The sequence below is a fragment of the Balaenoptera musculus genome, chromosome 15, assembly GCF_009873245.2.
Source record: "Balaenoptera musculus isolate JJ_BM4_2016_0621 chromosome 15, mBalMus1.pri.v3, whole genome shotgun sequence".
In the NCBI taxonomy this organism is placed as follows: Eukaryota; Metazoa; Chordata; class Mammalia; order Artiodactyla; family Balaenopteridae; genus Balaenoptera; species Balaenoptera musculus.
The window spans coordinates 5093977-5164505 of record NC_045799.1 but is presented as its reverse complement, the minus strand read 5'-3'; the positions used below and the strand labels follow the sequence as shown (position 1 = coordinate 5164505).

Genomic DNA, 70529 nt, shown 5'->3' with positions numbered 1-70529 from the left:
TTTAGGGAAGGGACCGGCACATGGTAGGTCCTCATCAAATGGTGGCTCTGTTAATATGAGGAGCATCAGCTTTGGGAAATGGGTTAATGATAGTATCTATGTTTTGGGAATTTTGTGAGGATTAGTAGTGTTTACTGTCTGATTACAGCGCTTTGCACATCATAGTCAAATAGAGCCAAATAAAGTGTTTGATGTTGTTAATAATAAGAGGGAGGAGCGGGGTTAAGCTGGGAAGGGCCTTGGAGAAGCTTGGGCTGGGGTCCCTCCCTCCTCCAGCTGCTCCAGGAATGTCACAGACCTGTCAGGCTGTGTAGTTCAGATGCGGGCATGTGACCTCCGAGGGTTCCACTTTTGTTCTGTGTCCTGGGGGTTCTTCTGTGAAGAAGGAAAGAAATTGGATCGAGAAAGAAAGAAAAGTAAACAATGTTTGTTGAGCATGCACGTGTGCCAGACACCTTCCTATTTATTATGTTTTTGTTTTTGTTTTTTCCTTCATGACAACTGTGCCAGGATGGTTCTGTGGTTCTTGGTAGTATCAGGACTCCTGGTGGGAAGCAACAGAAAGCCCATCTCAAACTAGCTTAAGCAAGAAAGGGAATTTGCTCCTGTACGATGGCTCATGTAACTAGATTATGCTTCAGGAGTGGCTGGATCAAGGGCCTCAAGCAATGTGACTGTAACTCAGCCTCTCTCACTATCTCTGCTTTTCTCTATGTTGGCCTCAGTTACAGTCCAGCTTTCCCTTCCTGGTGACAAGAAGGCTGCCAGAAGCTTTAGAATTTCCTCTCATTCACATAGTGGTTTAACTGAAAAGAGAGTGCCTCTATCCTTCCAGTTCTGGCAGAAGTCCCAGAGAAGTCTCTCATTGGCCCCTTTTGGGTGATGGGCACATCCCTGAACCAGTCATTGTAGCTGGAGGGATCCACTGTTGTGATTGGCCAGATCTGGGTCAGGCACCACCCTACACTCACATGTGGTGTCAGCTCTATTCCCCAGAGGAAAAATGGGGCGATGTTCCCAGGGGAGAAGGGACAGATGCTAGACAGACAAAATGACATGTGCCCACTGCCCTTTGAGTCTGTGGATGGACTGAGCGACGATGGTCGTGTGGGGCACCCACATGCCCGGCCGGCAGGAAGCAGAAGAGCAGAATCACCCCAGGATGTTCAGGCGAAGACCACCGACTCACAGTGAACGCCCAGCTTAAAACGTGATTTATATTTAGCACGAGGAAAGCTGTCAAACTCTTAAATATGTATGGGGTTGGAAGAGCCGGGAGGGAGAGAAAGTGCAGATTCTGCATGTGCCAGTGAGGAATTAATTAGAAATAAACCGCATACGAGAAGCTGTCTGAATTCTGTTCTGCTTTAGATCTGGCTGCAACGGATGACTTGGGGGAATTCTCCGTCAAGCAGTGAGCACCTGGGCCTCTGGAGCAGCCCCTCCGGAACAGCCCTGATAGGTGGGGAAGACTGGGGGTGGCCTTCCTCTCCCTCACCCCATTGTCACCTCTTGGCTTGGGGGTGACTCCTTCCTGCAGGGGTGCCTGGATCGAGATGCCACGATTGTGCCTGTGCCTGGAGGGTGGGATTGTTTATGGAGCCGGGGGCAGACAGGGCCTGGGTGCTCATGGGGGGCAACACCGACTGGTGTCACCTCCAGGGGGCCGAGGTGCCGACCCTTTGCCAGGACCTGTGGTGAGGGCCCTGGACCCTCAGTCTCCCCTTTGCACTGACCAACCAGGTGCCAGACGGGACAGAGGCTGGGCCTCTCCTGGGTCTGACCACACCTAGTCCTGGCCGGATACTTTCCAAATACCAGGTAGCATCATAGCTTCTGGGCTGGAAGGAATGTGAAGCCACAGTGATCTTTTAAAAACTTAAAAACTCATCATGTCACCTTTGGGGACTCCTCATGTCACCGGGGACAAAGGCCCCTGAGCCACCTGTGCTATGCAGGCCCCTCAGCTCTGTCCGGGACAAGCCCGCACCGTCTTCCTCGTATGCCCTGTCCTGTAGCCCGCCGTTTACTGACCTCAGACTGGCTGGCTTATTCCCACCTCACAGCCCACGCTCTGCAGTCTCCTCTTTCTGGAACCTTCTGGCCCCGATCTTCACGGGTTGGATTCTTCCTGTGATTTAGATCTCATGTCAAGCCACCCAGTCTATGTTATCTTGTTGTGGCAGCCCACCGACTAACACAGTGCTTAATGTATGTTTTTTGAATAAAAGTTTGATTGAATCTTTGGAATAAATTAATGAATGCATTAAAAGCATTCAAAGGTCATCAGGTTCAGGGGTCTTCATTTTTAAAAAAGTGGGTTTTTTTTACTGAGATCATTATAGATTCAAATGCAACTGTAAGAAATAACCCAGAGAGATCCTTTGTGAATTTTACTCGGTTTCTGCTCAATGGTAACATTTTGCAGAACGGCAGGACAATGTCACAACCAAGATGAACCCATCGTGCTTTCCGATTTCCACACTCTCCTTGCCCTCCTGTGTGTCGTCCTGTGCCCTGTGCATGTTCCTGGATCCACCAGCATAGTCCAGACACCAAGCCACTCCAACACCCCAAAGAACCCTGAGCTGTCCTGTTACGCCCTCCCTCGTACTATTTTTTTTTTAATTAATTAATTTATTTTTATTTTTAGCTGTGTTGGGTCTTTGTTTCTGTGTGAGGGCTTTCTCTAGTTTCGGCGAGCGGGGCCCACTCTTCATCGCGGTGCGCGGGCCTCTCACTGTCGCGGCCTCTCTTGTTGCGGAGCACAGGCTCCAGACGCGCAGGCTCAGTAGTTGTGGCTCACGGGCCTAGTTGCTCCGCGGCATGTGGGATCTTCCAGGACCAGGGCTTGAACCCGTGTCCACTGCATCGGCAGGCAGATTCTCAACCACTGCGCCACCAGGGAAGCCCTCGTACTATTTTTCAAAGCAATTTTTTTCAACTGACTTAATGCAAAACTCCAAGTGGGTCAGTAGCAGGTGCACTCGTGGAGCCACTGCAGGTATTTCTCCACTTTCTGATCAGCCCCCACTGACGGGCTGGGGATCGGGAACTAGTGACGCAAAGCAGCTGGGATCCGGGGAATCCACCGTGGAGGTGCCTGGACAGATGCAAGGGACTCCGTGTCCCGGGCTGGAGGCCCGGCCCTGGCCCAGGACTTGCCTCTGAGTGTGAGCTGGGCTGCGGGGCGAGGTCCCAGGACCTGGGTTAGAGGCAGAGCAGGAGCCAGGGGCCCAGAGCCCAGCCCTGACAGGCCAGGGTGGGAGTCTGAGGTCCGGGTGCCCCCTGGCCACCCAGGAGGTGAGTGGGGTGGGCCTGGGTCCAGCCCTAATAGCTCAGATGTGAGCAGAAGTCCCGGCCCAGCGCTGGCAGCCACCGCGGGTCCTCAGCACACGGCACGCACTGGCCTCACTCGGCAGGCTCCCCCCATCCTCCCGCGCTTGGATCACGATTTGTCCCACTCCCTTTTGGGGCCCAAGTCTCCTTCCATCCGGGTAGTTCTGCGAGCCCCCGGCTCCTGTTGACAGGCTCCTTCTCCGTGAGATCAGCTTCAGTGTCTGTCGCTGCTGCTCAGAGCACCCATTTCCCCAACATGGGACCCCCCAACTCCATGTGGATCTCAGAGGGCCTTGGCCTTGTGGGAGGGCTCCTGGGCTCAGACTGGAAGCCGAGGTCAGGGCCAGGTGCTGCTCGTAGGCAGGACTCCATCCCAGATCTCTTCCCCTGGAGCGCGGGGAGGGGACGGCACACGCTTGCCGTCTCTGGGCCCGGGACCTGTTCCCACATTGTGCCCGTGAGCTCACAGAACTCCAGTTGGGGAAACTGAGGCACAAGGGACAAAGTGACCCACGCACGTTTAAGGCAGCTCACAGTAGCCGGGCCAGAACCGAACCCCTGGTCCCTGCAGCCCCGTCTCTCTTCCTCCCAGTCCTCCGGGAGGGAAGCCGGGCAGTGTCCTCTCTAGAACGATCTCCACCGGCAGGTTCTCTTATGTCCTTCTCGGGGGCCTGCCCACCCCTCCACGCTCCCCGCAGAGTGGGGTTGATCGAATTCAGCCCCAGTCACGTGGGTCCCCCCTTGCGCAAGTTTTGAGAAACCTATTCAAGATTCTGATTTCATCCGTTTTAATTTTTTTTTCCCTGTGAAGACTGGAATTCAGGGATATTTATCTCACCAGGCGTGTGAAAGCTTAAATAAAATAAGCTTTATCTGTTGGAAGCTGTCAACTGATAAAAAAGAAAAGAATTAGGCATGTTCCTATTTAATGAACTCTCCAGACAGAGGCAGATTTCTGCCTTTTGGTTTAGTTCTTCTCTGCAGAAGCAGCCATGTGCCCAGTCTGAGAACCGCCTTGGGACTCCACTCCCCGACCCCCCCAAACTGTCTAGACATCCTGTAAACAGAGCGATTGCCAGGCGGCAGCAGCAGGGAGGTGGGGATGTTTGTCACTTTGGTGACGGCTGAATGAAGATTCATGGCCACAGAATGTTCTCCTTGGGACAAAAGAATACTGGCTTCCCACCTTTCTCAGAGCCTTTTTCTGGGTCAGGAGCCCCACTCGGGAGAGCGTCATCTTCTCTGGGGAAACTATTCTCTTTCCACGACAGCCTCCCAAGGGTGCTAGGCCTCGGGCACTGATGCTGAGGGAGCCTGCTCAGCCGGGGCCTCCTGGGAAATGCGGGGTCCCCAAGATCGCCCCCCGCTGCAAAGACCCTCTCCACCCAGTCAGGAAATCCAGTCGGCTCTATTTCCCACACCTACAGAGATTATGCCACACCTGCCACTTCCACTGCCACCCCCCAGGCCAGGCCAGCAGTCTCTGCAGCCTGGACCATGGCCGTGGCCCCCTCCCTGGTCTCCCTGCTTCTGTCCTCACCTCACTATGCTCCAAATTATAGGTCAGAGCGTGACAAGCTACTGTTCAATCCCTGCAATGTTCCCATTTTATTCACAGTAAAACCCAAAGCTCTTAAAATGGTCTCGGGGCCCTACCTGATCTATGTCCACAAAACCTGCCACTTGTCCAAACTTGCCTCCTTCTACACCCCCCTTGCTCACTACATCCAGCCCCACTGGCTTCCTTGCAGGCACACTGTGGCCTCAGGGCCTTTGCACTGGCTGTTCCCTCTGCCTGGAATGCTTTTCCCGCAGATGCTGGCATGGCTCACCCCACACCTCCTTCAAGTCTTTGCTCAGATGCCCCCTTCTCAACCAGTTCTTCCCTGACCATTCTATTTTGTAGTATAGGGTCCACTCTTGGTGTTGTACATTCTATGGGTTTGGCAAATGTTTGATGTCACGTATGACCATTATTGTATCATACAGACTACTTTCACTGCCCTAAAAATCCTCTGCGCTCTGCCTATTCTTTCCTCCCCCTGCCCCCACCTCTGGCAACCACTGATCTTTTTTTACTGTCCCCATAATCTTTCCTTTTCCAGAATGTCATATAGTTGCAATCATATAATATGTAGCCTTTTCAGATTGGCTTCTTTCACTTAGTAATATGCATTTAAGCTTCTTCGATGTCTTTTCATGGCTTGATAGCTCATTTCTTTTTAGTGCTGAGTAACATTCCACTGTCTGGATGCGCCACGGTTTATTTATTTATTTATCCACCTACTGAAGGACATCTTGGTTGTTTCCAAGTTTTGGTCGTTATGACTAAAGCTGCTATAAACATCCATGTGCAGGTATTTGTGTGGACATGTTTTCAGCTCTTTTGGATAAATACCAAGGAGTTTGATCACCAGATCCCATGAGAAGAGTTTGGTTTCGTAAGAAACTGCCAAACTGTCTTCCAAAGTGGCTGCACCATTGTGCATTTCCCACCAGCACCGAATGAGAGTTCCTGTGGCTCCACATCCTCATCAGCATTTGGTGTTGTCAGTGTTCTGGATTTTGTCCTTTCTAATAGGTGTCTAGCGGTATCTCATTGTTGTTTTAATTTGCACTTCCCTGATGATATATAATGTGGAACATCTTTTCATATGCTTATTTGCCATCTGTATATCTTCTTTGGTGAGGTGTCTGTTAAGGTTTTTGGCCCATTTTTAAATTAGGTTGTGTGTTTTCTTATTGTTGAGTTTTAAGAGTTCTCTCTATATTTTGGGTAACAGTCCATTATCAGATGTGTCTTTTGCAAATGTCTTCTCCCAGTCTATGGCTTGTCTTCTCCTTTTCTTAACAGTGTCTTTCACAGAGCAGAAGTTTTTAATACTAATAAAGTCCAGCTTATCGATTATTTCTTTCATGGATCCCATTTTTGGGTGCCTAATAACTCATTGCCAAACCAAGAGTCACCTAGAATTTTTTCCTGTTTCCTTCTCAAAGTTTCTTAGCTTTGCATGTTACACTTAGGTCTATCATCCTGTTTGAGTTAATTTTTGTGAAAGGTGTAAGGTCTGTGTTTGGGTTGATGTTTTGGCATAGGATGAAGACAATGATGACAATGGTGAAGATGATGATGGTGATCATCATAATGATGCTGCCGATGGTATGACAGTGATGATGCTGATGATGCTGGTGATGATGCTGATGATGCTGATGATATGACAGTGATGATGCTGATGATGTTGGTGACGATGATGGTGATGGCGGTGATGGTGATGATGATATAACAGTGATGATGCTGATGATGCTGATGATGATGCTGATGATGCTGATGATATGACAGTGATGATGCTGATGATGCTGATGATGCTGGTGACAATGATGATGATGATGATGATGTGACAGTGATGATGCTGATGCTGCTGCTGCTGCTGCTGCTGATGATGGTGGTGATATAACAGTGATGATGCTGGTGATGATGATGATGATGATGATGATGATGTGACAGTGATGATGCTGATGATGCTGGTGATGATGATGATGATGATGATGATGTGACAGTGATGATGCTGATGATGCTGGTGATGATGATGATGATGATGATGATGTGACAGTGATGATGCTGATGATGCTGGTGATGATGATGATGGTGGTGGTGATATGACAGTGATGATGCTGATGATGCTGGTGATGATGATGATGGTGGTGGTGATACAACAGTGATGATGCTGATGATGCTGATGATATGACAGTGATGATGCTGATGATGCTGGTGATGATGATGATGGTGGTGGTGACATAACAGTGATGACGCTGATGACGGTGATGTTAGCAGCTGTAGCAGATGCTGTCAATGGCCCACCCTATCTCCATGGTCCACCCTGGAGTTTGGCTGCTGATGGTTTCCTGAACTTCTGAAGCCTCAGGGTTTCTCTGGCCACAGGTGGAGTATTCTGAACCCAAGCATAGAAACAGAGCAGAAGTGCTGGGGAGTTAAGACGTCCTCCTTTACCCTCCCCAGGGGCAACCTCAGTCAGTGACAGACAGGAGTTGGGAGGTCAAGACCCCTTGGCCCTTTGTGGGACAATGTTGAGGCATGTCCTACACAGTCTCTAAGCAGGTCCCTGACCACAGGGGGACCACTCTATCACACCTTGTATTCATTTACCTTCTTCACTGCCTTGCTCTCCACTCCCTCCCCTCCTGGACCACCTCCCCTAAACTACTTGCACCAAAACCCTTGTCTCAGGCTCTGTGTTTGGGGTACCCTAAACTAGGGAAAACCAAATGCTTGCCCAGTGCCAGGGGCTGTGTCTATGCTTTCTCCTGCAGACCTATGAGGAAGTTATTACTACGCTCATTTACAGTTGAGGAGACTGAGGCTCAGGGAGGTGGAATGGTTCAGCTGGAGTCACACAGCTGGTGAGCGCTGGCCCGGGATCCAACACAGCCCGCTCACCTCTGCAGTCTGGGCTCGTGCTAAGTCATGAAGGCACGCGCGAGTGAGAAGTGGGCACGTGGTCCACCCCTCCGACTAACAGAGAAACAGGCCTTGATGGGGGGCCAGGCGTGGCCAAGGTCACAAAGCAAATCAGAGCACCGCTAGGACAACAGAATCCTTTTCTTCTCAGCGGCCGGCCTGGTCCTGCTGGGACAGAGATCCAGGCGTGTGAAATCAAGAATGTGCAACTGGGGGTGAGTGTGTCATTCATCCATCCCTTCATTCACAGGGTGTGTGCTAGTGTGTATAAGTGTGTGTGCATGTGTGTTTGAGTGTGTGTCTCTGTGGGAGTTTGAGCTTGTGTGAGAATGCGGGCCTGTATAAGTGTGTGTCTGTGCGAGTGCGTACATCTGCGAGCGTGGGTGCCTCTTCCACGGTGCGGCATAAAGGCACACACCTCGGCCCTTGCCCTCGTGGGGTCTGTGCTATGAGGAGTCAGACAGGTGTCCAGGCAGGGCCAACACAGGGCTCAGTGATGTGCTGGGAGAAGTTCGGGACAGTGGGGCTGGGACAAGGGGCCTGCCGCCTGCCTGAATGGTCAGGAAGGGCCTGGAAGAAGGGGGAGCCCAGCCAGGTCCTGAAACGTGAGTAGTCTGGGTGACCTGTTGGGTGGGGCTGCCGTGTCCCTCTGGGCTGGCCGGTGGGCGGTAGAGGGAAGATGAGTTTCTCTCTTCTCTTCTTGTCTGTGCTTTGACTTGCTTTGTGACCTTGGCCACGTCCTTCCCCCAGTGTGGTCTCAATGTCCCCAGTAATAAAGCGTGAGCCGGACCAGAGGTGCCCTCTGACACTGGCCCTGGCAGGGAAGAAGCAGTTCCTGGTGTGGGAACGGCCTTCTCCGCACCTGCTCTGGCCCGGCCACACTGAGCATCTTACCAGGGGGGAGTCTTGTAAACAGGGTGGACCCCCGATGGGGCCAAGCTGTGGGCAGATGAGCTGGCATCTGGCCTGGTCCCCCCAGACTCACGGTGATGGGCTCACAGCTGGCAACAACCTTTCAAGGGGACGCCTTGATGCTTTGTCAGGTGGCTGATGAGCCCTTTCTGAATCCTGATCCAACAAGACGATGATAAAATATGCGTTCTCAGGGCAGGGAGGCCTCAACAGCCCATTATGGGAGACATTACCTTGTTTGAATTTAGAAATGAGGTCATGGGGTGACATGTAAATGCAGTCTCTGTTTGCTGCTGGGGCCAGCGGCCTCCTCTTTCACGTGGAGACACAGAATGCAAAGTTTACATTTGCTCTTAGGACGTTTGAGACCCTCAGCTGATGTCTGGAAAGACGCAGGAGCTGAGTGCTTCCTGCAGCACCAGGTTTGCCTGAAGCCAGGCTGAGAAACTTGTCTGAAATCTGGGAAATGATAAAAAGGAAACATACTGTCTCCCAAGCCCCTTATTGTGAATCCTCACAGTAACTCCAGTGGGTGAGGGGTGGAGTGGGGAATGTCCGCTTGCAAAGGGCTGGCTTACTGGGTGGGGCTGATTATCTGGGTGAAATCAGAATAGGTTGGGACATCAATGCTGGCCGAGACCCCTGATTGCACCAGCTTGCTTAGCTGGGCCCATCTCACATCTTAACCAAGCTCTTACATCAGACCAGAATGCCACGGAATTTGCTTATAATAAGAAATAGCTATTGTTGGGGCGGAGTGATCAACCCAATTCTCCTCCTAAGCAGACCCCGCTGTGGGAGACAAGCCAGCAGCTGGCTTGTGGAGCGCAGAGTCACGACAAGGGAAGTTTCTTAGTTGATGCAAATGCTTGCTGGCATCAGCCCGAGGAAATACCCATAATGTTCCCGTTCAGCATGTTGTGTCTTAAAAGGTTCAAGTTTTATCGCATTTAATCATTTCAACCACAGGGCCTTTTGCATGTGTCAAGGTCAGACCCTCCTATCACAATCATACTTTTACATTTATGCCTTTGACAACGTGATTAATGCCTCACTCCTCCCCAGACTGTGCCTTTAGGAGGCTGAGATCTCTGTGGTCTTGTTCACGGTTGTATCCTCAGGCCCAGCATAGGGTCCGGCACAGGGTAGGCCCTGCTGCTCTCTTGTTGGACACGCTTGGGAAGGTCCATGGGCCCTCAGCTGCCAAGGCTTTATGGACCCCAATGCCTTCTCGTTAGGTTCTGAGGAATTTTCTCTCCACCCTCCATCCCATCTTCTATAAAGAGCTTTGTTAAATTGCAAAGAGGCACCTTTGTCCTGAGAAAGGCTTGTTCAGAAATCATATTCTTTTCTTTGTTAAGCCTGATGGGTTTATTTCACTTATAATGTGAAGTATCAAAGTTGTCATTCTGGAAAGTTTCAAGGCAGGGAGCAGGTGGGGGAATGAAATGGCTTTTCAAGGATGTCAGGAAAGGCTGAGGGAGAAGGTGATGCATGGTAGTGGGTCAGAGTTGGGCTCCAGAGCGAGACGGCCTGGGTTCACATCCAAGATCTGCTACTCACTAGTTGTGTGACTTTGGACAAGTGGCTCAACCTCTCTGTGCTTCAGTCTCATCCATGAAATGGAAATACTAATAGTATCTGTTTCTTGGGGTTGTTATGGAGACTAAACAAGTTAAGGCACATAAAGTGCTTAAGTGCAGAAGAAACATTATGTGTTAGCTACTATTTTTGTATCATTATAGTATCCTCCTCCTCCTCCTCCTCCTCCTCCTTCCCATGATCATCAATAGCAGCATTATTAGAGCTCATAACAGGAATGAGGAACATGGCCATTACATGATCTGTCAGTTAGGAGCATTTGGTTGCTGCTAACAAACATCTGAAATAATAGTGGCTTAAGATTAGAATTTATTTACCTCTCTGGTTTGAAAGTAGGTTGTGATGGCAGCTCTGTGGTATTAGTTAGGACCCAGGTATTATTCTTGTGTTTTTGGTTTTCGTTTTTGTGGTTTTGCTTCTCCATCTTTAGCGTGTGGTTTCCATACCTAGGTTTGCCTCATGGTCGAATGCGGCTGCTGAAACTCCGGACAACAACTCTGTGTTCCAGGGAGGAAGAAAGGGACTGGGAGTGTAAGAAGAACTGCTGATGACTCTCACTGTTCTTATATAGGCCAAGGTTGCCCTACTGTAAGCCCCCATGACTCTGCCAGAAGATTCACTCTCAGCTCAGGAACAGGAGCTGAGAACAGGAAGTGCCCTCAAGCAGTCCTCAGAGATAAACAAGAGTTGGCGGGTAAGTACCTCAGCTTCTTGGCCTCCTGGTGGGATAAGTCTGAGAGGCGTGTTCTGTACCATTTCCCCCGAAGGTCCCAGCAGCACTGAGTCGTTGCCCACAGCGATGACTGCCCATCAGTGTGCTCTGCACTGGTTCCTCCCTTTCTCCGGCTCACCTCCCCATGGCACTACTTTGAAAAAATCCATTACACTTGAATCCTTGACTGAGAGTCAGCTTGTGAGGGAACTCAGTCAATGACAGGGGACAGGGCAAAAGGGGCACCCCCGGCTGTCTGTCCACCTCTTAAGGAGCCCCTCCTCCCGCAACTCCAGCCGGCATCCACGCTCATTTCATTGTGCTCGAGCTGCAAGGGCAGCAGGGACCCGCAGGCCATTAGCTGGGATCTGTTGCTCAGGAAGGAGATGGGGAGCGTGGCCGTGGGGCGGCAGCCAGTGCTCTCTGCTGCTGTGAAAGAAGGAAGAATTATGGAAAGTTTCCGCCTTCCTCTGGGACCAGATCTGACAAGGTCGCGTCAAGTCTCTTGGACCCTTCCTGAGAAGTGTATTCATTTATTTCATTCCACCAGTGTTGGCTGAAACCTACTGAGTGCTCGGCTCTGGAATGCCATCAAGAAGAAGACACGGCTCTCACTGGTGTGAGGTGATACCTCCAGTTAGAAGAGGCACCATCAGAAAATCTACAAACAACAAATGCTGGAGAGGGTGTGGAGAAAAGGGAACCCTCTTGCACTGTTGGTGGGAATGTCAATTGATACAGCCACTATGGAGAACAGTATGGAGGTTCCTTAAAAAACTAAAAATAGGACTACCATATGACCCAGCAATCCCACTACTGGGCATATACCCAGAGGAAACCATAATTCAAAAGACACATGCACTCCAATGTTCATTGCAGCACTATTTACAATAGCCAGGACATGGAAGCAACCTAAGTGTCCATCAACAGATGAATGGATAAAGAAGATGTGGCACATATATACAATGGAATGTTACTGAGCCATAAGAAGGAACAAAATTGGGTCATTTGCAGAGACGTGGATGGACCTAGAGACTGTCATACAGAGTGAAGTAGGTCAGAAAGAGAAAAACAAATATCATATATTAACGCATATATGTGGAACCTAGAAAAATGGTACAGATGAACCAGTTTGCAGGGCAGAAAGTGAGACACAGATGTAGAGAACAAACGTATGGACACCAAGGGGGGAAAGTGGCGGGAGTGGGGTGGGGTGGTGGTGTGATGAATTGCGAGATTGGGGTTGACATGTATACACTAATATGTATAAAATGGATAACTAATAAGAACCTGCTGTATAAAAAAATAAATAAAATTAAATTTAAAAATGAAAAAAAAGATGACACGGTTCTCAGTCTCACGGGGTCTGCTGGCGCCATGGGGGTAGCTGTGGCCAGAAGCAGAGAACGGGGCCAGTGGTGGGAGACAAGGCCGGCAGGGGCCTGGCCCAGCTTTCCAAACCCCTAACGCCTGGGTGGGAGCGACACGGAGCACCTGTGGAGGGAGGCTGGGTTATTCTTCCACACGGGTAAAGACGAAGGGCCCAGATCTCCAGGGTTCAAAGCCACATGTACATCTCGGTTGAGAGGGGGCTCTGCTCATGGGGACGAGGTCGGTGCGGAGCCACTATCTTGAACGTGGCTGGTCAAAGAAACGTGGCCAGAGAAAAGAGCTCACGGGGATTGCCCAGCATCATTTAAGTGATCCTGGGACACCACTGCTCACAACTCACGGGCCGGACGTGGTCACATGGTCCCAGCCAACCTCAAGGTGGTCAGGAAGTGGAGTGGGTCAGAAGTATTTGGAGAACAGCATGGTGGCCGCCATCCACGGGGATCAGTTTGGTGCATTCCTTTGGAGGCCTCCTTCTATGTGTTTGCATATACTTATGTATGTACCCAGAGCTCCCCTCATTCAGCATGCGTAACTCTGTTTCGTGCCTTTAAAGGCTGCAGTGGATGTCACGGTTTGGACACCCCATAGCTTATTTTACCAGCCACATACGGAGGGACTTTTAGGATGTCAGTCTTTGGTATTGTGAACAGTCCCACAGTGGATGTCCTTGCCTGTCTCTTTAGTGCACACATCTCAGAAAAATGGAGGTGCTGGGTGCTGGCTTGTATATTTAAATTTCCACAAATACTGAAAAATCATCCTCCAGGTGATTATCAGTATACACTCCCACTGGTAGCGTATGGCAATTCCCCCCATATTTGCCAAAAAGCGGTATAATACAGTTTGAATTTATTTTTAATCTCATTGGATATCCCCTTTCAATGTTTTAAATTAAAATTTAAAAAGTTACTTTTAAAAAATGTAAACAGCGGAGAAGTACGCATGGAGCAGAAATCAGAAGTCCCCTCTTTGTTTTTCTTATTTCTCACTTCATGCCCCATTCCAGAGGAACCATTGTTAAAAGTTTGTTGGGTATCTTTCTAGATTTTTCTTTCTGCATTTACATAATACACATTCATAAACATATATTGATTTTTAAAGGCATAACTGTTGTTATCCCTGTATCATCTAGTGTTCTGGACCCTGCTTCACCACCTCTCTGTGCAACCCCCTTAATTTTTAGCGTCTTTTACGACCCTTGTTTTTCTGTCTTCTCACACATCTACAGGCGGGAGGAGGGGGAAAGGGAGGGGAAGTTGATTATGGGGCTGTCTGTTCTTTCCCTTTCCTTCCCAGAGTTGCCTGGGGTGGGGTGACCAGTGTCCAGACGTGTCTCCGGGGTGAAGGCAGGAAGAAGAGAAGACAGGCTGGCTGCAGAGTCTCCGAAGAGGAGGAGGATAGGCAGGAGGCTGGCGGAGGAAGGGGATGTAACGCAGACTGGAATCCTTCCAAACTCCGGCGGGGAGAAAAAATCTGTGGCAAAATTCAGCAAAATGCTATTAAGGATAAATTTTTTGTTCTTCTGTCCTGCAGGCGGCTTGGGAAAATACCGTAGTCTCGGCGTAAATGAGCTCCCCGTCTTATTTGAGTTTTAAATGACTCTTTGAGCACCAGTTCTGACTGTGGAGTAACGGAGGAGTCCCTGCGGCAGCCACGGCCGCCGAGGGCGCAGCTGCACAGCCAGGGCGCTGGGAGCCGAGGCGCGAGGCCGGCCCGCAAGCACGGTGCGGGGCAGGCCCGCGCGCCACACTCCTCGCCCCAAATGGCGCTGCCATCTACCCAAAGCTGGTCAAAGAAAAATCAAATACATCGAATACAGACCGGAAACCACATGCACACTTTTCATGAAAAATACCTAGATTTATTCACTTATTCACAAACTCTTAGGTGGTGCTTTTTGTACGCAGGGCACTGTTCTTAGTGCTTTAGAAATAGTAATTGATTTGTTTCCTACAAGTTGGTGTGGGACGATTACCAGGCCTGTCGTGGAGATGGTGGGGTGGGGAACCGTGCAGGCGGTGCGGAGTGAGGGCCCCAGCCCAGTTCATGTGTCACTCCGGGCTCCGCACGGTCCCACCTGCTCCTGGGGCCTCGGCTGCTTTCCCCAGCGAAGCAGCATTCTGTCCCCAGGGTTGCAAACCACCAGCCGCCTCCCTTGCTGTCACATCCCTGCGCCTCTGCACCCCCCACCTCTGGTCCTCCCGGCCCCTGGCGAGGATCTGGCTTCAGCGAAGCCCCCATTTTGCCCTTGGACTTGGGGCTGCAGCTGCTCTGGGGCCCAGGGTCACACAAAGAGGACCCTCAGACGCTTTGGTTTCCCCGGTGGCTGTCCCAAGCAGCACAGCCTAAAAGTACGGGGGAAGCAGTCGACACCCACCAGGGTAGAGCACTGACCAGCGTGGGACAGGACATGAGTCAGTCCCGCCTCCTTCTGCAGGCGGACTGGTCTGGGAGGAAGGGGTCTCACGGCCTCTCCCGGGACATCCTGCCTGAGCGAGCCGGCGGCGGTGGCCACTTTGGTGACGCCCGCCTCTCCCTCTTCTCACTCTTGCTTCCTGGGACTGCGCTCCACAGTCAAGTGTCAGGGCCGAGCTCTGCCCCCAGCTCTGCTTTCCAGGGAATTCCAGCTGAGCCAGAGAGACGTGTGCCGAGGAACTTCAGCTGCCATTTCTGTGGTGCTCTCCATCACCGGGGCCCTGCCAAGATCTCCACGGTGTCCGTTTCTTTCATCCTCACAGCAGCGCACGCTTTACACAGATGAAGATTTGGCACCAAACGCGCCCAAGGTCACCAGCCCAGACGTGGAGGAAGCGGACAGTTTGGATCTGGAATTTGTGCTCTCAAGCATCGTGCTAGCTGGAGCCGCAGGTGGCGTGAGGGCTGGCGGTCACCGAGCAGTGGCCACCGGCCACACCTGACTCCGAGGGCTTCACATACAGTGTCTCAGGACCCCCGAAAACCCTGGGGAGCGGGGACTTGGATTATCATTCTACAGTTGAAGAGCATTTGGCTCGGAAACGTTTGAACAACGTCTTTTATTCATTCAACACGTATCCGCTAGCTGCCTCTTCCGTGCTTGGCAGTGTCCTCGATGCTGGGGGTGTGACAGCAGGGGCTCCCGGTCTGCTGTGAGGTGGGGGGGCAGACAGCGAACAGTCACAGACACAAAGTAATGACAGACCGTGGCCGTGCCACCAAGGGCGGAAGCGCCACCTCTGGTGTCTGGAGGAGACGCCAGCTTTGTTGACACCTGAGGGCCCCAGGAAGCAGCCTGCAAGGGGTCGGGTGGGGGAGAGCATTCCAGGCAGAGGGAATGGCACGTGCACAGACCTTGAAGTGGGAACCATCTCAGAATGTTCGGGGAAAGGGAAGACGGCCGACGTGGTGAGAGAGTAGCGAGGCCTAGAGGGAGGACACGGGAGCAGGGCCTGGTTGGCCTTGGGAGGGTGATGGGAAGGGACGGGGCCTGTCTGCCTGTTGAGAAGATCCCGGGGGTAGGGGGGGCGGTCTGTGGAGGGCAGGATGGGAAGGGGGGCAGGATGGGAAGGAGGACACCAGGGAGGAGGGTGGTAGCCCTCGTCCCGGGTGAACTCGGCACCCCTCCAATCCCTCACCTCCGAGCCCTTCAGAGAAGCTCGGGGCCAGGGCCCCAGCTCCTTGCAAACTGTAACAGCTGGAAAAGCCAGGGAGCCCCAGGGTCTGGATGCCTGGTTATTTGAGGGGAGAATGGGGAGGGGGAGAGAGAGGGGGAGGCTTGGGGGCAAGTCGTGGGAGGGCTCTCTGTCTTCCAGCCTTCTGCAGTGCCTTTGGGATAAAATCGAGACCATTCCAAACTCCTCAGCATGCCCTGTGCAGTCCCTGCCGACTCCTTCAACGCCTTCCACCCGTCTCGTGCCTCTCTGCCTCTAGCACAGGTCTGCATCTCAGCCGTGGAAGAGCTCCAGGCCCCCCAGAGGCCCCCTCTCACCCCTGGACCTTAGCACATGCTGTTCCCTCTGCCTGCAAGCACGCCTCCGCCTCCCCCTCCCCCCCAAGATAACTGCCCTAATCTCCCAAGTCTTATCTCAAGACTGTTCCCTCTGGCAAGACTGCTGCTCCCAAGATCAGGTGAGGCCCCCTCCTTGGGGCTCTCACAGGCCTCCCCCGGGCTTGTAACTACCTGCTTGTTTGCATATTTGCTCCATTCAGCTCTGAGCTCTGAGTGCAGGGACTGGGTCGGGTCGGTTCGCAGTTGTACCCCTGGCACCGAGAACAGAGCTTGGCACATTGTAGGTGCTCAGTAAATACTGCTGAGTGAACGAGAGGTGGACGAATGAGTGAAGGTCCGAGGGGAAGAAGGGGCAGGTGCATCTCTTGTGCTTCCAAAAGGTAGAACCAGTTTTAGGGGAGGAAAAGGACAGAAAAGCCGCTTTAATAACTGATTTCTTTGGGGGTGACGGGGAGCCTCCATCCCATCGTGGGAGCTTTTAAATGGGTGCTGGGAACAACCTGACAGGGTCCTGGGGCTGAGAGGTCCCCGTCTGTCTCCTCACGGCACAGCAAACCCCGGGTGGGCGGGGGGGCAGAGGCTCAGTAAGTACCCATTGGATGGATGCATGTAGTGGTCCTCCAAACCCAGAACCTTCTAGATTTGTCCAGTAAGGCATCTTAAGATGTGGCTGGTCTGAACTGAGCTGTGCAGCAAGTATAACATACGCAGTGGATTTCACAGTCTTGGTGTTTTAAAGTGAAAATGTCAACAATTGGCTTGCACGTTGAAAGGAGAATATTTTGGATATTTTGGGTTAAGTTCAGATATTACTAAAATTAATGTTGGGAATTCCCTGGCGGTCCAGTGGTTAGGACTTGGTGCTTTCATTGCTGGGGCCTGGGTTTGATCCCTGGTCGGGGAACTAATATCCCTCAAGCCACATGGCGTGGCAAAAAAAAAAAAAATGATGTCACCTCTTCCTTTTTACCTCTTTTTTTTTTTTTTTTTAGAAGGGGTTACTAGAAACTTTTAAATGTGGCTTGCATTATATTTCAATCATGCAGAGCTGGCCTAGGATAGCAGTTCCCAACTTTTTTGGATTCACTCCATTCTTTTGCATACATACAAATAAGGAGTTTTCAGCAGTGTATTTGAAAGGATCAAAGGACTCCAAACACCAGTTAGCTGTGACCACTCAACATCGTCCTCAGGACATTTGCTGGGCTGCTGCAGCCTGGCCCCACCCCCCTCCCCCGCCCCAGCGGCCCGGTGGCATGTGGGTGACGACGTGGGACCCATCACTGTGCAGGTCCTGCTGTCTTCTCTCCTCCTCTGCAGCTCACACACCACCCATCTTCGCAAAGAAAGTGCCTTCCTGCTTGTGGACACAACCCACGGCGTGTATTATGCACTAAGGCCCTCAGCTCACTCAGCCCCGAGGCCCCTTGCATACAGGTCAATGTAAGAGTTTTGTATCATTTGCAGAAAAAAAATGCTGGCGATTTATATGAAAAGAAGAGTGCACACCCCTAGCCGAACGATCCCGTTTGTACAGATGGATCTTAGAGAGATAAAAGCCTGGGAACTTTGCCGCCCCAGGTGGTCTTCTCAGAGCTGGCCTCCTCTGACTGCTCACTCCAGACATGGGAGGCCATCTCCGTCCGACAGGGTGGTGCCCGCGCAATCACAATCGTTCAGTCTCTTGGCTTTCACACCTGCATACACAGATGTCAATGGCAGGGTGGTTTGTAGTTAACAAAACAAAACCAGAAACAGCCTAAATGTCATGCGCAGGGTAACGTGAGGAATATTTGCTGCTATGGAAAGTCACAAGTTAGGGCCACATGAATAGATCTGGGAAGATGCCAGCCCAGGTTTTTGAAAAACAGTTTTGTGTGGTGTTTATTGCACGATTACACTTTGCGGGGTCTTCGAGGGGTGTTTGGGGGGGGAACAGAGAAGAGGTGTGGATGGGAGAGTGTGAGATTGGGAGTGGGGAGGGGAGGGACGGGAGAAGTCAACTTTTTCTTCATGCCTCTTGGTTACCTGGCTTGTTCCAACAAGTGTGTGATGCGTTTATAATTGTACAACAGTAGGAAACCTGGGTGCCCCGCATTGATCCGAGCTGAGGGCCCTTGTGAGGACTGAGTGTCCAGCAAAGAGACTCCACTGCCTGCCTCAGAAAAATCAAGCACCAGTGCCGTGGCTGTGGCCTCTTCCAACCCCAGGAATATATTTCGTTTCTCATGCAGATTCTTCCGTGCATGGAATCTGCAGGGTGGAAGACGGATTCTCTGCCTGCGCTGACACCAGCTTCCCTCATTCTTGCCTGGTCTGGGATCCCACCAAGACATGGGATCAGAACCAGGAAAAGAAACGAGGAGGACACGGCTGAACGCCAGCTGGGGCGAGATTCTTGGGCGGTTTCATTTAAGGGTGAGGGTCCTCTCGGCTCTGCTTTCCATTTGGGCCCGTGGAGACACTCCTGATTTCTGTTCCATTGTTTAACACCCAAAGAATTCCAGAAACGAGAACGCCTTCCCCGGCTGGCAGCCGCCCCTGGCTCTGTGTGTCGGAAACAGTAAGGCATGTTTCCTCTTGCTCCCCCTCCTGAGGGTTTATCAGTCAGGCTCGGCGATGGGTTTCTGATGCTGTACCCTGGACCGCAGTCAGGTGAGGAATTCCTCGAGAAGATAAATCAGTGCAGAGATGGTGGAGACCAAAGCTTGGCAGGGCTCCTGGGTCCAACAGGCCATACGCATTCCCAAGGTCGGTGAGCCCAAGCAAGAAAAGTCAGATCCAGGAGGCCCCTGGAGTGGATGCTTTGTTGCTGGAAAAGCCCGCGGGTGCTGGGGGACTGAGTGATGTTAATTCTGGGGACTCACTTCATTAGGGAGACTAGGGCTCAATGGACAAGCCCACGGGCAGCGTGGGGTTGGCTGCCCCAGAAAACTCAGCTCAAACTGACTTTAATAATGAAGGGAAGGTTTTGGGACCTGCTATACCTAGAAAGTCACAAGCTGCTGTGGCTTTAGCAGCTCCAGCAATACGGCTGGGCCAGAGTCCCGTACCTGTCCCTCTGCGTCTGCTGTGTTGACTTCATCCTCAGACCAGCCTGCATTTGGCCAAAGGTGACAGTCAGCGCCTCTTGTCGCTATTTTCTTCCATGTTTAAAAGAGTAGGAAAGAGAAAGTTCACTTCCGCAAGAGCCCAAACAGTTCACTTCCGTCTGGGGCGGGGGGCCCATCTTGGAAGCAGGGCCTGTGGCTGGACCGGGACCCAGGGCTGCTTGGCTAACCAGGCCAGGGCTTGTCCTCGAACAGAACATGTGCCATGCTCAGCAGGGTGCCAGGTAAACTTGAATTCCAGATAAACAATGAAGAATTTTTTTTTAACATCTTTATTGGAGTATAATTGCTTTACAATGGTGTGTTAGTTTCTGCTTTATAACAAAGTGAATCAGTTATACATATACATATGTTCCCATATCCCCTCCCTCTTGCATCTCCCTCCCATCCTCCCTATCCCACCTCTCTAGGTGATCACAAAGCACCGAGCTGATCTCCCTGTGCTATGCGGCTGCTTCCCACTAGCTATCTATTTTACATTTGGTAGTGTATATATGTCCATGCCACTCTCTCACTTCGTCCCAGCTTACCCTTTCCCCTCCCCGTGTCCTCAAGTCCATTCTCTACATCTGCATCTTTATTCCTGTCCTGCCCCTAGGTTCTTCAGAACCTTTTTTTTTTTTTTAGATTCCATATATATGTGTTAGCATACGGTATTTGTTTTTCTCTTTCTGACTTACTTCACTCTGTATGTGTGGAGGGGAGACCAGAACCTGAATACAAGGTGAATACAGAACTCTGTATGTGTGGAGGGGAGCAGTGGGGCAGTTCAAGACCAAGCAGGGCCACGCAGCAGGGTGAGTTCATCCCTGGGGTGGTGTCCCCAGGTGGGCTCTAAGCTCATGAGAGGTGAGGCCACCGTGGGCTGGGGCAGTCTGGGAACCCCTCCTGAGGACACAGGTCTTGTTTGAGCTCCACAAACATTTAATTTAACAGACGTGGCCTTAGCAGGGGCCGGAGTCAACCCAAGTTGGAAGGCTGACTCCTACTGGTCCCAGCGTGTGACCTGACATCGTTCACATCCTCTACGGAGGCCCAGAGTTGTCATCTGTAAAATGTGTACCAGTTTCCTCCGGGCCGCTGTAACAAAGTGCCACAAACGTGGCTTAAAACAACAGAAATGTATTCTCTCAGAGTTCTAAAGGCCAGAAGTCCCAAACCAAGGTGTGTGGGCAGGACCACGCTCCCTCCGGCAACTGGAGGGGACTCCTTCCTTGCCTCTTCCTGGCTTCTGGTTGCTGCCAGCCAACCCGGGCGTTCCTTGGCTTGTAGCTGCGTCGGTCCAGTCTCTGCTTCCGTCATCACGTGCCCCTCTCCCTGTGTGTCCGTGTCTTCACACGGCTGCCTTCTTACAAGGACACTGGTCATATTGGGTTATGGGGCCCACCCTGCTCCCCTTCCCGGCTTGCGGGGCTGCCTTGACCAGCTGGCTCCTCTGCAGGTGAACTGGTGGCCGGGTGCCTTGGGCCTTCTGTGGATACCTGCTCAGGTGTCTGCCCTTGTCTGTCCCCTCCTGTCTGGTGCCACTCACCCCTCACTGTGACCTTAGACGCCCCTGCAGGTGCAAACCCCAGGCTTCCCCATTCAGGGCTGGGAGCCTCTGAGGAGGTCCTGGGCCCCACCTGTGGAGGGAGGACCCAGGGAGCCCCCAGCCCTGCCTATGGAGGAAGATGGAGCCTGGAAGGAAGAGTGCCCCCCTGGGGGAACAAGCTTTCCAAACTGCACACATGCTGCTTCTCTGAGCCCTTCTGTGGCTCGTCACAGCCTTCAGGACAGCCCCGGCACCCAGCCCCGTCTGCTGGGGTCCTGTCCATCTCTCTGCTCTTTTCTCCTACCTCCTGATCTCTTCACGCCCAGGCTACGGGTGCACTGGACCTCTCAGCTCCTCATCTGGGCCCGCCATCTCCCACCCACAGGCCCTTGCACGTGCTGCTGCTTCCTCGGACAAGAGTTCTCCATCACTGCCACCTCCCAGCCCTGCTTCAGCTGCCCAACCTCCTCAGTCCTCAGTGCAGCAGTCACTGCCGGTAGGAAGCCCCTCCTCAGCCTCCAGTCCAGACTCCTCAGGGTGCCCCATCGCAGCACAGAGCTCCAGAGGGCAGGCCCTGGTTTGTCCTGCTCACTGACGGCTTGCAGGGCCTAGAACAGTGCCTGGCACAAAGCAGGCGCTCCATGAATATCTGTTGAGGAATCCAGCAGGATGCTCCTTGGAATTAGGTGTTAGGCTTCTGTGAAACATCGTTTCCCAGAAGGACCAAATTGCATTCCAGGAAGATGAGCTCTGGCCTGGGGAACGCAGACACAGGCACCCAGATTGTGGCAGGGCAGGAGGGATTGAGGGCAGGGAGTATCTTCCCATTCCTGCCCAGGATTCTCTCCTGAACTGTGGGTGAGGCCAAGCAGGAGGGGTAGAGGAACTCCCTGAGTATGAGGTTGGGCAAGTCACTTGAGTGCCTGGAAGCTTGGTTCCCCATCTGCAAAATGGGCTAATAGTCATCTCTATATTTCAAAGCGTGGTTGTGAGGATGGGTGCTTGTGTGTGTCAGGTATTCCACAAATCATTACTGTATTTGTTTCCTGGGTCAGTTGTAACAACATAACCACAAATAGATTGACGTAACAAGACTCTTATTCTTCCATAGTTCTGAAGATAGAAGTCTGAAATCAAGGTGTTGGCAGGACCAGGCTTTCTCTGAGGAGAGAATCCTTCTGTGCCTCTTCCTGGGTCCTGGTGTTTGCTGACATGCCTCGTCATTTCGGGCTTGTAGGCACATCACTCCAATCTCTGCCTCTGTCATCACATGGATTCTCTCTGTGTATTTCTCCTCTCTCTTTGTTATGGATTAAATGTGTCCCCCACCCCAATTGTATATTGAAGTCTTAAGCCCCAGTGTGATGTTATTAGGAGGTGGAGTCTTTGGAGGTAATTAGGGTTAGATGAGGTCATGAAGTTGGGGCCCCATGACGGGATTAGTGCCCTTAGAAGAAAAGACACCACAGAACTTGCGTGCTGGCACCCTGACCTTGGACTTGTGGCCTCCAGAACTGTGAGAAATATATGTCTGTTGTTTAAGCACCCCTTGCCCTCCCCATCTGTGGTCTTTTGCTATGGCAGCCTGAACTTACTGGTTAACTCTCTCAGTGTCTGGTGTCTCTGTTTCTCTCGCCTCTCCTTCTGAGGACACCTGTCATATTGGACGAGGGCTGGCCCTGCTCCAGGATGCCTCATTTAACTCGGTACACCTGAAGGGACTCTAGTTCCAAACAAGATCACATCCTGAGGTTCCCGGTGGATGTGGATTTCGGGGGGACATTTCAACCTAGCACGGAGGTTATCTTGTTTAATGTTTCATCCAGCCCGACAATTACCCAGTGAGATCAGAATTATCACCACCATTTCTCAGATGAGGAAACTGAGGGCGCAAACAACTGCAGAGTGACAGATGTAGGACTTGTACCAGACATGAAACCAGGACACCACGGAGAAGGCGGGGAGTACCTGGGTGCCGAAATTCACAGTGCCTCTCCAGCTCTGCAACCTACACAACTGGCCATAAAGAGGAAACCTGAAGGAAAAGAAAGAAAACTCAAATTGTCTCTGTATGTTTACAACCAAAGGGCCTCTCCTGGGAGTAGCGTATGAAATTTTAATATTTTAGGCAGGCAGGCAGTACTTCTTGTCTAGACATGGAGAAATGTTGAGATGCAGAATTATTCCCAACGCTCCAGCCAATGCAGCACGGTGCCTGCCTGTCCCCCCAGATTAGGGGGTGTCATTTACTGTGCATTTGTGGACATACATCACAGAGGCCCCAACTGCCCGTGGGTGGCCTCAGCCGCTGCGTGTCACCGTGATGCAGTGGGACCGAGAGATGCCGGCTGGTGGGCTGTCTTCTCCCAGACAATTGAGCTGCTTACAAATCAATAAAAACAAGGCTGATTGGGATGAGGGCTTTACCGGACTCAAGGCCTACACCACTGTCAGAACGACAGTGACTGTGAAAGTGGGATCATTAAACCTGTAATTAAGCTCTCAGAAACACTGGGCAGGGAAGGGAAAGAGAGTAAGGGATGGGGTCGGGTTGGCATTTCACATTGTTTTGCCATATTTCTCTCTCATTTGCCACCTGGAAAGGTAAGCAGAGCAGGTTCCTGCTGGTCACTCTGGTGGGATGCTGAAGCTGGGGCTGGGGCACCTGACCTGCCCTCCTCTAAGCTGTGTGATTTTCAGCCAGTTCCTTCCCCTCTCTGTGCCTCAAAGTCCTCGTTTATAAAGTGGGCTCATGAATTGGTAGAACTGGTCTCTTCAACCCCAATAGTCCCCATGGGACCCAGACTGGGGATCCACGGAGGCCGAGGCCGGGAGACAGCTGAGGATGAGGACAGTCCTTGGGGCTCTTGGTGCTTCCTGCAGTGGCCATTTAAAGAGGGCACGCTGTGTGGTCAGCAGCAAGGGGTTCTCTCACCTGCAGATGGGGAAACTGAGGCTCAGAGCCGGGAAGTGGCAGAACCAACGCGCAGACTCCACCTTCAGTTCTCTCCCTGCTGCATCTTCATTCACCACACATTTCCTTAGCATTGACCGTGTCCCGGGCCAGGTGCTGCCAGTCCACGGCGGAGCCCCATATGGCCACCAGGACAGTGGAGGCTGGCAGAGCAGCTGGGGCCCCACCTCACTAAACCTCTCCGCATCCCGTTGTTACTAAGATGCAGATGCCCCGTGTGCTCCAGCCGACAAGGGCTCCGCTTCTAATCTGGGACAAGTGGACAGAGGGATGGCGAGTGTGGTGAGGTGTCAGTAACCCCCAGTGTCCTTGTTACAGAGCTGCCACAACCCTCCTGGGTGGCTCTGGCCTTCTTCCTTCTCTCTTGGGCCCTCCCATGGGGTGGTGTCTGGTAAAAACATACACTCTCCACCTTGTCCAAACGGCAGTAACAGAGGTAGCCCCGGGATGTGGGGCATTGCACCCTTGAGTCCTTATTCTATTCTACATTGTCCGTCACCCAAACCATGTGCTGCCTTTCTTCCAACACACTGTGAAGCTCCTCAGAAATGCTCGTGAGCAAGTCCACAAATTCTGAGGCTGGTGGGTGACCTGTTCACTTGTTGAGCACCTACTGTGTACCAGGCTCTATGCTGAGGACTCTCCTTTCAGCCTCAGCATGATCCTTTGAGGGAATAATGCTACTGTCCAATTTTACAGACAATGGCGGTGAGATGAGTGTGGTGGGCAGAATAATGGCCTCCCAGTTGTCCACAGCCGAATCCCCATAGCCTGTGAACATGTTACGTTTCGTGGCAAAGGAAGATTAGGTGGAATTAAAGTTGCTAATCAGCTGACCTTGAGATGGAAAGATGATCCTGGGTTATCAGGTGCCCCAGCGGAATCACAGGGTATTCATAAGTCAAAGAGGGAGGCAGGTGGGCAGCGTCAGAGTCATGTGATGTGAGGAAGACTTGGTGGCCATTGTTGGCTTTGAAGGTGGAGGAGGGGCCCACAGTGAAGGCGGGGGGTCGGCTCTGGAAGGCAGCAACGGCAAGGAAAGGGGTTCTCCTCTAGAGCCCCCAGAAGGAATCAGCCCTGCCAACACCTTGATTTTAGCCCAGTGATGCCCATTTTGGACTTCTGACATGCAGAACTCTAGGATAATAATTTTGTGTTGTTTCCAGCTACTAAGTGTGTGATAATTTGTCATCACAGCCATGGGAAACTGACTGCAGCTAAGTTCCTCATCCTAGGTCACATATAGTAAATGGTGAGGCTGGATTTAAACCCAGACCTCAGGGCAGGGATTGGTTCAGGGATGGACATGCAAACAAGGCTGGCAAATCCAAAGCAATCCTGGGAGTTTCCTTGGAACAAACAGGAAAGGAAATCTCTTTCCATCAGGGCTGCTGAGGACAATAGGTGCTAGCCTGGAGGGGTTGATTAGCTACCACTAGGTAAATGTCGTTCTGAATTACGGAATTGGGGTGAGAGGAAAAACAAGATGGTGACATTATTTGAGCCCCTGGATACCACCATTCCTGAATCCAACTCATCTTTACATTCCAGGAACAAATAAACATCCCTTTTTGCTCAAGCTGGTTTGAGCTGGGCTTTCTGTCTCTTACAACTGACAGATTCCTGGCAATCTCAGGATTTGGACATGGCTTTTGAAAACCTAAAGGATTTGAACTTGATTTTGATTTCCTCTGTGCAAACACGCCCCCCCCCCCACCCCCGCCTTTTAGGTTTTCAGAGAGAGAGCAAAAAAGTCAGATGCCAAGGAGCCTTTGAATCATATAATCCTACAATGGCACAGCCTCTAGAAGCCTCTTAGTCCTTAGTTTTACACTTTTTATACTGATACAGAGAGTGGGAGCGACTTGCCCACAGTGACACAGCTGCTAGGAGAGAGCTGAGACCAAAATCTGGGTCTTTTCATCCCCACTCCACCCCTTTGCCTTCTGAAGTTCCACAAGAAAGGGCTTTGAGTGCATACTTTCTGGATGGTTTTCCTGCTGACAGGACTCAGGAAAGAACTAAGCTTGTCCAGCCTTGATTTTGCCACACTCATAATATGGCTCACATTTGCTTGTGGTCGAGTCTTTAGAAGTTGGCTTTCTGGCTGAGCCACTATCCGGCCCAGGACTCGCCTGGAAGTCACTTGTGGGGTCTGCCCATCTGATCAGCTGCGGTTGTGCAGTTAATATTTCCCAGACTAGGCTTTCTTCCTGGTCCCCAAACTCCCTGACCCCCTCAAAGCTCTGAGAAGGGAGGAATGTGTCAGGGGCGGGTCTCCCAGCCATCCTGGTTTCTTTGCTGGTTACCTGTCCTGCTTTGGGGAATTAGATGGCTTCACTTAATGTGCAGCCGGGAGCCAAGAGGTCCAGACCCCAGGTTGGTGCTAAAACGCCAGCTGTGTCCAAAGCGGACACCAGCTCCCACCCACTGACCAGCCCAGGTGGAAACACACCCTCTGCTCCTCCTCCTGGCTCACTCTTTTGTTTTTTCCAGCCTCGCCACCATTTACAAAAAATCTTTGTGCATCCCCTCCTGTGTTCATGGTGGAGGTCCATCCTCCTCTTACTGGGAGTGGTCTGAGCAGATTCCCAGTGTCTGATCATGAGCCGGGTATTTACTGAGCACTTACTAAGTGCAAGGAAGCTTCTGTCAGTATTAGTATCAGTATTAGTTTAATCCTATGAGGTGGATACAAGTCTCGTCCCATTTTAGATCCTAGGGAATGCGCCCAGGTGCGTGGAGTGACTCTCTTAGGACAGCACAGCTGGGAAGAGGCAAAAGTGGGGGCAAAGCTGGCATCAGTCTTACTCTGTCCATTTTACTGTTGAGGAAACTGAGGCCCAGAATGGGGAAGTGACTTGCTCAAAGTCACACAGCAAGTGAGTGGCTGAGATGTGCTCAGAGTTCCTGTTTCCTGACTCCCGGTTTTCTCTCTACCCCAGGGGTCCCACAGGCCCCCGGGCACCAGACCGGGTAGAGCATGTGGACGGCCTCCACCATGGCCACCAAGGGTCCCTTCTGAAACCTGCCTCGGCTAAGGTGGTTAGAAACCCTCCCTGGGTGGGGATCCTGCCCTGCAGTGGGCAGTCTTATCCAGCCCATGGTTCGCAGCAACCCCCTCCACCAGGGCACCCCACCTGCCCCATCATGACCCCCAAGAACTGCAGTGCTCCTGGGGTGGGCTGTGGAGAGCACAGTCTGATGCTTTGCTTGAAGCTTTAAAAAAAGATTCCATTCAAGGTGGATTCTCTCCTCTTGGAAGGAGAAGCAGATCGTTGCTGTGGCTATTTCCCACAAGGAAGTCGCGAAAACAGAGCAGGAAGCTGGGCTGGGGGGAGGGGTCGGGGAATCTTGAGGTGAAGGGGCAGGGAAGTCCTCTCTAGGGAGGTGACATTGAGATAAAACCTGAACAATGATCAGGAGGTGGCCATGAAAATATCGAAGAGCTCCAGGCAGAGAGAACAGCAAGTGCAAAGGCCCTGAGGTAGGAATGAGCTTGTCTTACTGGAGAATCCATAAAGTCAGTGAATGAGGGGGTGGGTGGTCAGAAATGAAGTCAAAGAGATAGACCTTCTTCAATAGAGAAAATAACCTATCAGTGATGTACTCCACCACCCAAATATCCAGGGTGCAGGGGGAAGGGGACTTAGGTTTATGGCAGGTACACCACGTGACACATACGGCATTTCGTGCCACGCTTGTATTAATTGGTGAGGTGAGATCTCTCATCACCCCCATTTAGCAGAAGAGGAGCCTGAGGGTCAAGGAAGTGGGGTGGCCCGTGAAGCCATCGCTGACCAGGCTGGCTGCTAATGGGGCTTGTGGGCTGAAGGAGGATCTTTGCTGAAAATGCAAAGTCCAGGCGAGCTTGCTCGCCCGGCGTCTTAGCTTTCCTCTGCATCACAACGTGGTTCCACTTTTCCTATTTCCAGCCAAACGTTTTGGAAACTCTGGGAGGTGTCAACCCATACAGCCTCCAGAGGCTTCTGGGACTGCTTGTGCAAAACTGGTGGGAGGGGGGGGCCGATTTCTGCCAACCTTTCCTCGCTCAGACATGGGGCGTTGTGACTCTCCCTCTCAAGGGAGAGGGGATCTGGGGATCTGGAAAGCACCTCTCTGGGTGCCGGCTTTCCGGAGAGTCTGAAAAACAGCGTTCCACAGGAAGGAACTGAATGAAAGCAGGCGCTGTTTTGGCAACGTGTACAGATCACTCACAACTGGTTTGACGGGGGATGGCGCCCGGCAACGTGTACAGATCACTCACAACTGGTTTGACGGGGGATGGCGCCCGGGAGGCCCACGAGCCCTGGCGCCCAGCCTGAGGATGGCTCCTTGCATGTTTGCTGGGGGCGTGTAACCTGTGGAAGCTGCATCCGGCATCTCCCGGGCGCTCCCCTGTGCTTGGCCCAGGTGTGACGGGACCCAGATCGACCTGTGCCAGGTGGGAAGCCAGGATGGGCACGTGAAAAGATCTGGTCTTTTGTTCACAAATATTTCTTGGTACTCGCTTTGTGCCAGAACCTATCAGCACCAGGATGCGGCCACGGGCAGGACTGATGGAGTCTTTTCTCCCGAAGCTCATGTTCTACTGGGAGAGCCACAAGCCATATAAAGAAACAAATAAAAATATGCTACCCAGGAGTGACACGCGATGGGAGGGGATAAGGTGACCAGTGGAGAAAGGGGGGTCATGGAAGACCACTCTGAGGAGGTGGCCTTGGTGGGGAGACCTGAATCGAGAGGGAAGACCCCCCCCGGGAAGGACAAAATGACACAAGGCCTCATGCACCACGTTGGTGCTATCTGCCAGCTGTGCCCCCGCCTTGAGGCCCATTTCACAGATCAGTAAGCTGAGACACAGAGAACCAAAGTAACTTGCCAAGGATATAGAGCCAAGAAGTTGAACCCAAGCCCCCTGGCTCCAGGGCCCACACAGAGAACCACTAGGCTGCACAGCCTCCTGAAGATACCTAGGGATACAGGGTCCTACCCAGGATACCCACCGTAGCCTGTGGCTCCGAATCAAGTCCCTGTGCGCATCTAAAGACCAAGTGGGGGCGGGTGCTGGGCAGCACCAGCCGGATGGATGGAAAGCTGGCCCTAACTCCTCCCTCGTGCCATGTGTCCCCCCATTTCTGGGTGCTCTCAGTGGGGCCCCGAGCAGGCTCAGAGGGGAGGCTGTCAGTTACAGCTCCCCACAGTAGGTGCGGCAAAGGGCTGGGCATTTTGTTTTCAATCTGTCAGAGACCTGGAGGCAACCCCTTGGCGCCCAGGCCTGGCTATGCACTGGTCACGTGCTCGGATGTCACTGTGGCGTCAAATCACTATAAAGTTTTTTAAATACTCTCAGCATGAAAGGGTAACCAGGTCCCGAGGTGAGGTGTGCGAAGCTAGTGTCCCTGCACAGCGTCCATCATCCACTGGCCTCCAGAGTCTGGCCGCACTGGTCCCCTCCAGCAGCCTGAGAGCCACCAGCCGGTCTCACCAACGGCATCTGGGAACAAGAGTGCCCGGGCTGAGGCTCTGTTCCTAAAAGCCTCCAAAGCCCCGAGTCTCTGGTTCCCGGAGTGGTTTGAGTTCTGTGCTTCTGGGAAAAGGCAGGGAGCGATGCCTCGCTGCTGGCTCTGGCTGTGGACTCCGTGCTGGTCTTTGCGAGACCCGGCGGACAGGCACAGCTACTGTGGGGCTGGCTGACCCGATTCAAGTGATTCCATCAACTTCTGGCCCTTGAGCAGCTGTCCACCATCCAACCATCCCCTGCGCCTTGCCTCCAGCTCAGTCTCACATCAGAGCCGTCCCTTCTCCCGGGAACACGCCTCTGGATGGTTCACCCGCCCACGCGGGAGGAAGGGCTGGGTCCGACCGCCTGCCCCAGCCCAGCCAGCCCCAAACGTCTCTTCCCTGGAGCCGGGCGGCCAAAGTGGCCTCTGAACTGGAGGGCACTGGTCAGCCCCGGGCAGGAGAGGGTGGACGGCTCATGGCTGCCCAATGGAGCAGAAACATGAGAAAATGAAGTTCCTTGCACTAAACTTCAGGCAGGAAAAGCATTGACTCATCCCCCTGCCCCCAGCCAATTTTTTTTTTCCCCAAAAAGCAACCGCTGAACTTTTCCTACTTTCAGTTCCCAAACTAATTAAATCATGTATTGGGTTTGGGTTTTTTGTTTTGTTTTTTTTAACATCTTTATTGGAGTATAATTGCTTTACAACGGTGTGTTAGTTTCTGCTTTATAACAAAGTGAATCAGTTATACATACACATATGTTCCCATATCTCTTCCCTCTTGCATCTTCCTCCCTCCCACCCTCCCTATCCCACCCCTCTAGGTGATCACAAAGCACCAAGCTGATCTCCCTGTGCTATGCGGCTGCTTCCCACTAGCTATCTATTTTACGTTTGGTAGTGTATATATGTCCATGCCACTCTCTCACTTTGTCCCAGCTTACCCTTCCCCCTCCCCATATCCTCAAGTCCATTCTCTAGTAGGTCTGTGTCTTTTATTCCCATCTTACCACTAGGTTCTTCATGACCTTTTTTTTTTCCCCTTAGATTCCATATATATGTGTTAGCATACTGTATTTGTTTTTCTCTTTCTGACTTACTTCACTCTGTATGACAGACTCTAACTCCATCCACCTCACTACAAATAACTCCATTTCGTTTCTTTTTATGGCTGAGTAATACTCCATTGTATATATGTGCCACATCTTCTTTATCCATTCATCTGATGACACTTAGGTTGCTTCCATGTCCTGGCTATTGTAAATAGAGCTGCAGTGAACATTGTGGTACGTGACTCTTTTTGAATTATGCTCTTCTCAGGGTATATGCCCAGTAGTGGGATTGCTGGGTCGTATGGTAATTCTATTTTTAGTTTTTTAAGGAACCTCCATACTGTTCTCCATAGTGGCTGTATCAATTTACATTCCCACCAACAGTGCAAGAGGGTTCCCTTTTCTCCACACCCTTTCCAGCATTTATTGTTTCTAGATTTTTTGATGATGGCCATTCTGACTGGTGTGAGGTGATATCTCACTGTAGTTTTGATTTGCATTTTTCTAATGATTAATGATGTTGAGCATTCTTTCATGTGTTTGTTGTATATCTTCTTTGGAGAAATGTCTATTTAGGTCTTCTGCCCATTTTTGGATTGGGTTGTTTGTTTTTTTGTTATTGAGCTGCATGAACTGCCTGTAAATTTTGGAGATTAATCCTTTGTCAGTTGCTTCATTTGCAAATATTTTCTCTCATTCTGAGGATTGTCTTTTGGTCTTGTTTATGGTTTCCTTTGCTGTGCAAAAGCTTTGAAGTTTCATTAGGTCCCATTTGTTTATTTTTGTTTTTATTTCCATTTCTCTAGGAGCTGGGTCAAAAAGGATCTTGCTGTGATTTATGTCATAGAGTGTTCTGCCTATGTTTTCCTCTAAGAGTTTGATAGTGTCTGGCCTTACATTTAGGTCTTCAATCCATTTTGAGTTTATTTTTGTGCATAGTGTCAGGGAGTATTCTAATTTCATTCTTTTACATGTACCTCTCCAGTTTTCCCAGCACCACTTATTGAAGAGGCTGTCTTTTCTCCACTGTATATGGGTTTGGGTTTTATTGGGAGATGGACCCCAGTCGTGCTTTGTTTTCTCACTTAGGCTCTCAGTGATCTCATCAACCAAGTTGGGGTGTCCTCAGGGCTGGGACCTCCTGGGCCTCCTCTCTTTGCCCCAAGTCCCTCTCTGTGTCAGAAACAGTCAAAAGAAATCCTCCAGCATGAGCTCACGGGAGGCTTGGGGCTAACATGAGTTTGACTGGGTCTTGGCACAAATGTTGTGGATGCTTCATTTTTTAAAAAATTAATTAATTAATTAATTAATTAATTAATTAATTATTCTTGGCTGCATTGGGTCTTCGTTGCTGTGTGCGGGCTTCCTCTACTTGCGGTGAGCTGGGGCTACTCTTGGTTGCGGTGCGCGGGCTTCTCATTGCGGTGACTTCTCTTGTTGCAGAGCATGGGCTCTAGGTGCTTGGGCTTCAGTAGTTGTGGCACACGGGCTCAGTTGTTGTGGCGCACGGGCTTAGTTGCTCCGTGGCATGTGGGATCTTCCCGGACCAGGGATCGAACCCATGTCCTCTGCATTGGTAGGCAGATTCTTAACCACTGTGCCACCAGGGAAGTCCTGTGGCTGCTTCATTTTAACATGGAAATGTTATAAAGTCAGTGGCAGCAGGACCCCCAGACCAAGGCTCTCTGGGTGGTCTTGCTGTAAATCACCACTGGTGTCTTTGGCTGCACGTGTCCCTGGAGGATGTTCCAGAGCTGGGTGACCCTGTGTGGGAGGCATAACCTTGAACACTGAACACAGGACGGTGTGCAGCAAGGCAGGGTAGAAATGGTTGATTGTTTGGGACTACAGAGGCCACAGGCTAAAATATCACCAATAAAGGCACCGAAGTGCCCGGAACCACCTCAGTAAAGGGTGCTGGGGGGGTCTGCAGGTTACAGCACCTTGGGGAGAGGGGTGAACTCAGGCTCACCGCCCAGATGGGAGTGGTGCTGTATGGTGTTTAGAGTACAGAGTACTCTCCAGAACTCTTGGTTTAGGCTTCTACAGCTCTTGTAAGTTTATAAGAATAAATACAAACATGCTAGTTGAAAAATAAAGAAATAAAATAAGTGTTATGAAGTCACTTTGAAGGATGGAGGGGAAAAGCTGCAAAGGGACACGTCCATTCTCTATAAGGCACTTTATGATCACCTCCTTTCTGAAATGTCTACCGGAAATATGTTATATTAGGATGCAAAGCTATTTGTTCAAGTTATCACTGCAGCTGAAAAACATAGTATTTCCCCCCCGCCCTTTTTTTTTTTTTTTTACTCTCATCACTAAGAAAATTGAAGTAGAAAATCCAGCAGACAATTATGCTTCGTGGAGTGGTGTCACTTCTGCAGGCTTCTCCGATGCTCGCGGTGTCCTCTAATTAGATTCGGGGTTCTCTATATGTGGGGGCCTCAGTCTAACGCAATTTGAAAGCTAATCATGCTTAATTAGGTTGTACTATTAGGAAACAGCCAAGCAAACGGAAGAATTGTGACTCATGCTTGGGAAACTTACAAAAGCAATATCACAAAACACACTGTTACGACCGGGGAGAAGCTCCTTCTGTTTGAATGACTGGATATGCACCCGTGCTGGAGAGGCACTGAGGGTCGTCCCTTCTCTAGGGGGCCAAGTTCTCAAGGTGTACTGGCTACATCTGGCTGCCTCCTCTCAGAATGGAGGGGACTTTGTTTCAGGCAGTGATCTGGAGAAATTTCTTGCATTTTGCTGCAAGGTGTGAAACAGACACATTTATGCATCATTTTCTTGGGGCACGTGGTTCAAAAGCGGCTGAAACCCGGGGTAGAGGGAGGCTGTCACTGTGCTGATACGTCCACGTGTCATGGTTTAAGGACCTGCAAGAAAGTAGCTGAAAGACATGTGCCTTGTAGACGGAACAAGTCCAAGCTCAAGGTTAATTCACCTCCGGACAGTTGGGAAAGCTCCGAGGCCTGGAGAGGAAACCTCTTGTGTTTCCAGCTCTCTGAATTTATATCAACCAGGTTCATCTTCACAGAAGTGAAAAGAGGTTCTCAATTCCCCACCTGTTGATAAGAGCATAAGGATTCCAGTTCAGCCATTAGATCAATTTCTGACCAAGGATGCTAAAAGAGAGCTTCCACTCACCTCCTCTGTGCTTTTATTTCTCATTGGCAAAGTGAGTGTCAGAAGAATGAATGAACACGTCACTCCTCAAATATTCATTATGAGACACTGGGATTATAATAATGACTAAGACATGTTCCTGTCCTCAGAGAGCAGGGATCCTTTAGAAAGCAGAGCCTGAGGCAAGGATTAGGTGGCTTCTGCTGTACTGCGGAGGAGCAAGCCCGGGGCAGTGGAGGTGATGGAGAGGGAGGTGAGGTGGTGAGGGAGGATTTGATGGGCGGTGATGCAGGGCACTGGCTGCCACAGCCAAAGTGCTGAGGAGGGACAGAATAGGCTGCCCGGCAGGTGTGTTCACCCAGCACACGAACTCCCCTGAAAGCGCTGCAAGGAGGAACCGCATCTCCAAGGAGTCACAGGAGAGAGAAAGGAGAAGACGTTCTGCCCGGCTCAGGGAATGCCCCCCAACACACTTCCTCCCCAGGCACCTCATCCAGCCCCTCTGGGCTGCTAGAAAAGCCAGGGTCCCCTCTGTGTGGTATCTCATCCACGTATGGAAGTGGAGGTGCGGGGTGGTGTCATCCAAGAGGGAAGGAAGGGGCACCTGGGAGAATCTGAGAAGGGACACGAAGCTTGTGACCCAACACAGGGAGACAGACAAGAGAAGACGCAGGTGCACGTGTCCGAGGGGGTGTGGAGAGGGGGCATCTCACAGTCTGCGGGGTTCAGACAGAACTTATTCCAGGAGGAAGGAACATGTAGCCCGACACTGGAAAGATGAGTGGGATTCGGCCAGGGGAAGGATGGGGCAGGAACAGCGTTCCAGGCAGCAGGTCCAGGTAGGCAAAGGTAGGTAGGCTGGAAGGTGCAGGGGGAGACTGAAGCAGGAGGAAGGCTAGGATGAGCCTGGAGAAGTGGGGAGCACGAGCCAGACCACGCCTGGCCTCGTCAGCGTGGGAAGGGCTTGGATTTTACCCCCAGCAGCGGGGAGCTCCCCTCCAAGCAGCCGGGGCCCTGGCCCTCGGCTCTCAGCACCGGGAATCTGCTTCTCTTTTACCTCTCTGGCTTTGCTCTCCTTCCCTCTGGGCTGGGAGCTCAGGGGAATTTAGAGCAGCTGTCTCCAGACACCAGGGGTGAGAAAGTCCAGTCTTCCCCGTGCTAGCCTCATAACGGGTCACCGTCACACCTCGCCGGCCTCGGGGGACATCAGCTCTGTGCCAAGAGCTGGCAGCCTCACTCGTCTGCTGGCCCAGGATCAGCAAAAAGGAGGGCAGGGGGAGGCAGGTGTGGACAGGGCTGGAGGCGTGGGCGGCCGGCTCTGCTGTCCTGGCTGGTTGGCTAAGGAGGGCCCATGACGTGAGGCCAGCTCAGCCTCTGGTGGGGGACCTGGGGATGTGGCTCGGGTGGGTCCTGTCATCTCTCTCAGGTCCCCTCTGGAGTTAGCTGAGCACGGATCCCTTGGTCGCTATGGTTCAGCGATGCCCACCAGAATTTCCCTCCTCTCTTCCTGGGTATTGGATGAGGGATGGGCGTGTGACCCACTCTGGACCAATCAGAAGTCTGAGATCGAGACTCTGAGATGTTGCATAAATGAAGCTCGGTCTCTGGGTGCAGTGGGCAGAATAATGGCCCCCAAAGAAGTCCATGTCCTAATCTCTGGAACCTATGAACATGTCACCTTATGTAGCAAAAGGGACTTTGCGGATGTGATGAAGAATCTTAAGATGGGAAAATTATCCTGGATTGTCTGAATGGGCCCCATGTATTCACAGAGGTCCTTATAAGAGGGAGGCAGGAGGATGAGAGAGAGAGAATGTGAGGCCAGAAGCAGAGGTTGGAGTGATGACTTTGCTGCCTTTGAAGATAGAGGAAGGGGCCACAAGCCAAGGAATGCATCAGCCTCTAGAAACTGGAAAAGGCAAAGAAGCAGATTCTCCCCTAGAGCCTCGGGGAAGGAAGACAGCCCTGGTACACCTGAATTTTGGTCCAGTAAGAACCATTTCAGAATTCTGACCTCCTGAACTGTAAGAGAATAAATCCATGCTGTTTTAAGCCACTCAGGTTGCGGCAACTTATTAGAGTAGCAAAGGGAACTGAACAGGCCGGGCACATGGGTCCTTGCTGTCGGAGCGCCGTCATTTCAGAACAATGTCACGCTCCCCTCGTCAGAGATGTGGGGCTTGACATCGCTTGTAGGATTCTGGGGGTGATGCCTTCTGCGTTGGCCCTGGCTTGTGGGCTTCCCTGAAGCCAAGCATCTACACTGCCTGATTCTCCCGCCAGATCGGCCTCCTGGAGCTGCAGAGTACTTGTGCTGCACTCTCCTCACTACGGAATAACTGACGGCCGCTGTTGGATTAGCCTTGGGTTTCCTCGTCCGCAGTGGTTGAAGTTTCCCCGAGTTTGGAATCAACCGTTTCTCTGATGGCACTTTCGGTGGGCCTCTCTTTTCTGCGGTATGACTGTGACCTGGCAGGTGGCCTTCCTCCCTCCTCCCCTCCCTCCTTCCTTCTCCCTGTGAACACACACGAAGTGCTTCCTGATGAATTTTCACATGTGCACACACCTGTGTCATCACCACCCGGGTCACTTAGACCATTTCCAGCACCTCTTCTGTTGACCCTTAAGCCCCCAGAGGTAACCTCTGTCCTGACTTCTATCACTGTGGATCTGTGTTGCCTGTTCTTGATCGTCACGTAAAGTGAGTTGAGATGGGAACACTGGCTCTTGTAAAATGTACATCTGGCTTCTTTCACTGGGAGATCCATCAGTGTCGTGTGGACCATAGTTCATGCATCACTGCTGGGTAGTGTTCACTGCGTGGATGTAACACAGTTTGTCCATTCTCCTGTGGATGCACGTTTGGGTTCTTTCTGGATTTGGGCTACAATGAATAAAGCTGCTTCCAACACTCATGTGCAGGTCTTTGTCTGGACATTTGCCCTCTTTTCTGTTAGGGTGTTTTAGGAATGGAATTGCTGGGTCGTAGGGTAGTTGTCTATTTGGTCTGAATTCTTTTTTGATTACTCTCTTGCTGGTTGGATCTCACTGTCAAAAACATTGACTCCAGTTCTCTTTCCAAAGCTCTCCCCAAGGAGTTTTCTCCAGGGATGTGTGTTCTCTTGTGTGTGGAGCATCTACCCACTGTGTTGATTTGAACATCTTGTCTACATGTAACGTTTCCAGGTCACATCCATGGCCCATCTGGACTTTGTGGAAGTTGTTTTCTGGTGCAACGTGTTTCTGTGGAAAAGTCAGGTCAGCTCAAATATTTCCCTCCTTTTCCGTGATCTGTTTTCCTGCTTCGATGTTTGAAGAAGTCTTTCTCTGTCTTTGGAATTCAATTGTTCAATTACAGCATATCTCGGTGTTGGGCATTTTAAATAAAAGTTTCTTGGAACATATGAGTTTTTTAAGTATAAAGTTTCAGAGGTTTTTCTTCATTTCAGGGAAAGTTTCCTGCTTCATGTCTCTGAACACATTGCCACTGTTGGGCTTTGTAATCCAGGGACACCCCCAAACCCTTATATCGCATCTCCTGCAACAGGCCTCCACCTCTGTTAGCTTCCCTCAGCTTTGATCTCTTTGCCCTTTTCATGTGTATTCATTTTATCTCACGCCTTTTCTCTCTGTTAATATTTCATTTCCAGCTGTATCTGTTGTGTTCTCTGTCATTAAAAATTTTATTTCTTAGTTATGTAAAAATTAAAAAAAAAAATCTGTTCCCTTTGGTCAGTTTATATTTTAAATAGGATTTGAAAATCATTTTGTCTTCCAGCATTTGTTTTACTGAATGCATAATTTTTATTAAGTTTTTCTAGAGGGTGAAGCAACTGAGAGAAATTCTCTTCTGTTTCTGGAGACACATTTTCTTCTTGGTTGGGCTCTTTTTATTTTTTTAAATACATTTATTTATTTTTTATTTATTTATTTTTGACTGCATTGGGTCTTCATTGCTGCACGTGGGCTGTCTCTAGTTGCAGTGAGCTGGAGCTACATTTCATTGTGATGTGCGAGCTTCTTATTGCGGTGGCTTCTCTCGTTGTGGAGCACAGGCTCTAGGCGTGCGGGCTCAGTAGTTGTGGCGTGCGGGCTTCAGTAGTCGTGGTGTGTGGGCTCAGTAGTTGTGGCGCATGGGCTCAGTTGCTCCGCGGCATGTGGGATCTTTGTGGACCAGGGCTCCAACCCGTGTCCCCTGCACTGGCAGGCAGATTCTTAACCACTGCGTCACCAGGGAAACACTGGACTCTTTTTTAAAAATACCTCTTTCGGCATAAGGGGAGAGGCAGCACGTTGAAAGGAGGGCCTCTGGAGTGTGGAGTTCCGGAGTTTGGAGTTCTGCAGAAGGGGCTAACGGATACCTTTGCTGATGTCCAGGTCTCTGTAGTTGATTGCCCTAATTTGACTGAGGAGCCATTTACCTTTCCCGTAAAAGGTATCAGTGGGAAAACTAGAATTGCAGAAGTAGGAGGTGTGCCTTACTTATTGCCTCTTATAAATAAAAAAAAAGTTTATGATCTAAATAAAATCGCAAAAGAAATCCAGCTTCTTGGAGCTTTTGTTCTGGGAGCAGGAGCAGGCCCATTTCAGACTCTTGGATTCAATTCTGAGTTTATGCCAGTTGTTCAAACAGAAAGTGAACACAAACCTCCTGTGAATGGAAGTTACTTTGCTCATGTTAACTCTGCAGATGGAGGGTGCCTACTAGAGAAATACAGTGAGAAATATCATGATTTGGGGTTTGCATTACTGGCTAATCTTTTTGCCAGTGAAGGCCAACCTGGAAAGGTGATTTTGTTCTAAAAATGCAGTATTCTCCAGAAGTTCTCAGATAGCTAAAAATTCGAATGCTTACTGCTACTACTGTAGTTTTCTTAAGAAAATCCAAAGCTACCCAAGTCCCAAACCTCTTTAAATAACCCAGTTATAAAAGATTCAGAAAATACTACAGGCAGAGTGAGAGTCTCATTTAAAACTAAGGTTAAGAATAATACTTCCCTGGTGGCTCAGTGGTTAAGAATCGGCCTGCCAGTGCAGGGGGACACGGGTTTGAGCCCTGGTCTGGGAAGATCCCACATGCCGCGGAGCAACTAAACCCATGCACCACAACTACTGAAGCCCACGTGCCTAGAGCCTGTGCTCCACAACGAGAGAAGCCACTGCAATGAGAAGGCTGAGCACTTCAACAAAGAGTAGCCCTTGCTCGCTGCAACTAGAGAAAGCCCACGCGCAGCAACAGAGACCCAATGCAAACAAAAATTTAAAAAAAAAGAAAAAAAAGAATAATATTTAGTAAGTGATAGCATTTTTCCAACGAACTAAAAGGTCATTGAGGTGAAAGCCAAAAGAAGAATTGGAAAACTTAACTTTGTGACTTGTATGAGACAGACTCTTGAAAAACATTATGGAGATAAGCCTGTAGGAATGGGAGGTACTTTCGTGATTCAGAAGGGAAAAGTGAAGACTCACATTATGCCGGCAGAATTTTCTTCCTGCCCATTGAACTCTGATGCTCTGTCACATTGATCAACCAATAGAGACCCATTCATTTGGATGAGATTAAATCAACTGATACTCGTTTGACTGATTAACTCATTAATTGATACTAATATAAAGCCTAATAGAAATGATCTCACTACTTAAACCCCATTTTTTTCGGCCTTTGAAATGAAAGGTATGTCGACACTGTGCTCTGTATTACTTCACAGATCTATCTGAAAGGGATTATTGGGAACAAAGACACATGATGGAGATGTTTTTCCTTCTTTTTACTCTAAAAATCAGTCTTATGTTTATAATTAAATATAAACAGGATTAAGAATCAAGTGATTATTAATAAACCTACCTAAGGAGACAAAAGACCTGTATGCAGATAACTATAAGACACTGATGAAAGAAATTAAAGATGATACAAACAGAGAGATATACCATGTTCTTGGATTGGAACAATCAACATTGTGAAAATGACTATCATTGACAATAGCCAGGACATGGAAGCAACCTAAGTGTCCATCGACAGATGAATGGATAAAGAAGATGTGGCACATATATACAATGGAATATTACCCAGCCATAAAAAGAAACGAAATTGAGTTATTTGTAGTGAGGTAGATGGACCCAGAGTCTGTCATACAGAGTGAAGTAAGTCAGAAAGAGAAAAACAAATACCATATGCTAACACATATATATGGAATCTAAAAAAAAAAAAGGTTCTGAAGAACCTAGGGGCAGGACAAGAATAAACATGCAGACAGAGAATGTATTTGAGGACATGGGGAGGGGGAAGGGTAAGATGGGACAAGGTGAGAGAGTGGCATGGACATATACACACTACCAAATGTAAAATAGATAGCTGGTGGGAAGCAGCCGCATAGCACAGGGAGATGAGCTTCGTGCTTTGTGTCCACCTAGAGGGGTGGGATAGGGAGGGTGGGAGGGAGACGCAAGAGGGAGGAGATATAGGGATATATGTATATGTATAACTGATTCAGTTTGTTATAAAGCACAAACTAACACACCATTGTAAAGCAATTATACTCCAATAAAGATGTTAAAAAAAACAACCCCAAAACACCTCTTTTCTTCTTTCCCCCCTCCCTCTCTCCCTCCTTCCCTTCCTTCCTTCCTTCCTTCCTTATCATTCTAACTTTCCTTGCTCTGAAGTTTGCTCTGTCTGAACCTAAATATCCACTCCTGCTTTCTTTTCATTAAAAAGAATGGTCTATCTTTTTCCACCCTTTATTTTTAATGCATCTGTGTCATTACATTTAAAGCAGGTTTCTTGTGGACAACATATAGTCAGGTCTTGTTTTCTTATCCACTCTGTAAGTCTATGTCTTTTAATTGGTGTATTTAGACCTTGATGTTTAAAGTGATTATTGATATAGTTGGATTAATATCTACTGTAGTGGTTTCTGTTCATTGTACTTGTTAATTTTTGTTTTCTCTTTTTCTGCCTTCTCTGGTTTTAATTGAGCATATTCTCTATGATTTCATTTTTCTCTCTTCTCTAGTATATCAATTATGCTTCTTTAAAAAAAATTTTTTAATGGTTGCCTTAGAGTTTGCAATATACATTTATAGCTGATTTAAGTCCACTATCAACTAACACTATCCCACCTCATGGGTAGTGAAAATACCTTATAACAGAGTGTTCTCAATCCATTCCTCCTTCTGTTTCCTATGATATTGTTGTCATTAATTTTACTTATTCACAAGCTATAATAACCCAATGCATTTTGCTATTATAATTTTGAAGTTATCTATTAATCAATTACAAGTAAGGAAAATACAAGATTCAATTTTACCTTCATTTATTCCCTTTCCAATGCTCTTTCTTTATGTAGATCTGAATTTTCCTTCTCTCTGAAGAACTTTTAAAAATATTTCTTGCAAGGCAGGTCTACTGGTGACAAATGCCCTCAGTTTATTTTCCCTTCAAATTTGAAGGATAATTTAACTGGATACAGAATTCTAGGTTGGCAGGTTTTTTCTTTCAACACTTTAAATATTTGACTCAAATCTCTTCTTGCTTGAATGATTTCTGAAGAGACGTCTGATGTAATTCTCAGCCTTGTCCCTCTGTAGGTAAGGTGGGTTCCCACCCATGCCCACTGCCCTGGCTTCTTTCAAGATTTTCTCTTTGTCTTTGGTTTTCTACAGTTTGATATGCTTAGGTGTAGATATTTAACCTGCTTGGTGTTCTCTGTGCTTCCTGGTGTCTGTCATTGATTTTGGAAAATCTCAGCCATGTTATTATTCATATATTTCTTCTGTTCCTTTCTTTTTTCTTCTCCTTCTGTTATTCCCATTATGCTTATGTTATGCCTTTTGTCCCACATTTCTTGGATAGTCTATATTCTCTTCTGTTCTCTCTCTCTCTCTCTTTTTTCCTCTTTGCTTTTCAATTTGGAAAGTTCCTGTTGACACATCTTCAAGCTCACTGATTCTTTCCTCAGCCAAGTCTACTCATGAGCTCATCAGAGGCATTCTTACTTTCTTTTGCAGTGTTTTTGATTTCCAACATTTCCTTTTGATTCTTTCTTAGAGTTTCCATCTTTTTGCTTACTGTTTTTGCATATTGTCCACTTTTTCCATTAGAGCACTTAGCATATTAATCACAGTTATTTTAAGTTCCTGGCCTGATAATTCTGAAATCTCTGCCATTACTTAGTCTGGTTCTAATGTCTCCTTCGTCTTCTCAGACTGTGTTTTTTCTTGCCTTGTAGTATGCCTTGTAACTTTTTCTTGAAATCTGGACATGTTGTATTGAGCAACAGGAGCTGAGGCAAACAGGACTTAGTGTGAGGCGCCATGACAGTCTGGGGCTCAGAGCTGGGCTGTGTTTCATGTTTGTTGTAAACATAGGTAACAACAAAGGCTTCAAGTTCCTCTCATGTCCATGTTTTCATCCTCTTGTTGTCTTTGGTTTTTCCTGGAAATTCCTTCTTAAATTGAGTCTGTGTCTTGTGGCTCTCACTTGTAACCTCCTGTTATTATACTGGAGCTCGTACAGTGATGTGATAGTAAAGTAATGAGGAAAGGAACTATTCTGTAATCTTATCATCACATCTTCTCTGTGGGCCAGAGCCTCTGGGCTGTGACCTTCAAAAGAGTTTCTTCCTCTCCCCTAAATTGAGATGGAAGGCCAGAGGGGGCTCCAGCTATCTAGTTGCCCTTGCCCTAGGTGATCAGGCTCTGGTAAAGTATTTTCCCTTGAGTGCAAGCCTTTGCTAAGGAGAATAGAAGGTTTGGGGCATATTTCAAAAGGGTTGTCTCCTCCTCCCCCTGTTGGAAGCACAAGTGGGACTTCCGAAGGGAAAACTCATGAAAGTGTGGGACCCTTCTTGAAACGGGACACCCTGGAGTTTTTCATCTCAAGCTAGCCCACACTCAGCCTCCAGCAATTAGTCAATTGCTGTTAAGGAGTTCTTGCCCACTACTGGCTTCAGCAGCTTCTGGTCTCTGTAAGTTAGGACTCTGTATCTGCCTGTCTGTCTCCCAAGTTTCTGGGGAGGCAGTCTGCCCTGGGACCTCAATTCCTTGAAGGATCTAAGAAGAGATGTTGATTTTCAGTTTGTTCTGCTTTTTTCTTGTTGTGAGGATGAGAATGATGAGTTCTAAGCTCTACATGTTGGAGCGGAAACTAGAAGTCCTCAAGTACATTTTAAAATCAAGTTGTAATGTACTTTATTGTCAGTTACCTGAAGCCTCTTGAAAAATTCAGATCAAAGGGACAAATTATTTCTTGTGTAAACAGTCTGCATAATTGTCTCAATTACCCCTTCTGCAGGTGGGGGCCATGTGACCTTAGGTCAGCCTCAGAACCCAGCCAGCACGTCCCCCAGTGCAGGTTGTGAGCGATGTGTGATGGGTCGGGTACAGGACTGCAGGGGAGCTCATTCCAGGGGGCAGAGTGCACAGAGCCATGAGCAGGGCCTGGACCAGGGTGAGGCAAGTGAGGCACTCAGGGTGCAAAATTTAAGGAGGCCTGACTCTCAGGCACCACCTCTGCACAGGACCAACCCTGAGAGTGACATCTCCCTAAATTTTAAACCTGAGTGCCTTGCTCGATCACCTGAGTCCCAGCCCTCGTTACCGGCACAAGCTCTGAGTCCAAACTGCCCAGCCTCATCCTTGTCTGCTGCCTGCTGGCTGAGTGACCTTGGGTGAGATTAGAACCTCTCTGTGTCTCAGTTTCCTCACTTGTAGAGTGGAGACAAGGCTAGTGCTTACTAGTGGGGAGTATAGACTGAATGTTTGTCTATAGCAAAATCCATATGTTAGACTCCTAACGCCCAGTGTGACAGCATTCAGAGATGGGACATTTGGGAGGTGATTGGGTCATGAGGGCTCCACCCTCATGAACGGGGTTAGTGTCCTTATAAAAGAGACCCCAGAGAGCTCCCTCAGCCCTTCCATCATGAGAGAACTGAGTGAGGAGACAGTCATCTATGAACCAGGAAACCCTCATCAGACACCAAATCTGCTAGCACCCTCATCTTGGACTTCCAGTTTCCAGACCTGTGAGAAATAAATTTCTATTGTTTGTAGGACATCCAGTCTGTGGTATTCTGTTATAGCAGCTCAAACAGACTAAGATACTGGCAAATAGTAAGCCCTCAGAAATGTCACTGGTTTTTACTCTTCCCTCTGGACTCCTGTACCAGAAGCTGCTGGCCTCCCTGGGTTCCCTCAGCCATGCTAAGTTCTGCAGCTCGGTCAGTCCACGTGCCCATCCTCTGCCCTCTGTTCTCAGCCCGGCTGCCTGCTGGCTCTTTCTTGCACCCCAGAGCTCATCCATCCAGCCCATCTGCAGGGGTGGCCCAGAAAGGCCCCTGGCCGCCCTCAGCCATGAGTCTGAGTCAGTGGGTGAAGACCCCGGGTGCCTGGTCTCAGCAGGGCAATTCCGAGGTGCCTTCCACAATTCCTCGGAAGGAGTAGCTGCAGCTTTATCACCCCTCTTCTCTGACCCCTGCTTCCTGGTGTCACGACCCTAATTAACTACCTGCATCCACGCCTTGTCTCAGGGTCTGCTTCGGGGTGCATCCAAACGGGGCGATTTGTCAAGGATGAGTTTCATCTCCGGAAAAGCCCTCTCTGTGGTTTCCCAGGACATCTGTCCAGTATGCGTGTATGTGGTGAGGATCCACTCCTTCAGTATCACGTCCTGTGCACCTCCTGGGTGCTAGGGCACCCATCGGGAATCGCAGGGTCAGATTCTCAGACAAGGCTCGGGGCCATCAGCTGTAGGACCCATAATGCCCCCTTTGTGGCCAACACTGATGAGAGCAGGTCGTGGTCAGTGAGGAAGGGAGTGAGCTCTGGGCTCTGCCTGCCAGGGTCTGGACCTTGGCTCCACCCCATGCAGCCATGTGATCCCGACACGGCCGGTGCTACTGAGCCTCAGATGCTCATCTGTGAAATGGGCAGAGCCCGGAGGACCTCGTAGGGCTGCGGCGAGCATGAGATGAGTTGATGCCCAGGCATCTATGATGAGCTCGTAGTTCCGTGGGCATGTTACAGTTCAGTACTGGGGTTAACAGGCCCATTTCCCCCCATTACCTTCTGATCCATGGGTGAGTTTTACGTCTATATAAAAACAAAATCATCTTCACACCCATCAAAACTGCTTTCCCTTTAGGAAAGAGGAAAGTGATTACTGACTTGTAGAACCCCCCAAAAAGACCCGAAAAGACATTCCCTAATTTCCCATCCTGGCGACTCACTGCCGAGTCTGTCTTGTTGAAAGTTAATCAGAGTCGACACTGTTGCCCCAAAGAAAATAAACTTCTCCTTAATGATGTGACGGAGAGACAGAGGCAGGAAATTTTATCCAAAAAATCCAAAGGGATTGAAGAGTCTGACTTCCCCTTCATACCAAGCATCTGTAATTTTGACAGTTCGCTGATGAAAGAAAAAAACAAAACAAAACAAAACACATCTTCTTAGCAGTGAAGAAGTCTGTCTGGTGAGGGAGGTTTCAGGGGAAGAAAGTGGAAAATTTTCCTCCGACCCCTCCTTTCTGGGGTTGAACACTAGCCTACGCTGGTTTCCGTTCCCACCTCCTCTCTCTCCGCCTCTGTCCTGTCTGTCTATTCTCATCCCTCTCTCTCTCCACACTCATAATTCCTGATTCCTCAGCCACGTTTGCTCACCTTGAGGCCCAACTGCCACCCCCTCCGCTGCCTTCTGAGACGTCCCCAAGTTCCCCCCTCACTGGGTCTCTCCGCCAGGTGTAAGCTTGCAGACCCCTTTGTGCACTCGTACTTAAAACACTGCTGAGACCTGTCACAGTCCCGGGAGGATCAGCTTGTCTGCACCCAGAGAAGCTTCCTTCTGAATCTAAGGGTTTCCCTCCTGCAACGCAAACCTAGCCCCCGGAAGATTCCGGGTTTTTCTGACACCCTGGTGTGGAAGCCGTGAAGTGTTGGGTGTCAGGTTAATCCTGGCCACTGGCTTCCCTTTGTTCGGTCTGTTGAGCTCCCAGAGCCACTCCCATGACGAGCCAGAAATGAAAGCCACCCCACCCTACAGAAACCACGTGCCCGCTGTCCAGGGACGGTGCTGGTGTTCATGAAGACCCATTGGTGGGTGGATTCAAACGCTGTTCTAGCCATCAGGTTGCCTGTGGATGTCTAGAAAGATTTTAGGGCTCATAGGAGTGGGAAGCTCCTCATTGCCAAGCTGTGGTCCCCGCTCTTAAGCCCAGAGCCCTGACCATATTATTCTTTGGGGACACTGAACCAGGTTCAAATGTTGTTGTTGTTTGCCTGGTAATAGTAAAAGATCAGTATCTCAAACTATGTTCATTTATCACAGGACTCTTTCCATTTCCAGTAACAAAAGCCCAACTCAAACTGGCTTAAGAAAAAATGTTCAGAGATTGAGGCAGCTTCAGGAACGGCTAGATCCAGGGGCTCTAACAATGTCACAAGAAATGTCTCTCTCTCTCTCTCTCTCTCGCCATCCTTTGACTATGCTTTTGTCCATGTAAGTTCTGTCCCAAGCAGGGCCTTCCCCTGCCTTGGCTTCCCAGAGCTCCCAGCTTACATTCCTGCAGCTTTACATCCCCTGGTGAGAGAGTGCGTCACTTTCCCAACTTCTGTGGCTGCCTCTCATTGGCTGAGATGGGGCCACATGCACATCCTTGAACCAATGACTGTAGTCAGGAAGATGAAAAGAATGAAAAGCCCTGATTGGCTAGGCCTGGGTCATGTGTCTTCCCCAGGAATTAAGGGTGAGGTCAGCCCCACCCCATCCTGTGCACGGAACAGGAGTGAGGAGAAGTCCCCACAGGTAAGCCAGGTGCTGTTGGTAAACAGACTGGGAGTGGATGCTGGGCAGCAAACACGGCACACATGGCACATGTTGGTGCGTGGGAGTGTTGGGTTAGCTCGGAATTGTGCCCTGGTGCTGCAGTCAGTCCCACACGGGATTCCTTTACATCTTCTGAAGACCCGGAACCCAGCCTTGATTGGGAGCAAGGATTTAGGGGTCAGACAGAACTGATTTTTACACCCCAGCCCAGCCATTTACCAGCACAAGCTCCCTGACCCCCCTAAGCCTCGACGATATTAACCAGTGCTGGCTTCACGGGCCTGCCACCTGGGCCGGCGCCCAGGGCCCCGTGTTCTAAAGGGTCCCGAGCTCGGTTTAATGCTTTGCTGTCACCACCTTGAAATTCTTTTTTCTTTTAATTTTTATTTATTTATTTTTGGCTGCGTTGGGTCTTCATTGCTGCGCGCGGGCTTTCTCTAGTTGCGGCCAGCAGGGGCTACTCTTCGTTGCTGTGCGCGGGCTTCTCATTGCGGCGGCTTCTCTTGTTGCGGAGCACGGGCTCAGGCACGTGGGCTTCAGTAGTTGTGGCTTGCGGGCTCAGTTGTTGTGGCTCGCGGGCTTAGTTGCTCCACGGCATGTGGGATCTTCCCGGACCAGGTCTCGAACCCGTGTCCCCTGCATTGGCAGGCGGATTCTTAACCACTGTGCCACCGGGGAAGCCCCACCTTGAAGTTCTTAACAATTTTTGAACAGAAGGTCCTGCATGTTCAGTTTGCACTGGGCCTCGGAAATGCGGCCGTGGATTCTGACAAGTCAGCTAAAGGGCTGGGACGTGGTGCTCGCTCGGGCAGTCCTGTACCTGTAGCCGGGAAACACAGCGCGGTGGTCTTCAGGGCTGGCATCTCAGACCCCTCCGTCTGAGTTTCCATTTTCTCCCCCATTCTCACCTCCCTCTGTCTCGCCCGGCCCTTGTTCTTCATTCAGTCTTCCCCGCGCACCTTGCACGCCCACGCTGCTTTGTTCTGAGTGCCCACCTGGCAATCCCTGCCTGCCCTGGGGCTTTGCTGCCCGCAGAGCACCCACGAGGGCCCACACAGAAAGTGGGCCAGGTGAGCCTATCATGCCTCTGGCCCCCGTCAGCACCCACGGGGCACAGGAGCCAGTGGATAAACGCCTCCCCCGCCATCCCTGTTCCGGGGACCCTGAGCCCCTGAGCGGTGCCAGTGCAGCCAGGGCCCCTGAGCCTCTTCCCCCCTCCCTTCCCACCTGCCTGCCACCTGCACTCCGGCTCCCCAGGCCACTTCTCAGACGAGCTACCTGCACTCAGGCCTTTGCTTTGCTGCTGGGGGCAGAGGGGGCCGCACTTCCCCCCGACCGAGGTCATTACAGGCCACACTGAAGACAGTGCTAAGTGACATTACTGTACCGACCCCCTTCACCCTCTGCAACCCTCCGCTCTTCCTTCAAATGCAACGGTGCTGGGAACCCTGCGTCAGGAACTGCTTGGGCGGAAGGCAGGTGGGACCTGGAGGATCCCCACTCAGGTGGCGCCACCTGGGAGGGCTGGAAAGCCCAGGGGTCTCTGGGATCTGCGAATGCACAGCCCCGCCCTCCCCGTGTGGCTCAGCGTCTTGGGAGATGAGTCGTGAGGACCGTTCCCTGAAATCCCGGCTTGGACGGCCTCGGGGGTCCGGTCTCAGAGGCTTCGCTGGGACAGCCTCTGGGCTCCTTGAGAGTCCGAGGCTGAAATCAGTCCACACCAACCAAACACTCAGCTGGGGGACTGGGGGCCCAGATGAGGACAAAGGACTCAGGGCAGTGAGGGGGCTTCAGGGCCCCCCGGACAGCCTCCCTGCTGGCCCAGGGCTGGCCCCACTCGATGCCAAAGCCCCAGCTTCCAGGTCAGCAGAGCGAGAGTTTAGGAATGGAGACCTAGAGGCTGGGGACCCAGTCTCCTCCAAGCTGGGGACACCGGCCAGAAACTGCTCTTCCCTGGGGGCCACGGTGGGAAAAAGGAGACAACGTCTGAAAAGCACTTATGCCATAAGCTCTCAGTTAAAACGAGCGATGATGATGGAGACTGGTCTTCCCATTTTATTCCCCACGGTGACTTGGGTCCCCAGGGCCTGCCTTTCCCATGATCCCCCACACCCGCAAAGAAGCCTGAGCCCCTCGGAGGCCCCCAGCAGTGGTTTCCTGTTTGCCCCACAGAATAGGTACTTTCTAGGGCCCGGAACCCAGATCTTGCAACCCAGACCAGAGCTGACGGTCACCCCGCTGCCTGCTCCTGACTGATCCGCAGTTTTATCTAATTTCTCGGCTTCAGGTACAGCCAAACGAGGTGCTACATCTGAGGGCAGCGGGCAGGGCCCAGAGGGCTGGGGGATCCATCCACCAACAGAGAAGCTGGCAGTGTCGCCGTCCAGAACGGTCTAGTGGCAGGATGTTTGCGATTTTCATTCTCAAGGCTGTGACACATTGTCTGTGAACCCTACAGGGTGCAGCCCTGCTGAGAAGCCCCCCTTCCTAATGTGTCCTTGCAGCCCTCCTGCCCACCCCTCTCTACCCACCACCCCACCTCCCCTCTTGGGCTCAGGCTGGAGTTTGAGGTGAGTGATTTTCCCTGAGACAAGCCCTCTGACGCAGACGGATGTTTACTTCCCTGTTTGTTTTGCCTTGGGTTGGGTTAAGGAATGTTATAAAATGACTGTTTATGCCCTAAATGAAACCTGAGTGACAGTTCCTCTTTCCCACAAATACTTCTGAATATTTCCAAAGTCGGTTCCAGACCTCCAGGGGCATGTGGGTGCAGAACTGTGTGGTTACAGGCCTCAAGGGAACTTCTTTGACCTCAGGAGACCTCAGTTTACACATGCTGTGAAATGGGGCTGGGGCGTGCCTTCTCTATGGGGTTGCTGGGAAGCATGATGGATTCATGCTAAGGATGCCTCTTTGGACAAAGCTGCCTGCAACTTCTCTAGGGGTTTGTGGAGGGTGGAGGTAGAAGGAGATGGTCCATGTCTGCCTGAGTTGCCTCCATTCAAGGATGGCCCCTGGGGGGATGTTGCTCTGGGTCTGCACATTCTGAAATGCAGCCAGCTCGGCTGACGGTGGCCCTGCTGAGGGCTGGTCATGAGACCAGGGCAAGGTCCTCTAGTCTAGGCCCGCCAGCTTGCCTGGTTTTCAGTGTTAGCACCGGAAGTCTCACATCCTAGGCAACATCTCAGTCCCGGGCAAATCAGGACAGTTGGTCACGGGGCCTTGGCTTGCTCATGAGCAGAGCGGGGATAATAACGGGGCTGTTGTAAGGCCTAAATGAGATCACGCACGTGAAATGCATATGGTCAGAGAGAGCTGTTACAGTCACCGAACAATGCAGAAGGGGGAGTCGGTGCGACGGCAGCTGGGGTGGCAACGGGATGACGGCCTCAGCTCCCTCTGCCCGCCGCCCCCAGGCCGCACTCGCAGCTAGCATTAACTGTGTGCCTGCTGCGTGCCAAGCGCAGGGCTCAGTGCTCTCCACGGAGCGCTTTCTGTTCTGCACAATATTCCCATTTTAGAGATGAGACACCAAAGGCCCCCAGAGCTGAAGCGACTTGCCCACAGCAAGTCAGCCAGAGTTGCTCACCCAGGTTTGTCTGACTTCAAAGCTCTCACTGTTCCCAAGCTTCTGCATTGCCTTCAGGAGGGAAAGAAACTTCCAGAACCAAAGTCAGAGATGAAACCCTGGAGGGCATACACCCTCATGGACCCTGGAACCACGTTGGCCCCAGTGGAAACATTCGGTGGGTCAAGGCCACGGGTCTCGGTTTCTTCCTATTTACCCGACCTCTGATTTTCCCTCTGTCTGCGCCCATGCTGGCCTCTGTACCAGCCTTGGCTCAGAGTTTGAAACCCAACTCCTGGCACAGATTCGGCTGCCTTTGCCCTGCTCTGGTGTCTGTGGTCCTGGCCAGCTCTGTCCAGGCTCCCAGGGCTTTCACTTCTGAGACCGTCCATCCCTCCCTAACACCCTCTTCCCCACTCCCGACTCCAGCATAGTCCGAGGGAAGAGGGCTGGGTGGGTCTCCGTGCAAAGGGGTAAAGTGACATTTCTTTAGTTTCCCAGAAATAGTCCGAAACTATTTTTTATTCAACTCATCAGCTCATGTTAAGTTGTCTCAAGCCACGTCAGCTCAGTTTAAGTCCATTAAAATCAACTTGGATCCGATCAGACCAAGTCAGCCCACCGGTCCCCACCCCTTTCCATCCCACTCAGATATTTATTGGGGTTGCTCATGTGACAGGCCCGAGGAGACTCTGGGAGGGTTATCAAGGCCAGGAAAATGGTCTAGTGGACAGCAGTGGTGCAAAGTGCTTCATCCATAAGTGGGCAGTTTAGGAAAAAAAGAGACCAGGAGCCCATCCTCTGGACTTAGACAGTTCGGTTCCAATCTTTGCTCAGAAATTTAACGACCACGTAACCTGAGAAAAGGGCCCCAGCCAGGCTGAGTCTCACCTCCTCCCCTTCTCTATAAAATGGGAGTAGTGATGGCACCTTTGGCGGGAGTCCAAGTAAGGATGAGACAAAAGGTTTCAGAGTGGCACCTGGCCGGCAGCAGCGTTGGGCCCATGGGAGCCATCCCTGTGTTTATTACTATCGTGATGATTATTCCTCCAACTCCTCTGGGCAACCCTGTGCCGGGCAGGATGACTCAAGAGATGAGGAGAGAAGCCCTGTCTTCTTGAATCTGGAACTGGTTCCCTCTGCCAATCCCATGTTGACATCAGATATCATCGAGTGCACTCCCTGGCTGACCATAAGCTCTTTGAGGGCAGGAATCTTTGCTCAGATTTTGTGGGGTAGCACACCTCCAGGACCACACCAAGTCCCTTCACTCTGGCACGCTCAGAGTAACTCCCAGGGGATGGCAAGGATCCTTGGAAGGTGTTTTGAGCCCAATACAAGGGAAGAATTTCCAAGTGGAACATATGAAAGATGGAGGGCCTGCCTCAGTTTCCTAGAACTGGGAGTGCTCAAGCAGATCAAACCGCTGAATCAATGGTGGCCCAGAACCTTCTGTCCAACCCACGGTCCGTAGTGGGCAATCCAGAACCCCGGCAGACTGAGCCTCTCCCCGGCACTGACCCCTGTTTAGCGTCGGGACGTTTCTCTCCTCCCTGAACCTGAGATGCCCCCTGGGAATGCTTTACAGGGATGCTTCACGGGCTGATGGGGAGAGCCGTGTGGAGTGAAGACAGACGGGGTCTGCGTCCTTGTTTGGCCACCTGCCATGTGTGCTTGCAGTCGCTTAACCCCTAGAGCCTGGGCGTCCTCATTTTAACCGAGTGCTAACCTTATAGTGCTGGTGTATCAGTGCCCTGTGGATGCCGTAACAAGTTACCGCAAACTAAATGGCCTGAAACAACAGAAAGGTATTTGCTCACAGTTCTGGGGGCCAGAAGTCCAAAGTCAAGGTGTCAGCAGGGCTGCACTCTTCTGAAGGCTCTAGGGGAGATTACGTCCTGGTCTCTTTCAGCTTCTGGTGGTTTCTGGCTTCCTTGGCTTATGGCCACGTGCCTCCAATCTCTGCTTTCATTTCCACCTGCTCTTCTCCTCTGTGTGTCTCTTGTCACTGGATTTAAGTTCCAGCTGGATAATCCAGGATGATCTCATCTCGAGATCCTTAAGTCCATCTGCAAACACCTCTTTTCCAAATAAGGCCACGTTACAGGTTCCAGGGAACAGGACGTGGACATATCTTTCTGGGAGCCACCCTTTGATTCACTCCGAGTCGTCTGAGAATTACACGAGACGGAGCGCAGAAACCCAGGAGTCAGGGGCTTACATTCAAATCCTGGATTCATTGCTCTACTGTGTGACTTTCCAGAGTCACTAAACCTCTCTGCCCTAACTTTTCAGCTGTAAAATCCCAATGCTATTGGGATTCCAACAGAATCTATTTTAAGGGGTTGTTTTTGATAATTCAATGAGTTCATGTCTAGGGCTTCGTGTAGTCTTGGCCATAAACATAAAACGGCCACTAAATGGAGGCCAACATTGATGTTTTTAAAATAAGTCTGGTATTGTATGCTGCTGAGCCCCTGGCCCTCCCTTACCTAATCCCTTCTCTCCTCTTCCCTGCGACGGGCCCCTTTCTGTCTGAGCTGCCACGGAGCCCCCCCTGCACCTTCCTGCGGACGCCTGCTTGCCCACGAGTTCCTGGACCCATTTCCCCTGCAAGCCTCTCAGTGGGGGAGCCTTCTATCAATTAAAAATATTGTCACCACCCCCTTCCCACCGCCTTTGGGGCAGAACATTCAGATGCAGTTTCTGCAAAGCCACTTTATAAAATGAGTGTAGCTGAAGGCTCTCGGGTGTAGGAGTAATTATAATTCCCAAGTTTCTCTGAACATTTTTCTAACTGGATCTTTTTGTGTCGTCTCAGAATAGACACACTTGTGGGCTTTCCTGGGCTCAAAATAGTTGTGAGATAGGAGTTGAAATCGACATCTGAGTTTGAATTATAACAACTTGGGTACAACTTTCGATTGGATGAATTTCACCAGCCAAATGTGGCTCCTTCTGCGAATACAGCTTCCTTCTATGGAAGAACAAAATCCCTGCGCTAGGGCTGTGCCTCACTGCAAGTGGCCCTCCAGCAGCGCGGTGGCCCCGGGCAGTGAGTGGGCGCGTCCACTGCCCCCCAAGGCCCCTGATGGAGGCAGAGCAGCCAGACTTAGGGGTCTGAAGCACTGACAGGTCTACGTCTGCCTGAATGGGGGCCTCCGTGCCATGCGGGCTGATGCTTTGGTCCACGTCCCTGGAGCACAGGGCTCAGGGCCTCGGCTGTGAGGCCGTCAGATGGGGTTGGAATCTTACATCCTCCACTTACGACCACTGTGATTTTGGGCAACTTACTCGACTTCCCGTGCCTCAGTTTCCCCTTCTGTCGAGTGGGGGTAACCCTCCCTAGTTATCTCCCTGGGGCGTTGTCAAGACTCAGTGAGCTGATACGTGGAAGGGTCTTAGACCAGTGACCAGTGACTGACACGGGGTCAGTGTCATTGGCTTTGATTGCTTGACACACGGTAGGTGCACAGCGAAGGCATGAGGACCCAAACTGAGTTAGAAGTCACTGGTCCTCCTACTTCACAGGTCAAGGTACCTGAAAGGACACTCAGGGGTCTTGAACGGGGTAGGTTCCCCTGGAGGCCGGCAGGAACGCATGAAGGGCCGTGGGGTGGAGACAGCACGGGTGCCGGGCCAGCTGCAGATACGCGAGGGGAAGCAGACACATTCCATCCCGGACTCCGCAGTCCTCTTCTTCAGTGTGACAAAAATGCACTTGAAAGGCTTAAAAAGAAAAGCTGTCCCTCGCCCCCTGCCACTGCCTGGGGTGAATTCATTCTACAAAGCAGGAAACCTGGGCACTGAGGACCTTGGGGGACCTGCATCTCAGGCAGTGTCCTGGGGCAAGCCCTGCCCGTGGAATGGAGAGATAATGAACGCTAACTTCATTTTTTAAAACAATGTTTTATTGATTTAACTGAAGCTGTCTAGTCAGTGTATCCCCTCCCTCGCTCCCTGAGCCATGAGCAGAAAGGAGGGCAGGGGAGGCCTGTCTGATGTGATGAACCCCTTCAAAGTGTGACTGAGAGGGGCTCTTGGAGGGCGGGTGGGATGGCAGTCCCAGGTCGGGTCTATACTGCCTGATCCCGGTGCGGGTCACCTAGTGGGTCCCCCTGGTGGGCAAGGCTGAGGGTGTCTGCACTTTCTGAGGGTCTGTGATGCTCCAGTCAAAGCAAAAAGCAGTACTACTTCACACCCAAGAGAGCTCTTCAACCACACCGCCTTTTTCCCTCAAAGGAGAGGCAAGGAAACGGGAGAGGTCAAGACACCAGCCCGGGCGGCACGTTCCCCCGAGTCTCCGCTCCAGCCTCTTCTCAGCTGGTGATTACTTTATCTGAAGAAGATAAGACCTGTGCATTTGATTACAGCATCCCTGCGCGGAGTCGGACCAAGCCTGCCGCTCTGGGGCGAACCGCCATCTGAACAGACTCGTTACAATTGCACCCCGCTCCTCTGAGTTAAGGCGAAGCAGGAATAAATATGGAATTTTTTCTTTTAAAAAAGAGATAACAGTCCTTCCCTGCTGCTAGGGTAAAAATTGCTCTTTTAAAGTCCCAGCATTCTCCGCTTCACTGCCCTGTTGTCATTGTACTTCGTGCTCAGAACGGCGTCCAAGGGCAGGGCCATCTTTTTTTCCGGCCTCTCTGAGCACTTGGCGAAATGTAATCGGTCTTTAAACGGCAAACCACAGGCAGGAAGAGCCACCGAGGCTAGAAGCTCCTTTGAGACCCGGGCCTTCATTGTTCCAAGCCAAATCCTATGACACGCTGTATTGAACCACAAGCATGTGCTACTAAACATCACCATTTTTCCCCCTCTAATGCTCTTTTTTTTTTTTTTCCTTTTTGGATCTAAGGTGCAGAGGTTTGAATACATCTAACTTCTGAGCTCAAAACTCTCCATCTTCCCGGGTCCCTGGAAAGCCTCCATGCCGCTTCGTATATTCTCTTACTTCCCCTCCCCTTGCCTCCATCCCCGCTCTGGTTTCCCGTCTCCCGCCTCTCCATGCAGCCCACATCCTGGATTGGACGTGTATCCTTGAATGGTACCTGTCTTTCTGACGAGAAAAAACCTGAGAACACACGATTACCCGAACTCATGCCCTTTTGGCTTCCTTGTCTCCCTGCCCCCTGCCCCCTCAAAAGCTCTGTTTTTATTACCAAAATTCCTGCTGCCATCTTTGGGACCCCAGGGAGTGGGAAGCTTTGAGGCCAGAGGATTGAGTTGTGGTCCCAGATGTTTCTTGTCACCCACATCTGGGTCTTTCTCTTCGCACAGAACAATTTTAAGATGTTACTATCATAAAGTCCCAACAAGATGGGCCAACCGCCGCTGCCAGCTCTGCATCAGTCCCATCACTTGGAGTCAGCTAAGAAGACTCCCGCTTAATTACCTCTGGGGTGAGCCAAGAAGAGGGGCTGGAGAGTATTTTAATAATCAGGACACAGCTTTCAAATCAAAGCGATTATCCTAGCCAGGATCAACCCAGGTCTCTCACAAACACTCGGCCAGAATGAGTTTTCAAGGAGAAGTTCTGTCTTAAATTATTTTTATGGATAGTTCTAGTTTTAAGTGAATATTTAGACTACAGTTCACAAAAGCCTCCCTCTTTGGTGGGGAAAAGAAAACTGGCTTTCATTTTACAGTTTTTGTCTTTGTCAGCATTTCTAATGGCAAGAATGACAAACTCTGCTTGGGAAACGCCAGCGCTGACAGCTGTGTTTTATTATTGACTATTTCTGGTGGCGAGGTTGGCGGCCGCTCTGTTTATATTGCTCGTAAGATTTCATGCAAGACTCTGCGAGGTCCTGGGCTCAAACCGAAGTGTCTGATCCACTGGATAATTCATTCCATCCCCTCCATTCCTGGTCTCTTTCTTTTAATTTTTTCCAAGGGCAAATTGAGCACTTCCAGAAAATGGAGTCTGACGGAGGGACGCTGCAGACCCCAGGCCCCAGCACGGCTGAGGTCTCCTCCTGGTTCCAGGAATGTGCAAGGTGACCTACAAGTGCTGCTTCTCCACTAAGCTGCTGGTTCCCAGGTCAAGCAAATCAGCTCTGGAATTCTGCCTTGACATAGGCTTTTTAGCAAAGCACTTCCTGCCCTCAGCCCATCAGATCCTGCTGCTGAGTTTTTGGGAAGCTCTCTGCTCAGTGACGGAGGGGAGTTGCATTTTACCTTTCAAAAACTTTCTGTCTTACTGAAAGCCAGCCAGCCTGTCTTGGAGCGTTACATCTGGCTTTGGAGGTATAAACGGGGTCTCGGCATCCTGGATTGTCTCTTCCCCCTTTTTTTTTCATAAATATGAAAAAAAAACCCCACAAGAGCAGACACCTGGCTAACTTGGGTCATTTGTTTTTTCATTTGTTTTGTCAACAGATGTTTGCCATTGGCTTCTGGGTGGGTGTAGAACTGGAGTCCAAATATCAGCTGCGATCTCCCTGCCCCCTAAGAAAAGATGGTTTCCAACCCCCCTCCTTGCACACCCAGTGTAAGTCCAAACTCTCTGCTCGATGTCTGCAAATTTGGGGAAGGGGCGTCAATTTGTCACGGTCACCTCTGGTCTGTCCGCATAATGAGTTATGGGTCCTCCCATTATCTTGGTCTCCATCCTTTATGATGCTGATTCACGTGAGGGATTCAGCCTTTCCTGTATTTCCACCAAAAGCTGTCATTCTCATAAGACGTGCACATGCGTGGAAGATTTTCCTGGGAGCTAGAGATACTGGGAAGATTCACATCCTAAAGGAACAAACAACAATCAATTACCATTTATTTTTCCTGAACGTTTCTCAGCCATGTCTGCAACATGGGTTGCCCACCCTTCTAAAGATCTATTCCTTTTATGTTTATTCAGCTCCTACTATGTGCCAGGTGAAGCCCAGGAGATAACCATCCCTGCCCTCAGCATCTACTGGTTTGGGGATGTGCAGGGGGTACGGGGTGGGCGTTTAGAAGTGGGGAGCTCTGTAAAGGACCGCACCCCATACGGGGGCATGAATCGGCCAACTCTGAGCCAGCTCTGAGAAGAGGATGGTCAAGGGTCGGGCTGAGGCCCGCAGGATAGACAGGGGAGGGGAGGTGTGCTCCTTGGGATGAGGGTGAGTATTCTAGGTGCTCTCAAGGTCCCCAGAAGCGGGTGGGTTCCCTGTGCAGACTCAAGGGTGGGAAATGTCAGGAGGAGCTCGAGGAGGGAGGGTGGAGCCTGCCCTGGGATTCCCTGGGGATGGGCGTCTGAAGGGCATGACCCCAGGGCTCTGCCCTCGGGGGGCCCTCCCGCCTGCCCCCAGCACCTCCCTTCCCCCACCTCCCCAGCACACTCCCGTCCGGCTCCTGCGGCCGCAGGGTCTGTGCACGCATAGCGCATCACGGCGGCCCCTCGGCCTCGGCTTCCTCCACCTCGTCCTCTCGGAATCTCCTGGCTCAGACCCCCCCGACTCACGCACCTCCTCTCGACTTTGCCTAGGTCGGGGGTTGTTGGCCAGCCTGTGGAGCAGGCACTTTGGGGTCAGACGTCTGTCTTGACCTAACAGCTGGAGCTGGGCCAGGTGAGGAGTTGCGGGGTGACACGTCCCGTGTGTGGGGGAGCGTTTCTCGCACCCTCTCTGGCTCTTGGTGGGCAGCCCCTCGGCCCCGTCCTTCCAGCTGGCCTCAGAGGCAAGCCCAGGGGGGGCTTCCATGTCAAGGGTCCGACTCTCACTCCCACGGGGAAACGGAGGGGTGGCCGCAGAGTCTGTGCAGCCTGGACGGGACCGCTGTTTTGGGGCCCGAGACGTCCCCTCAGCCCCGCACCGCGTGTGGTTCCGGGGCCCCTCTCTGGAGTCATTTTTCTTCCTGGAGCTGGAGCCCCCGGGTCCCCCCACCTCTGAGAAGCGGCTGGAAGAGATCCCCGGGGTCCCTGCGCGCGCCCACACGCGGGCCTCGTCGGGAGGTATCTGGAGACCGAGCAGGTCGCTGACCTCCACCCCCGCCCTCCTCTCAACCTGCATCCTCCCCAAATGAAGAAAAGTCGCTGCCTCCTTCGGTTGACACCGAGTCCCAGAGCAGGAGGGGGGCCTAACCTCTGGAGATGTCTAAACCCCCTGTGCAGGCACTTTCCCGCCCATGAAAGGGGAACAGCACAGGCGCTGGGCCCTGCGAGGACAGGATAGGATAGTCCCACGGGGAGGCACTGCCGCTGTGACTTCTCCTTACAAACGGGAACCGCGGCTGCAATGGATCTGGCGACCAGATTGAGGCCCCGGGCTGGGAGGGGCCCTGCCGGACTCACCCCGAACGCAAAAGCCGCTCCTCTACCCCCGACTCCCCACCCTCCGCCCACGAGCAGGACGTAGAACCAACCGCCCCCCAACACACCTCTGTGGGAGGCACAGTCTGTGCTCCGTGCTCTGTACCCTCTTAGTCCTTGCAGACACAGGCGCTGTCACCACCCCGTTGTTCAGGTGGGAAACTGAGACCCTGACACGCGTAACTTGTCCAAGGTCCCGAGGCCTTGCCCAAGAGCCCGGATTTGGTTTCTGCCCTTCCCGCCACACCAGGCTGTGACGTAGAGCTGAGTGGTCCAGGCGGTGCAGACGCTATGCCCTCCTGCACCCCTCCTCCCAATCCCACCCAGGATCACAGGATCAATTTCCACAAGAAATTCTCTTGATCACAAAGGACAATCAATCAAGATTAACAGCTCGAATAGCCTGGAGGCCCCTTTGGTTCCAGATGCTTTTTGCTAATTCCAGATGGTTGTTTTGCTGGTGGTAAACTAGTGCCTTCGTGCTCTTGGATTCGGTTTGCCCGAGTGTGATTTCTTTCCAGCCCCAGTCCTGAGGCTCTCCTCCTGGAATCCAGGTCACAGAGGCACAGGCTGCCAGATGTTTTGTAGCGCCACCGCTGTATACAGATGTGACACAATGGGGGCTGGGGTCTGTAGCCTTGCCACCCGGCAGGGGAGACCTGGGGGTGCCCTCAGCCCGCCAAAGAGCCAACGGCACAGAGAAGTCCCAGCCCCTGTAATTTGCACACTTACAGAAACTGCTACCTTAGCTCCCATTTTCTAGATGTGACCATTTTTTAAAAAGTTAAGTGGGTTAGCTTAGGGCTTCTTAGATTTTAATGCGCCCACACAAACACTCGGAGGTCTTGTTAAAATGCAGATTTGGGTTCAGCAGGACTGCAGCGAGGCCCAGTATTCTGCCTGAGTGGCTACCGGGGGTGCGATGCTGCTGGGCCAGGGACCACACTGCGAGAAGCAAGTGAGAAGGGGTTGTGTGTGCTTTCCGTGCGCAGGGGTGTTTGCAGGCTGGGGTGCAAGTGGATTCCAAAGAGGACAGTAGGGAGAAGGGTCAGCTCTGGGGACAGGGACGTGGCGGGTGACTTGCCCGCATGTGGCACATCCTTCACCCGGGGACTGAAGGAAGGAAGGCTGACAGCTGCATCCTGCAGGGCTCATGGGGCCGCGGGACCCCTGCCTTCCCTCTGGTTTCACGGTACGATGAGTCCTGCCTTCCACTTGTCCTCGGCCGTGAGGTGGGCCAACATGGGGCCCCAGGGGCGTCCAGGGTCAGAGGCTGGCCCATCGGTAAATCTCTATGCAATACCGGCCGGGGGAGACAAAGGGCTCATGTTTGAAGATTGTTTTTCTATTTGAAAATAATTTCAAACTTTACCAAAAAGTTGAAAGAATAGGAATTGTGCAAAGAACCCCCATATAACTGTTTGCCCAGATTGACTGCTAACATTTTATCTCTTTGTTTCATCGTTTGCGAGCCCCCTCTCCTTCCTTGTCTCTCAACCTCAATCTGCCCCCTCTTGCCCGCCCCCCCCCCATTTGTATAGATTTTTCTAAGCCTTTTAAGAGGACTTTCCCCCTCAATACTATAGTGTGCATTTCCTAAGAAAAGGGATATTCTCATACACAACCACATACCGTTACTGACTCCAGGAAGTTAACATGGATGCGATTCTTTTATCTGATTTTCCATCCATATTCCAGTTTGGCCAATTGGCCCAATGCAGTTCTTGCTAGCATTTTCTCCTGCTGTACAGGGTCCTGTTCAGGACCGGGTTTTGTATTGAGTTGTCATGTCTCTTTAACGTCCTTCAAGCTGGAACGTTTCCACAGTCTTTCTTTGTCTTTATGACATTGACATATTTGAAAAATACAGTCCCTCCCCCACTGACCTCATTAAAAAAAATAGCGTGTTATTCTTTTTGGATGGATCTGATGTTTTCCACATAGTTAGAGATAGGTTGGGGATTCTGCCAGCTGACTGCCTGGTGATGTGTGTGCCCTTCAGGGGCCCATTGGCTCTGTGCTGAGATGTTAATTTTTATCACCTGGTCAGGATATTGCCTGATTTCTCCACTGCCTAATTGCGATTTTTCCTTAAGACCATGCAAATATCCAGCCCCTCAACAAATTCCCAAATTACCCATTGGTGACCCTGGCCCTGACCAATCTTTACAACCATGATTGCAAAATAATGCTTTTAACTCCAGCACTCTCCTCGGTTCTCAGTCAGCGCCCGGTGTTCTTCTGTAAGCAAGAGCCCTTCTTCCTCCATTCATTCATTCATTCATTCACCCATTCATTCACCCATTCATTCGTTCACTCATTCATCCACTCATTCATTCATTCATTCATTCTCTCACTCATTCATTTATTCATTCACTCATCTATTTAGTATTGGTATGGGCTCATGAATGCCCATGTTTCCACACTGGTTTACAATTCATTACTGTTCTTAATTATTTTGGTGCTCAAATTGTCCTAGATTTGGCCCCTGGAGCCCCTTCAAGATGTGTTCTTATGATATGTCTTCATTTTTTCTTAATACCTCCTTACTTTTTGGAATAATAAGCTTTTCAAGGCTCATCTAGTACCTTCCTTGCCCCAGCCCTGGAACTGGCCATTTCTCTGAGGATCCTAATCCTTTCATAGTGAATGGTTTTAGAAACCTAGATCTGGGCATTAAGGGTGCTATTGCTACTGGGGTGTCTTTGCTTCTAGGCCTTTCTAGTAGACAGAGCTAAGAAATAACTGATATATAGAAACAGTTGCATATATACATATACACGTATACAAACACACACAGACACAGACACACACACACATACATTTATCTTGGAAATCATGCATTCGCCTGATACCTCCGTGCAGACAAAGAAGTTCGCCTCTCAGACCCCCAGCTGTGCAGAGCACAGTCTCCAGCTGTCAGCTTGCTCAAGGTCCCCCTCGGCTTTGAAGCGGAAGTCGTGCTCCTCTGGGGAAGCAATGACTCTGCAGGCAGTGCTACAAGGATCTGCTTGTTGCCGCCCAATCTGGGACCCCTCCATAGACAGTCCTTGCTCTGGAACTCTCTGTTAGGCTGGCAGAACTTGCTGAGTCTGCCTCTAGTCTGACAGCCCCACTGCCTAATCCTGCACCCCGCTTTCCTTCACAGAAGTGACCCTCCGCATCCTGTGCGCTCCCAACTCCACCTCCACCCACGCGCCTCCGATCCCAGCCCACACCCTGGAGGTCCTTCTTGCCTTCCCGGTTCCACAGCTGATGCCCCCTTCTTTCCCAGTGAGAACCCTGGCTCCCGAAAATAACGTCACACTTACTCACACACTCAATTTTATGATCTAAAACAATTCCGCAATTGTGCTGCTCATAGCACCACAAAAGCATCCATTCAAAAGAGCTCGGTGTGTTTGCAAATCTCTTCCAACCCCCCGCCCCAGAGCTGCCAAGGACCGTGCTTGTGAGTTAGTAGGATTGGTTCTTATTTTCTTTTTCTCTTTTCATTTCAGTGTGGCTATGGTGTTCATTTGAAATACATTTGAGTTCATTTGTTAGCTTCCTTTCTAGTTTCCCCACCCCCATCCTTACTGATTTAATTTTATGTTTTTGAATATGTAAAACATAAACATGTTTCTAAATTTCAAAACTGGGCTAAAAGGCACATCCAGAGAAGCACTCCTTCCTGGGTCCCTTCCATCCTCCCCTCACTCCATCCCTCATAGGGATCAAGTTCACTGTTTTCTTGTTTATCCTTCCCATGTTTTTCTTCCCTTTTTTTCTTACACAGAAGGTAGCATATGTCCAACATGCACTCTTCTGTACTTTGCTATTTACAGCCAGCAACCTCTCCCGGAAATCACTCCCTATTCCTTCACAGAGGTCTTCCCCAGTCTTCTTCACAGCTGCGTAGTACTCCACGTCACAGGTGATGCCATTGTTTGCTCAAACTTGCTCCTGCATATAGGTGTTCAGGTTGTTTGCAATATTCTGCAATTGTACACAATGTGCGTGTGCATTTTCATATAATCGGAGGTACATCTTTAGGGTAAATTCCTAGCAGTGAGATTGCAGGTTCGAAGGGTAAGTGCATATATCATTTTGTACGCTATTGCTCAGTTTTCCTCTGTAGAGGTTCTGCCATGTTGCATTTCCACCAGCAATGCAAGAGAGTGTCCGTTTCCCAGTCTCTCTGACAGAAACAGGTGTCAAGTTTTGACCTTTGCCATTCTGATGGGTGAGAAATGATACCTTGGTGGAGTTTCCATTTGTATTTCCCTTACTTGGCATGTTTCACATGTTTATGGGCCATTTTAAATCTCTTTTTGTGAATTGTCTGTTTATGTCTTTTGGTCATTTTCCCATAGTATTTTTGGTCTGGTTTTCTGTTTTTAAATGTTCTGTGTATTTTAAACAATATTCACCTTTTATCTCTGATATATATTACAGATATTTTCTCCCAGTTTACCATTTGTCCTTTGACTTTGCATATGGTGTTTTTCACTATGCAACAATTTTTAACTTTTATGTATCAAATTATGTATCAGTCTTGATTTTCATGATAGTTAGAAGGTCTTCCGTTTCACCCAGCTTAGAGGAATTCACCCACATTTCCTTCTAGTGGCCCGTGTAGTTTCATTTTTACATGTAGATCACTGATCCATGTGGAGTTATTCTTGTGTTTGGGATGAGAAATAGATTAATTTTATCTTCTTTCCAAATGGCTGTCTGGTTGTCCCAACACATTTATTACTCAGATCGTCTTAGCATTGGGCTCATTTTTAATTCTTTCACGAATAGCCTTGCGGGGTGGAGGAAGGAGGGGGCAGTGGGGGCAGGGCTCTATGATATTTCCAAGTGAAGAATGGTCTGGCCTTGGCAGGCTGAGGGGTCTCATCCTTCTATTTCCCTGGACCGGCTCGAGGATGCTGGAGACTCTGCCCCGAGGGTGGTGTGTTGAAATGAGTTTCTGGTCCCCTGGCAAGATGCTACATCATCAGCATTCCTGGGAACTAGGGCCCCTCTGACCTAAGAAGTAGGGGCTCCAGCATCCTTCCTGCAAAGGGAGGGGCTGAGGAGACTTGAGAAAGATGGAAGAATGTCATCAGTCAGCCTCGGGTCATCCATGGTCCTAGGCCTTGTAAAGACCCCACACAGGCCTGCTCTCACTCTGGTTCCTGCCCTGGCATCGCCCACTGAGGTGACCTAGTAGCTTCCATCCGGTCACTGGTCCCTCTCTGGCCGTCCCACAACAACCAGAGGGGTGCTTTCCAAACAATCCACGCCATGTCAGCTGACCTGCTCTCTGTTCTCTCTGACCTCACCTCTGGCGACACCCCCGGCTCACTGGTTCCAGCTGCTCCCAGACACACCAGGAACATGCCTGCCTCAGGGCCTTTGCCCGTGCTGTCCCTGTACCAGAACACCTTCCCCACATATTCACATGCCTCTCTCCCCTCGCTTTTCTCAGGTCTCTACTTTAATGTTGTTTCCACAACGAGGCCTCCCAGATCTCCCCCTCTGTGCTCCACCTCCCTCTTTCCCGCATTCTCTGCTGTGGCCATTGATCAGCATCGTAATTAAATAATGCTGTGGGCAGCCATGTAGGTGGTATCGCCTCCCGCCTGGACCACGAGCTCCGTGCGGACAGAGTTGGGCTCGTTCATCTCAGCTTCCCAGTGCCCAGCAGGGCACCTGGGCCATCATGGGCCCATCAATGTGGGCTGCAGAAGGTAATTCAAGTTCAAGCTGCATGAACACATGCCTTTGCAAAGTTGGTGGAAAGAAGCAAATCGAAAGCAAGCCTGAAATGTGAGGCGGGAGGGGTAAGGGTCCTAAACGCTGGGACACTGTACCCTTTCCTTCCCAGTACAAAAAGACACTGAGTCTCATGGCCACTTCGAGGATGCAGGGAAAGGCACCAGCTTTGGCCACCACACCTTCCTTCCATGCCTGCATTGTCACATCTTGATCCGTGGCACTGTTCTTCGCCCACCAGGGCTCTTCTGCCTCCTGCAGGATAAAGCTCTTCGAGCTTACAGAAAGTAAGTACGTATGAAGGAGCAACAGCAAGAAGTCTGTTTCCCAGCGGGGTCCGTGCACATGCCCAGATGCGGGGTGGATGGAGACCCTGTGGTCCGCACGCTGGGGTGAGGTCTGTCCCCGAGGAGGGGGGCGAGTGGCAGGCCATTGCCGGCTCTGTGAGAATGCCTGGAATTTCCGAGCAGAAAGTTATGAGTTTGTTTGGCCAGAGCTGTCTGACCATATTTTCCTTTGTTTGCGCCTAAGAGATCATTTCGTGAAGCTAAGCACTCTTTACCTGATGGGATTCAAGCCGTATTTTGCCAGTAAATTAGGACCTTGGCAAGTTCCTGGGGCCATGAGCTCCGCGTCCCACCAATCCTGGAGGCCGGTGCTGGGACGTCTTCTCTTTGCGTCACATTTTCTTGGCCAGAAGATTAAAGAAGCGTTGAGTTTTGAATTAGAATCTGTCTGAGCAAGTGCACGGTGAGCTTCTGGGTTCATGGAGAGCAGAGCTGAGGTTATCCTGCCCACAACCTCTCTGGCTTGGGGCCGTCCAGGCTGAAGGTCTGTGGGCCCTAGGGGACCCCCGCGGGGGGCAGGGCAAGCTGGCCAGGGAGTGGGGCTCAGGGGTCAAGACCACCCCCTTCAGGGCTCCCAGTTCAAGTTTGAGCAGAGGCAGCCCTGGAGCGAGGGGTCTGAGGAGACCACCCTCACCCAAGGGGCGGGAGTCAGAGGTCAATGCCCCATCCTCTCTGTTCCCCCACCCCCGTCCGTGCTCAGCTCTGAGCACGTCCTTGAGGTGCCCCAAAGGCCCCCGGCAGGCTCAGCACGGAGCTCCCCATTTTACTGTCTTTCAGGTCCGCGCTTCATAAAACCACCTGCGCCCAAGTCTTGCCTCCAGCTTTGCTCTGGGGACACAAACCAAGACCCGCCTCCTTCCAGCAGGTTCACTGCAGCCTCCTTGACACGGGGTGGGTCGCTCCCTGTGATGGAGGCTGCCTTGGACCTTGCAGCATCCCGGCCTCCACCGACTAGATGCCAGGAACAGCCCTGCCCCATTTGTGATGCCCGAAAATGTCTGCAGACGTTGCCCAGTGCCCCCGAGAGCAAAACCCTGGTGACTGAGAACCGCTGCCTGAGAACAAGGGCCCGAGGTCATACACGGGGCAGAAGAGGCCCAGGGCGCCCGGGGCTGTGGTGAACTGGGGGTCCTACTGGGGCTGAAGGCCTGAATTTGCCCGGTCCCCCATCAACCCCACTCTATTTTCAAAAGGAGCTAAAGCCCGTGATCTTTTTCTGATTTAAAAAATTGGGCTGCTCAAGGCAAACCCAGCTGAGGACCAGCTCTGGCCCTTGGCCCCAGCTAGCGGCCCGGTCCCCCCATGGCTCCCCCAGTCCCGAGGCAGACCCCAGGTTCTCAGCTTCCTGCCTCGCCGTCTCTGGAAGCCATGCCCGTGGGAGCCTGGGAGAAGCAAATCTGCTCATGTTCTTGGGGCCTTTCCAGTGATTTCCCAAGAGTTCTAAGACCTCGTGACCCCCATGCATGGGGGGGAGGGCAGTGCAGGAAGACCATTTCCTGGGAACTTCAGGCCATGTCAGGGAACGAGGCCATGGGCCTGGGCCCCCCAGGACTTGCCGGTCACACAGCCCCGGCAGGGCTGTCACTGACGGACACACTTTGGGGACTCTTCACACTAAGTCCTTTAAGTGTCTTGAAAGGAAACTTTGCTTTGTCTCACTGGGTCAGCCAAGCCCCCAGTGAGCCAAACTCTAAACACCAGAGCCTAAAGGCTCAACACCATCAGAAATACGAGAGAAGCCCTTTCTTGAGCCCCTCCGGGTTCTGGGGGTAGGAAACCTGGTGACCAATTCCAACCCGTACCTGCTCACATTGACTTTGACAAGATGGTGACTCCTCTGTGATTTCTTCAGTGAGGAGGGTGTGGGCAGCAATGCTTGAGCACCTCTTGTATACCTGGTACTGTGCTGAAATGACGTCCTATCATTGAACCCACCGGAGTGTGGACTTGGCGGTCAGGAGCTTGCTTTCTGGAACACCAGTCTTCCCATACCTGGAACCGTAGCCGACGATCTAGGAAAGAAAGCCTGACCTCACAGCGGCAGGCGGGGCAGGAATGATCACTCTCCTCCACATCCTGACAGAAAAGCTGAGCCTCAGAGAAGGTGAGTGGCTTTCTCAAGGACACACAGCTAGTAAGTGGCGGTGCCAGGACTCGAAACCCAGGAGGGCGTGCCCGTCAAATCTGTCGTCTTGGCCACTTTCTGCCCACCTCCCAGGTTCACAGACTTTGTGCCAGTGTCTGAGTTTCCTCTTGCTATTGTAACAAATCACCACAAATGTAGCAGCTTGAGACAGTACAACTTTATTCTCATATAGTTCTGAAGGCCAGAAGTCTGAAAAGGGTCTTACTGGGATAAGATCAAGGTGTGGGCACAGCTGCCTTCCTTCTGGAGGCTCTGGCAAGACTGTTTCTTTGCCTTTCCAGCTTCTAGAAGCTGCTGCATTCCTTGGCTCGTGGCCCCTCCCTCCACCTTCAAAGCTGTCAGCCTCATCTCTTCAACCTCTGCTCCGTCATCACCACTCCCTCCTTGACACTGACCCCCTGTCTCCCTTGCTCTCTTACGAGGACCCTAGTGATTACACTGGGTCCACCTAGTTAGCCCAGGATCATCTGCAAAGGCCCTTTTGCTCCGTCAGGTTCTGGGGACTAGGGGTGGACATTTTGGGGGCCATGGTGTTGCCTAGCACAGCCAGTTTGTGGAGATGGATTTGCAAGTTGCAGAATGTTTTAGTTCAGGCCGCCACAGTAAAATACCATCGACTGGGGCCCTTAAACAGCAGAAATGTATTTTCCCACCGTTCTGGAGGTTGGGAGTCTGAGATCAGTCTGAATGCCAACATGGTGGGTTCCGCTGAGAACTCCCTCCTGCCTTACAAGCTGAAGGGATGGAACATGTCTCACTCTCTCCCCCGTCTTCTCCCCCTCCCCCTCCCCCTTCGTCTTCTTCCCCTTCTTCTCCTTCTCCTTCTCCCTCTAAGGCCACTGCTCCTATCGGATGAGGACCCCACTCCTATGTTCTCATTTAACCTTAATCTCCTCCATGTACCGTCACATTGGGGTTAGGGTATCAACACAGGAATTTGGGGGACCCACTTCTGTCCCTGGCCCAGGACATCAGTAACTGCTCCCACACCCGCCCTCGCTCTTCCCCTGAGACTACATTTCCCAGGCCGCCCTGCCCATTGGCTGCCATCTGCGTGGAGCCAATAGGAGGCCGGGAGGGGGGCTGGGGGAAGGAGGACCCAGGAGGGCCTCCCCTCTCAGGGGGCACCTCAGGCAGTGGAGGGGGCTCCTCTGTGGCCCCAGGTCCCCTGAGCAGACCCTGCCATGCTTCCTCTGGGATGGCCTCAACTCTGGGGCACCGTGGCACCGCTACCCCCCGAGTCCCTCTAGCCCAGGTGGTGAAGACCTCCTGCAGATGTTAATCTCTGTGTTGCCCTCATGCCCCTGGATGTGGCTTTTCAGCTCTTCTAACACCTCGTGATGGGCTCCTGGCACCTCCACCTTTCTATTGGGCAACATCTGAGCTCCATTGTTTGGTCCGGACCTTGACTGGTAAACCGTCCTTCACCCTAGGACCAAGCCCCTTGCACGGCCCCTCTAACAGTGGGAGACGTTTCAACTGTGGTCTTCTCTTCCTCGATTCCTCCGTCCCTCGGTGACACTCTGGCTGAGGAACAGAGGCTATGCCCATCGCGAGGACACTGGTGTCCCTCTGAGGCTCAGTCGTTCAGTGATTGAGCTGCGCCCGGGTCCCTCTCTGCTCTCTTTTGTGGTCTTCTGTATTTTCCACACGGTTTCTGACAAACAGCTGTTACTTTTGTTATCAAAAAACACCAATAAAGTCTAGAATTAAAAAAAAAACCCAGGGCTCTCCTCAAGCCCAGTGCTGTCCATTAGAACTTTCTACCGTGATGGAAACGCCCTTTATATCTGCCCCAACCAATGCAGTAGCCACTCACCGCATGTGGCAGCTGAGCACCGGCAAGGCCGCTGCTGTGACTAAAGAACAGAATTCGACATTTTATTTAATTTCAATTTAAACTTCAATAGGCACACGTACTGGTTGCCACATGGGGCAGCGCGTCGCCAGACTAACGGTGACTATTGCCGCTTCTGAGAATTTCTCTCCAGCGTGTTCACGTCTGTATAAACGTCTCGTACAAAACCCCAAAATCATCAGTCAGCAAGTTATCCGAGTGCCCAGCCTGATGTGAGGGGCAGGGTGAGCCGGGACGGGAGGGGACAGAGCAAATGCCAGGAGGGCTCAAGGTCAAATTTAACTCAAGGTCTTTTACAAATCCCTGAATGGCACGAGTGGGGAACACATATAGAGGTCAGCCTATACGGATTTATTTGCATGGAAAATGGAGTTTTTCATTCTCCATGCAGATAAATCTGCCGGCTCAGTGCGCACCGGGCCGTACTTTAGAGCCAGCACCCCAGGTGGGTGCAGCAGAGAAGCCCCTCCCCCTCCTCTGCGGTCCTCTCCACGTCCCCGTCCCCCCGGGGAAGGCTGGAGTGTGGGGTACCAAGGGGGACAACTACCTCCCGGGGGGATAACAGCTTCAGGAAGCAACCTGCTAAATGCCAAGGCCTTCCTCCTTCCCTCACATGTGGAAATCCCCCCACCCCACTTATGAGAGGCTAAGCGCCCCCAGGCTCTCCCCTCAGGCCCCGCTAGGTACGGGGCTGTTTGTTCATTTTTTCAGTCTTTTGACCATTTCTATAGGATCTAGGCCAAGGTGTGAATGGGGGAGAAGGAGCCCCAGAGGGGTGACGGGGCTGACCTCTACCAAATTCCAGTGAGGCCCAGCGACGGGGGGGGCTCCGAGGTGTTACCACATTTCATTCTCCAAACCACCGCCCCCCCGCCCCCAAGAAAGAGATTTTACATTCTCAGGAGAAAAGGTAATTGAGGTGTAAGGAAGTGCAGCACCTGCCCAAGGTCCCACCACAGGTGAGCAGGGGGACTGGGATTCTGCAGGATTCTGGAAGATCCTAGAAGACCTTAGAGGATTCTGCAAGATCCTAGAAGGCCCTGGAAGATCCTAGAGGAGTCTGGAAGATGCTGGAGGATTCTGGAAGAGCTTAGAAGGTCCTGGAGGATTCCAGAATCTGTGTTTGTTCTGCTCACCGTGCCCAGAACATCCTTCCAGGAGAGACAAACACCACCACCCACAGTAGTGGATGAAAGAAAGGATTCAGTGCACAGAAAGGAAAGTCGGGCAGGGTGGGGGAAAGCTCTGGGTCATTGACTGCATGGTTTATCGAACCTAAGATTAATCACGGGAACTATTTTAGGCACAGTTGTCATGGTGGCCAGTTTCTGAATTGCTTGCCCAGCAGGACAGGGGGCTTTTCTTGTATGGGTACTTTCAGATGTGCAGCTTCCCAGTGAGATGTACTACTGCCATTGCCTGCTTCATGGGGGAAGAAACGAGCTTGGAGAGCTGGACTGAGTTGCCCAAGGTCACATGGTCCGTGAGTGGGGGACAGGGCCTCGAACCCAGATCTCCAAAGCTGGTGTCTTCATCGGCACACAGCCCCCTTTCCTAGGCAGCTGGAGCGGGAGGACATGCAGCCTGGCCAGGGCAGCCTCTCCGCTCCAGGCAGAGCCAGAGCCCAGCCAGGTCCACAGTGCATTTTGCCCACCCCGACGATGATGGGGTTGCCTCAAAATTCAGTCCCTTAAAGGCCATCAGAACTCAGCCCAAGTGGGCCCCAGAGTGATCTTGACATTTTCCTTCCTTCCTAATGTTGAAACCCTATCATTCATCCCACCCCTCCATCACTGCTAGCCCTGGAAGATAAGGGCAACTCCTAGGATCATTCCAACGCCGATGACGTGGCTGGTCACGTGCCTCGGAACTCTTTGAATTAGGTGGTGATGGAATGGATTCCAGGACCTTCAAAAAGCAGGAGGCGTGAGTGAGAGCCTGTGAGGAAAGAGATGAGCTGGGGCCTCGGCAATCTCTACAAGAGAAAGAGGGTGTAAGACATGGGCCACAGATGCC

General features: G+C 51.1%; 1 protein-coding gene across 1 annotated transcript; it reads left to right on the top strand.

The window, feature by feature from the left end:
* The first annotated feature begins 10928 nt into the window (after positions 1-10928).
* LOC118880949 (ester hydrolase C11orf54-like) lies at positions 10929-39263 on the top strand. Its single transcript, XM_036825191.1, has 4 exons — positions 10929-11024; positions 15176-15310; positions 38052-38357; positions 39063-39263. Exons 1-4 carry the CDS (start codon positions 10929-10931, stop codon positions 39261-39263), a joined length of 738 nt encoding a protein of 245 aa, XP_036681086.1.
* Positions 39264-70529: the final 31266 nt, after the last annotated feature.

Coding starts and splice junctions, on each gene's coding strand:
- LOC118880949 (XM_036825191.1), top strand. CDS start 10,929: ATGACTCTGCCAGAAGATTCACTCTCAGCTCAGGAACAGGAGCTGAGA. Junction 15,311..38,051: donor TAGCTGGAGCCGCAGGTGGC/GTGAGGGCTGGC, acceptor GGGCCTCTGGAG/TGTGGAGTTCCGGAGTTTGG. Junction 38,358..39,062: donor TCAATTCTGAGTTTATGCCA/GTTGTTCAAACA, acceptor ACGAACTAAAAG/GTCATTGAGGTGAAAGCCAA.